This window comes from Pinus tabuliformis, chromosome 7 (assembly GCF_031772625.1).
Source record: "Pinus tabuliformis cultivar Carrire ecotype Pingquan chromosome 7, CPIR1, whole genome shotgun sequence".
Classification (NCBI taxonomy): domain Eukaryota; kingdom Viridiplantae; phylum Streptophyta; class Pinopsida; order Pinales; family Pinaceae; genus Pinus; species Pinus tabuliformis.
Genome location: NC_142293.1, coordinates 1,344,360,962 through 1,344,433,050, shown reverse-complemented (window position 1 = coordinate 1,344,433,050; position 72,089 = coordinate 1,344,360,962).

The window sequence follows — 72,089 nt, the reverse complement described above, 5'->3', positions numbered from 1 at the left end:
GGAGGACCTTTAGGCATGGGCATTTCTTGCTCTTCTTCCCTTGTTTCTTCTTGAATGCATCTAGCCATTAATTCCTCGAAACCAGGAATTACATTTCAAAAGAGTAGTCCTGAACACATACCATTCAAATGGCAATCCTCCAAGAGTTGTGAGTGCCATTTCTCTATCAGTAATAGTTTCCCCAATAGATAGGAGATCATTCTTGATCTCGGTGATTCTTAAGAAGTATGCTTGCATACTTTCATCTTTACCCTTCTTGATTTCCCTCAGCTTATTTCTAAGAAATAAAACTTGATTTGCATCATTAACTCTAAATAAACTCACCAGTCTGTCGTAGATTTCCTTGGAGGTGTCTAGATTAGAGATGTAGGCCACAAGCGCTTGTCGATAGAGTCCCGGATGATCTTCTTTGTTTTGACTTCTCCATTTTTCCATTTGTTCTAGGCAGCAGCAAATGCATTTGATGAAGGCTCAACAATATTGCCTCTTACATGGTCCAGCACTCCTTGATCTTCAAGGGTTAGATCGATAGACATCTTCCATCCGTGATAGTCAGCTTTCTCACGGAGCTTGTCTTCTGTAGGAAAGAGTGTTGAGGACCCCATAATTCTTTTAGGATAGCCTTGCCAATCTTCTCTTCAATGATTGCTCTTGCTCTTGCTTGGGCTTTGTCTTCACCTCAGCTCCGATACCATGTTAAGTTATGGTATGTTTTATACTTATAACAGTTTACTTCTTTTTCTTATTATATTCCACCTATTAGCAATCACATGTACATAAAGTAAAGTGCAGATAGAACATTAAACGATCGACAGAAAACAAGCCAAGACAAGAGACACAAGATGTGGCGGCTAGCCAGGGACAAACCCCACAATGTGTGGGGAAACCCTTTGATCAAATCTTCTATTATCTTCAATAATTCAACAGAGAGAAATAGTACAATAAATCTGATTCATATCAGCAGTAGCAAACCCTAGATCAGTAGCATCAGCATTAGCGACTTCATTATCAAACTAGGGCAGACCATATCTCACAAACCGACCGTCGGATTGACTTCATTCCACCACCAAACGTTTTGGCTTCCAGAGGAGGTTCAGATGAACCTACAACGCAGTTCAGATGAGGATATTTTCTCAGCCACGGAAGTCAATCTTTGCTTCTGCAGTTGCAGCTTCAGTTTCAGCAGTTTCCGGCTTCAAACTAGGGCAGTCGATATCTTGCAAATCGTTCGTCAGATTGACTTCATTCCACCACCAAAAGTTACAACTTTTAGACAAGGTTCAGATGAACCTACAACGCAGTTCTAAAGAGGAGATCTTCTAAGCCACGCAATTCAATCTTTGCTTCTGCAGTTGTAGCTTCAGTTTTAGCAGTTTCCGGCTTCAAACTAGGGCAGTCGATATCTTGCAAACTGTTCGTCGGATTTAATTCATTCCACCACCAAAAGTTGTGGCTTTCAGAGGAGGTTCAGATGAACCTACAATGCAGTTCCAAAGAGGAGATCTTCTAAGCCACGCAAGTCAATCTTTGCTTCTGTAGTTGTAGCTTTAGTTCAATAGCTTCCGGCTTCACATGTGTGAGAGAGAGAGACCCATTTCAGTGCAGTAGAGAAGAGACTCATATCTGTGCAGTAGAGAGAGAGAGATGTGATGAGATGAGTGAGTCTGAATGAGGAAAAGTCCTCTTATATTTATACACAATGTTGCTAGGTGAATAGATGCGACTGTTGGGCTTCTGAGCCTACATGAGTTGTAGGTCGGCTTGATAATAATTCCATAATCAAAATAAATTCATATCTCCATGAATACTTATCGGAATTGGATGATCTTTATATCAATCCTACACCTCTCGATGAGAGGAATCTAATAAAAATATTATTAGCCATGAATAATATGACCCACATGAAGTTTTTCCCTGGTTTCCAATTTTAATAGATACCAACACTTGATTATATCTCGAAAACCCATCTAATAGGGACAACATTTCATACCCAGAAACACACTAAAGAATGTGTTCCATAGAAGGGACAGGGTAGTTATCCTTTTGCGATGCTTTGTTCAAGTTTCTGAAATCGATACACAACCTGATGTCTCCATTTTTCTTTCTTACTGGTACGAGATTGGCTACCGAACAGGTGTGTCTGACTGGAAATATGATTTTGGTATCCAACATTTTTTTTAATTCTTTCTTCACCAGCGGTTCTAGGCTTGGATTCATCTTGCGAAGCTTTTGTTGGTAGGGCTTAGCCTCCTTTTGCAAAGGAATTACATCCTACATAATGTCGGTATCAAAGGTTTTTAGGTCGCCATATGTCGATGCAAAGACATCGTTGTATTCTTTAAATAGCTTGACAAATGCAGCCTTCTCTTGTGAAGAGCACCCGAAGCCCAAATTGGCATTTTTTGGGTCTTTTTGGTTCCAAGGTTGATTGATTCATACTTCATGGATGTGCTATGCATTTTTCAGTTACTCGGCTTCTTGAATTTACCATGCAGGTCATACAAGTGCTCCACCTTGACAATTGACTTGGGAATCATATTGGACTGATCCTTTTCCTCATCTTCCCTCTCATTCATAAGCCTGTCATGCTCCTTTTCATCAATGACTACATTCTTGAATGTCTTCTCGTAGTGTAAGAACTCAAGGATTTGCTCATCATCTTCAAACACCTACCAATTTGAGATGTTATCAGGAACAGATTGTCTAAAACTCAATTCAACATAACATTTATTCTTCTTTAATCTAAAATCAGGCAAATGTTTTGCAGCCATACCAGCCATCAGATCGACATCTTGGTTTTTCCTTCGAGGTATGTATGTGATATTAAAAGAGTAAAAAATGTTAATTAAGTTCCATACCTCATGTTGGTATCTTACCAGGTGTGGTGAATTGCAATGTATCCTCTTCCTTACCTGGTCCACAATTATTTGTGAGTCACCAAAAACTTTAAGATTTTTTGCCTTCATATCAATGGCCTTTTTCAGGCCCTACAACAAGCCTTCATATTCTACTGTGTTGTTGGTGCATGCAAACTCCAACTGGCTAGCCATCAGATGTTGGTTCCCTTGTGGATCAATGAGAATGCTCCCAGCACCTACACCTTCAAGGTAGTTAGAGCCATCAAAATAGTGTCCAAAATATAGAGTCTAGCATTACATCAATTGAATTGCTTCCTACGAAACTAGTTCTATCATCTACTATATTAAAAGGTGGTTCATCAGTTGGATTACAAGGGAGAGCTTCCAACTATTTGTTTATTGTAGTTTCTTCAACTGTTTTTGCATGGAATTTAGGAAAACAAGTTTCTGTGGCACAAACATTGAAACTATAATTCCCAAAGATAGAGTTTGTAAACATTACAGGTTCATTGCGACCGTTTAGCTCCACCACTACATACTTCATGTATATTTCTCGATCAACTCTCAGCATATCACCTTTTCCCTTTTGAGGCAGGAAGAGATGGGACCAATTAGTTGAGAAGTATCCATTTAGTTTTGTTGACCAGTCCCTACTAAGAAACATTCCATAAGCCTCGGGTATGTCGACTACAACTATATCAATGACTTGTGTGTACTATGGTTTAGTAGTCATCCGAATCAATACATCTTTCAATTCCCCAATTACTTTCACCTTCGTCTTGTTTAATTGAGTCCTAGTTTTCTCAGGTATTGCATGAAGTCTTTTAGCAACAGCGTAAGGCATCATAGTGGATGAGGCACCTGAGTCTACAAAGAAATTGTGTACGTTCACGTTGAAGATTTCAAATGTGATAAGGAAAGGGGGAGTCATGGATTTTGATTTCCTTCCTATCATGGCTACACTGACATATTGGGGCTTTCGATAGATTTTTGATAGGGTGGCTTCCATGGCTGCTAGCTTTTGGGCTATACTGGGAGTATTAATAGGCCTGGAGACCGACTTTTGGGTTTGGCTGCTTGGAATGGTGGGAGATTTGCAATTCTATTCATTCATAGCTTTTAAGAGTAGATCTCTTTGCTGCGTTAACTTTAACAAATGAAAATATGTGATATTAGCTCGAGATTTCTTAAGATCATCCATAATGTTGTAATCAATGTTATAAATAGGGTACAATAGAGTAAACATACCAATTTTGTCGTTTTTAGGTGGGACTTTACCATTGTGAGTCGCCTTCGTTGCATTTGGAGATCCATTTTCTTTCTGAGGATAGTTCACGACTGGTGTACTCTTGGAACTACCACTAGGTTTATTCCCCTCAACAGGAACCTTGGGAGTGGATGCCTTCAAAGGGCGAACATCTTTCTTTGTCTGGTCTATAGGCTTCATCATGCCAGCAAGTGGCCCTTTACTTCGTGTATGGATTTCATTAGTGTGGATTTTTGGCATACTATCTCCTTTGTCGTCATCATTCTCATTCTTGTAGAAATCCCACAATACATTGATTTGAGATTCTTTCTCCAAGGGCTCTTCTACTTGGTAATCTTCCTCATTTTCTTCTTCTGGCTCTAGCTCCGCTATAGGTTCTTCCTGGTTAAGGAGCGATCTGATAAGAGCCAGCTCTTTTGTATTTAAATTTCCTTCATTTGGTGGAGCAGGCAACACTAGTGGACCATGACCACCTTCTGTCTTTTTGCGGTAGAATGGTTTAAAAGGTTTTTTGTTGTTATAATCTCCTCCATTCCCACTTGTACTCTCTCTAGAATTCCTTTTCATATCGATGACTGTGTTTGTCAATTTCTTTATGATCTAATGCAAACCTTCCACATCTATGGTGTCCCTTTCTTTTCCCTCACCCACTTTGTTATCACTCCCATTATTCTTCTTGGATGACCGAGAGGCTTTCTTTTCTTTGGTTGTATGATGACATGATTTGAGATTGATCAATTCATTCTCGACTTTTACTACTTCATCGATAGCACACTGTAAGGTTTATGCGTTACTCCTCTTGACCCACATCGCAGTAGGGATAAGGAGAGCAGTGATGTAGAATTCCATGAGCACCTCCTCAGTAGGTCTAGTGTTAGCCAGGATTCTGTTGAACAAGGTGTTGAACCGGATGTTAAAATCCTTGACCTTTTCTTTGGTTTCAATTTTCAAATCGGATAGTGGTGAGCACCAGTATTGCAGCAATAATGTTGCAACTCCCAGGCTGCCTACTTTACTCTTATCAACCCGGTAGTTCGTAACAAACTTTGAAGCGTCGGTGTTGTATGCACAAGTACTAGTTCTTACTACAAGTTCTCACTTGGTTAGCCAACACAAGATCACTAGGAGCTGAAGCCAACTTCTATGGATTCCAGAAGAAGCTCTATATGTGATGAAAGGAAAGAAAGATTACTCTATAGATGCTATTCTAACTGCAAAAAGGAGAAAGACTGAAATGTAAAGCAAACCTAGTAAACCCTAATTAACCAACTAATGCTACTTTTGCAGAAAACACTATGAAAACCATGAAAGGAATTCCATTACCTACTCAAGGAAGTAAAAAAACATCTAACTATGCTATTTCTAGAAGTAAATAAGCGAAAAACATATTTTTGGATTTTTATGTATTTTTATGTGAATTTGACATACATGTAATTTATTGTGTGTGAGTGTAGCAGCGAATAGGTGGCATTGAAGGGTGGCTTTGGGACTTGAGAGGATGTAGGATGGTGTGGATGGGTCCTCGGAGGTCTCAGGTAGCCTTCCGGAGGCTTTTCCCACACTCAGCCTTCAAAAGAAAGCCTACAGGAAAGTCTACAGGAGGACACACGAAATCCACAGGAGGAAAACAGTGAACCTATAGGAGGCCTACAGGAGGAGGCCGAGAGGAGTTTTCACTTTTTTGAGGGTGTCAGAGTGGGTGGAAAATGTGGATGAAGGTTGGAATGAGGTGTTAGGGTGCCTAAGGTCTACCATGAATCACCAGGAGAGAGAAAGATGATTGGGGTTGCTCAAGGAGAGAGGAAGAAGTTTTATGGAAAAACGCAGGAAACTAGGGCAGAAAGGCCCTAGGCCTCTCTACTTATACAAATGAAGCTACCAATAGATTCACTGAAATTAGGGAGGCTTGGCTCCCAAACCTCGAGATAATCATCATTCATCCTCCACTTGCTCGTCTGCCTTCTAGTGCATGATTCAGATGCTTGTACTCCGAGTTGAATGAAGGGGAATCTGAAGTGAGGAGTAATAAATGAAGGGGATTCCCTCCTACAAGTCCTCTCCTTCATCCACTTTGAGTTATTGCTGCCATTTGTCCATTGGATCCTTGACTTTGACCTCGAAATCCATCAATAATCTGCATTAAATACATGTTAGACCACGTGGCACCATAACTAACTCAACTCAATATATAAGCATAAATATAATCAAAAAATCATACAATAAGCTAAGAGAATGATTGATTTGACTATGTTAGGAGGTAAAATGAGCCCATATAATCACCCATTTATGAGGCTCATCATCACCCCCCTACTGAAGGTGTTGTTCATCCTTTGAGCAACCTAGTCAATCTCCTCATCTTTTATGGCCCTAGTGGCCTCCCTAGCATCCCAAGCTTCTGATGTGGTCTGCTCCTCTTTGCCATAGAATCCTGCCTTCCTATCTATGTCCTTCCACTGCTCCTCCTCTTCTTCTTCTCTTCTACCTTCCAGCATGCCTAACAATAGTGGGGGACTTAGTTTGAGGCCAATCCAGTTGACCTTCAGCTTCTGCATGGAGCACTTGTACATGGGCACTCTTTTTAATGCCTCCTTTAGCCTCATGGGGTAATGATATTCCCTGATCTACAAATTGTGTGGTAAGGTGTTCCATCTCCTCATGCATGCATTAACACAGTCATCCCTAAGTAGCCTTTGCATATCTTCAAACTGTGCAATGGATTGTGCCTAATTGGTGAGATATCTAGGGGCAATCTAAGGGTCATTAGCAAGCAGGTTGTGTGTGCTGATGAGTTCCATAGGATTTGATGGCTCAACTCTTACAATTAGTGGCTCATTCTGCTCCTTTATCATCAATCTCTTTTTTCTTCTGCCCTCAATTCTTCAGGGTTCATCCATGAGGCCATGGCCATTAATTGCAGGTCCCCTAGCTTGGCATTGGGGTCCCACACATTCATTTCTGTGAGGGCCATGTTATGTAGGTAGAATTCTGCCATCTTTTCTTTATCCTCTGAGGTGCTTTTGTCACACAAATCCATAAACCGCTTGTAATCTTGGAAAGGCATTGTGCCTCTTTGTGCCAAAGACTTTATCTAGAATTGTAACCAATGGTCCTTGAGATAGAGGCCATAGGATTTGGCTGGTGTTCTGCACTGCAATGCCTCCATGGATAACCTGGCCATGCATGCCAGTTGAGTCTCTTTCTCTTGTAGCTTCCTCCTTAGCAATTCATTTTCAGTTTCAAGGTGGCTTCCTGTAATTGCTTCCCTGTCTTTGAGAGCACTCAACTCTCTGCCCATTTCTCTGAGTTTGTTTTCCATATGGCCAACATCCTCAACTCCTTTGGATTTGGCTATTTGCATCCACATATGTGTTCTCACTCTTTCTTTCTCCAATTCAAAGAATAGTGGAATTGCAAATTTTTGTGGGATCATCCTTCCTCCCTCAAGTAGATTGTAATAGGAGGCAAGACTAGGATGGGGATCAGGTTCTTGTAGCTCTGTTTCTTCCTCCTTTACCTATGGCTATCCTTCTGTCCTTTTCTCAAGCTTTTGGGTCTCCTGTAGTTTTGACAATGTCTCCTGTAGGACTGCCTGAGCCTCCTGTAGGACTATTTTTGGGTCTTGTGGTACTACCTATTCCTTCAATGTGGAAGATCTAGGAGTCCCCCTTTCATATGTTATAGGTGTCTTGGAAGGGGATTCTTTCCCCTTGGTACAGGGTGAATCTTCAACGGTAATTGGCACTTTTGAAGAGGGCTGAGGTTTGTCTGTTTTAATTCTTGTGCTCTTCCAAACCCTAAAATACATGGAGGTTTGTCTTTCCCTCTTTTTCTTTGGCTTGATTGGTGTACTAAGGTCAGTAAGGGCAGCTGTTGCCTCCCTTTCCAAAGTCTCAGGGGACTCCTCTCCCTGTTCTATCTCTTCCTGCTCTTTTTTTGTTTCTTCCTGCTCTATTTCTTCAGCTCTCTCCTCCTCTATTTCTGTTCCTTCCTCCTTCATTTCTTGTTCTGTTAAGTCACCAGTGGCTTCACCTTATCCCCCTTGCTATTCTTCCTCCTCACTGCCAGTAGGATTGACATCATAGGTTAAGGCCTTTATGTCATCCTCACCTGTCATGTTTCAGAAAACTTCCCATGCTATAGGGAGTGTAAAGGTATGGAGGGTTTCCTCCATTAGGATTTTGATTAAGCCATGGTAAGCTAGCTGCACTAAATTTCCTACTTGAACCTTAGTGCTGGAGTCAATGAGGGACTACAGGATGAAGTAGGGGATACTGAGCTTCTGAGGTGTTGGAGTGTCCATGCCATACCTTAATTCTTGGAGGATTCTAAAGTGATAACCATAGACAATGTTGTACCTACCCTCATAGGAAATGTATTTTATTATTTGATAGCTAACCACATCCTTGGGATATGGTATGCTAGCCCTTCTAATGCCATTTTTATCTTCTACAGGGGTTTCATTGTTTTGGAAAAAGTTCTTCTTGGCAACCTATCCAATTGGTTTCTCATCTTTGCTCCAAGTCAGCCCAAGAGGAAGGGTAGTGACCCTACTGATAAATTCAGGGGTTATCTCCATGGAAAGACCTCTAAAAGGGACAGTGGCATGAGTTCTTATGTGAGGGACTAGAGAGAGAAAATTCCTGGGCAATTTCCTCATCAAACCCTTGAAATTTCTCAAAGAAATTCATCCAGTTTGCCTTGTGAAGATGTCCACCACTTTAGGATGTGCATGGAGCCTAGTGGAGTTGGTGGGCTCCTTTCTCATAAACCATCCTATCATATTGTCTATATTCTTTTGGAAAACAAAATATGGAGGTGGAGACAAAGAATTTTAAGAAAAACAGAGAAACAGAGGAGACTGTGTTTTTTTTTTAAATAAGAAGAATATTTTTTTATGTATTTCCTCCTCTCCTAAAGACTTAGTTCCTCCTCAAATTGAAACCACTTCTTTCATATATTGATATTCAATAGGGGGTATGCATGAACCCTACCTCTTCATACCGAAAATCGTGCAAAAAATAGAGGTTTCACCCTTCAAAACTACTCACTGTCCTTCCTGTAGAAGGCTATTGCCCCTGCTGTAGAATTCCTGTAGGTGCTCCTGTAGAAAATTCCAAGAGCAAGAATATGGGAGAGATCAATGAAGGACGGTGGTTACGAGGTTGTGGGGGCACAAGTAGACTGTTGTAGTTGAGTTACAAGTAGAGCATGAAGGAAAAAGTGGTGAGAATGCTTGGGGAGGAGTACATATTACCTTTTATGGATATTTTCGGTGATGAGTGGTGAGCTGGCAAGGTATACGTTGGCCATATTCGGACTGTTGGTCCCAACCTACTTGGTCATCATGGCTTCTCCTCGTAATCATCTCTCATTATTGCATCAGAGTTCACACTTCCTCCACTACCTGTCCTTGGCATCTTGTGCTTGAGTTGACTGTGTGCACGTGTGGGTGACATCTCAGATGAGTGGAGTCAACTAGATGAAGGTGGCCAAGTTAACTGGCCACCTTTCCCTCATTTAACCTCAACCATCTCATTGCTTTTGCATGACTTCTAATTACACAAATGCAAATAGAGGAGTGACTTAGTTACTTACCTATGATCTGAATGTATTTGTTGTCAGGTGTTGTGGCTTTCTCTGATGCATGCCTTTATTTCTTTTTATGCATGTTGTTCCTGCTTTTCTGATGTGTGCTTGTGCAGGTTCTTCTCTACCCAGATCTGAGCCTCAGGTGCCTTTTTAACCTTCATGTTTGCACTCTCTTGCTGTTGGTGCTGGATTTCTACGGGATCAGCTGCTACAGGAATTCCTACAGGAGCTCCTGTAGCTACTTCACCCCTTGAAACTTCAGCATCTTCCTATGCTTGGAGCTTTGAGGATGATGCTAGAGGTGTAGATCAATATGGAGAGGTAGTAGGTACGCTTTAGGTGAGGTTGATGGTGCTTTTTCTTCTCATTTTTTTGTTTTTTCTTTTAACTGAAAAACTGTTTTTCTTTGTTTTTCTTGGATAGGAAGAAAAATGATGCTTGGGGTGTGAAGTAGGCTTGGAAATGATGGCAAGGAGGTTTGAGGACTATGGGAGGGTTTACAGGTTCTTCATGAAGCTTCTTTGTCCCTCAAACTACCTTTTGTAGCCACTTCTGGCTCTCTGTAATTCCTACAGGAGCCTCTTATAAAATGATGGGGGAAGGTCTGGAGAAGATGAAATGGGTGCTTGTATTAATGTCAGGGTCCCCTTGGCACCTTCTTCTACTCCCTGTAGTTCTCCTGCAAACCTGTAGTGCAAAAAAGAAATCATTCTCTTTCCCCCCTTTTTTTTTTGAAAACAACTAGGGCACCTAAAAGAGGTTTTCACACTAATTGCCTACCCTGGGCGCCTCCAAGGGAGGTTTTCACCCAGGGATCTTATTTTTTCTCTTTTTTTTCCATCACTAGGCTGCCTCAGAAGAGGTTTTCAACCCAATGATGGGATTCAAGTGCCTCATGGAGGTTTTCACTTGGATCCTTATTATTATTATTATTATTATTTATTTCTTTTCTTCAGTGAATGGATGAAGTGGAAGCTAAGACATGCTCCTCTACCATCACTTTTTTGTTCAAATCTACAATAAACTCTTGCTTGGAGAGGGGTTTCTTGTAAACTTTCAACCGATGTCCATTGACAAGCATGGGAATGGCTTCATCATCAATGCTTCCAATCAAAACTGAACCATTGTCATTGCATCTCTCCACAGTGTATGGTCCCTGCCATCTTGTCCTCAGCTTGCCTTTTAAATCTTTGTATCTTGAATCATAGAGTAGTGCCCAATCTCCCTCTTGGAATTGCTTCTCCTTGATATTTTTGTCATGCCATATATTTGTCTGAAGCTGAACTACCTCTGTATGGGGAAGGGCTTGCAATCTGTATTCATCCAATCCATTGATCTGAAGTAATCTCTCCTTCTGTGCATGGCTGAGGTCTAGGTCTAGCTGAGCTACCATCCTTAGTGTATTGAACTAAAATTCTATTGACAGCAAAGCCTTGTTCCCATAGACCAGTTCATCGGGTGTGAACCCGGTGGTGGTCTTCCATGTGGTGTTGTAGGCCCAAGTGGCCTCAACTAATCTATCTATCCAGTATTTTTTGTTGCTGCTCACTACTTTGGTCAGGATCCTTTCCAATGCTCTGTTAGTGACCTTCACTTGGCCATTAGCTTGTGGATGGTAAGGGGTGGAAGTCTTGTGCTTGATTTTATGATGTGTGAGCAGGTCTTCAATCAAATTGGAAGTGAACTGACTGCCTTGATCTATGACCAACTCTCTTGGATACCCGAACTTGTAGAATATGTTTTCTCTAAAAACTCAGCTACTTTTTCATTTGTTTCTACTTTGGTTGCTTTTATCTCCGCCCACATTGTCAGGTAGTCGGTGCATGCAATGATGTATTGTTTCTTCTTTGAAGGAGGGTTGATAGGCCCCACAAAGTCCATGCCCCACTTCTCAAATGGCTCAAAAGTCACTTGAGGTTGCATGGACATCTCATCCTTTGGAGTAGGTTTCCCCATCCTCTAACACCAATCACACTAGCTTGTATATCTCCTCACATCCTCATGAAGAGTGGGTCAGTAGTAGCCTACTTGCAATATCTTGAAGGCAGATCTTTTTGCTGCAAAATGACTTCCACAAGGCCCATCATGATAGGTCAGGAGGATATCAAAGACTTCATCCTCCCTGACACATCTTCCCAAGATCTGATCTGGGCCAAGTTTCAAGAGATTGCCCCCAATCCAGGTGAAAGGGGCACTTTTCCTTACTATCTTGCTCTTCTCTTTTGAGGACGGGTGTGGTGGAAACTGTGCTGAAAAGAAGTAGTTTGCTATATAAGAAAACCATGCAGAGAGTACTGATATGGAAAACAGATGTTCATCTAGCATTTGGTCATCCACCATTCCCTCTTCACCTGCAAGCAAATTTACTCTAGACAAAAAGTCAACAACAACATTTTCTTTACCAGGCTTATCAATAATGGTCAAGTCAAATGGTTGCAGTAAGAGAAACCATGTAATAATGTGAGCATTTACATCTGGTTTGTTCATTAAATATCTAATTGCAGCATGATCAGTGTGCACAAAGGTTTGATAGCCTGTGATATAATGTCTGAATTTTTTTAAGGAATGTACAACAGCTAGGAGTTCCTTCTCGGTCACTGTATAGTTTAACTCTTCCTTTGACAAGTTTTTGCTTATAAAGTATATGGCATAAGGTAACTTTTCATCCATTTGTCCTAGGGCTGCTCCTATTTCTTTGTTTGACACATCTGTGTGAATGTGGAAAGGTAGGGCCCAGTTTGGGCCTCTGAGAATTGGGGCAGTCACTAACTTGCTCTTCAAGGTATCTAGGGCTTCTTGACAGTTTTCTGATCATATGAACTCAACATCTTTGCCTAAGAGACCAAACAAAGGAGAGGCTAGCTTGCTGAAATATTTAGTGAATCTCATGTAATATCTAGCTAAGCCTAGGAAACTTCTGACATCTCTCACCTTTTTAGGAGGTGGGACCCTTTGGATGATGGCAATTTTGTTGGGTGTCCACCTACAATCCTTGCTAAGATATTGCATGACCTAACACGGTCCCTTCAGTCATAAAAAAATTCACACTTTTCCACACTGAGGGATAGGTTCATCTCAATACACTTGTATAGAACTTTTCCTAGGTTAGATAAAGCTTTCTGAAAGTCAGAAGCATAAGGAGTAAAATCATCCATGTATATTTCTACTGCATCATGAACTAATTCAGAAAATATACTCAATACCGCTCTTTGGAAAGTGGCTAGAGCATTGAACAAACCAAAAGAAAGGACCTGTTATGAAAAGGTACCCGAAGGACAAGTGAAAGTGGTCTTATCTTGGTCTTCCAGGCCGATTTGAATCTGATTGTACCCTCTAAACCCATCTACAAAGGAGAAAAACTTTTTCCCTACTAGACTGTCTAACACTTGATCTATGAAAGGTATAGGAAAATGGTCCTTTTTAGTGGCTTTGTTCAATTCCCAATAGTCGACACAGATTCTCCACTTACCTTTTCTCTTTGGAACTAGCACCAAAGGAGACATCCATTCACTTTCAGAGATGGGATAGATGAATCTTGCATCAAGCAATTTCTGTAGTTCTTCCTTAACAATATCTTTAAGTGCTGGATTCATCCTCCTTTGAGGCTGCCTGACTAGTTTGCAATCTTCCTTGATGTATATATGATGAATACATATTGAAGGGTGCACTCCCTTCATCTCCTTATAACTCCAGGCAAAGGCATCTAGATGTTTGCTCAGTAGGCTGCACAGTTCCTTCTCCAGGGAAGTAGATAGGGATGGATTGATTTTCAAGGTTCTTTCTAGGCCGTACTCTATATTCTTAACACGGAGATAAGTGGAGTCGATCGCATAGAGATCAGTTGAGAGGTTGTTTTGGGTTTCTCTTACTATGTCCTCTAATGGTGATACACTGGGAGGCAGCTTCATAATCAAATTTTCAATCATATCATCCTCATCTTGTTCTCTCCCCCCATGGCGATTTCTAATGCACAAAGTGGTGCAGAATAAAATTCATCCTCATCATCCTCCTCTAACCAGAGAGGTAGATCATGTTCTAGCAAGGGTCGGGCAGGAGCATATAGGATTAACTACTTGGAAATGTGCCTGTTCTTTATGGTCATGTTCCCAGCTCGACAACTGATGTAGGCATCGGCTGTAGCCAACCAGGGTCCTCCCAAAATGAGAGGATACCCAGTGAGATTTGCCTTTGGATGGAGAACCAAGAAATCAACAGGGTACTCCCAAGAATCAATTGAGACCATCACATCTTCCACAATCCCCTCAGGGGTCACTGTGGAGTGGTCTTCTAGCTGTAGCACAGTCGTGGTCTTCCTCAAGGAGCCCTAGAGGTTAAGTTTGAGCATTGTGTCCTTTGTCATCACATTAATGGAAGCTCCCAAATCAATCAAGTTATGTGGGATCATGGTGCCATTGATGTGGACATCAACTACTAGGCTTCCATGGTCCTGATATTTTGGACAGATTACCTACCCCAACATCAGGTCGGATAGTTGTCCTATGACATTGATGGTTGGGGCATCTATTTTGTGCCTACATGGATGCATAAAGAACTTATCTATTATCAACCTATTGTAGATAGGCACATCTTTTATGGCTTGGATAAGTGGTACCTTTACACATAAATGTTTCAATTCCCCCAGGAGTTCAGTCCCTTCTGGGGTAGGCTAGACTGTCATGGATAGTCTCTCAGGAAAGGGTGGATTTTCTTTAGGTTCACCTTCCTCTTTATCTTCCTCAACCTCCCTGGGTGGAGGTTGGCTATCTGGGAGAACTTTCCCAGATTGTAACAACATAAGTTGGGCATGATGGTTCCCCACTATATACTTGTTGATCCTGTCTATTGTTCAGGTTCGAATTTGGCTGGGCAGGCATTTGGGGTTGCTTTGGTGGAGTAGAAGGTAACGGTTGGGGTTGGGCAGGTGGTGGAGGCAAAAGAGTGGGAAGAGAGTTGTATTGGGGCCTCCACCCCTGATGAGATGCATTCCACTAAGGTTGTGGCTGAGAATAGGATTGAAATGAATGGATGGCTTGTTGGGCATGATATTGAGATGTGAAGAACCAAGGAGGAGGTGTGGAATAGGAAGGATGAGTAGGAGGGCACCAAGAAGGTATGGAGGTGACTTGGTTGGGGTTGTAATATGCCTGAGATGTCCCTTGCATCCCCTGCTAGTATGGTCTAGGCCCATGTGGACTTCTTTGGTATATGTAATAAAGCTGCTCAGTGACTCCCTCAGCCCCTTGATATACAACTTTAAGTTTGGGCAAGAAAGGGCACTTATATATAGAATTATTTTCTTCACAGACTGAACAAACCTCTATAGAGTTCAATGGGCATTCATTCCTAGGATGCCTCTTAGTGCTTATGGGGAAAAAAATGGCCAAAGCCCTCTCTTCTTCCTCTTATTTTCTTTTGATATGTAAGGTATCCATTTGCATGGCAAGAGTCTACAACATCTCACTCTTCAAGTCTTCTAGCATGTTTCCAATTTCTCCTTTAATGGATGAATTAGGGGAAGAGGTACTGGCTATGGGTTGGCTTCCCCTACCTTTCTTTCTGGCTTCTCTAGAATGGTCTTTAAAAACAGTCTTAATGTCCTCATAGGATAGTTGGTAGATGTCTCCCCAGGCTAGTAGCTGGTGGGTGTCTAAAAGATCTTCCCAAATTCCGCTGACTAGGACCAACTTTAGAGACTCAGGGTCAAGTGTACACCTAGCCCTTTTGCAACTGAGCTAGAACCTCTCTTCATAGTCTTCCAGGGACTCATCACTTCCTATGGTCATTCGGAAAATTTCTTCCTTAGTATCTTTTGACCTACAATAGTCTCGATACTTGTTATGAAAGGCTTGCTGCATCTGAGCCCAAGTTGTGACGCTATTGCCAGGTAATCCCATGAACCAGCATAGTGTTGCATCCTTGAGAGTAGAAGGGAATAGTTTCAACTTTTGCTCACTTTCTGCATAGTCATAAGTTCACTAGATGACAACAAACTCGAACAAGAAGGTGTCAGGATCTTCTGTAGTCAGACCATGGAAATGAGGTAGGGCGGAAGGACTTATATTTTTCGTTTTGGTGTCCCCATTGGTATCCCGAATGGGAAAGGTACCCTCTATTCTCTCTCCATTCCCCCTAGCATTTCTGTTTTTAGCCATTGGCTCAGGAGGAATTTTTTCTTCTTCTTCTTCCCCTATAGGTTCTTCAAATATGTTTGGCTATTAATCTAAGGGTTCTTCTTGATTGTACCCACCGAATAAGAGAGAAGGTTGCTTGTGTGAAGTAGGGGGGGTGTTGGGAAAATATTTTCCTAAGTTATCTCTATTCCTACGAGGCATGAAACGAAATCTTTTTGGTTGGTTTTTGTTTATTTTTCCCCACACTGATAGTACCTACAAAAACTGAAAATGTGATTTAACAAAACAAATTGAAACTAACTGAAATGAAATTTGCAGAATTGAAGAGGAAAGCAAAGAAGTGTTGAACTGAAGGAAGAGAAATGACTAGTCTACTTTTGCTGAAACAAAATTTGCAGAATTGAAAAGGAAAGCAAGGAAATGTAGAATTTGAAAGAAAAGAAAGGACTAGTCTACTTTTGCTGAAATAAACTATTAGTAGAGTGTTGCGAGAGGAAATAGAAGAAAACAGTAATCATAGAATAATCTGATGCTTCCTCGGCAATGGTGCCAAAAAGTGGTGAGCACCATTATTGCAACAATAATGCTGCAACTCCTAGGCTACCTACTTTACTCTTATCAACCGTGTAGTTCGTAACAAACTTGGAAGCATCGGTGTTGTATGCACAAGTACTAGTTCTTACTATAGGTTGTCACTTGGTCAGCCAATGCAAGATCACTAGGAGCTCAAGCAAACTTATATGGATTCCATAAGAAGCTCTATATGTGATGAAAGGAAGGAAAGATTACTCTACAAATGCTATTATAACTACAGAAAGGAGAAAGACTGAAATGTAAAGCAAACCTAGTAAACCCTAATTAACCAACTAATTCTACTTTTGCAGAAAGCACTATCAAAACCATGAAAGGAATGCCATTACCTACTCAAGGAAGTAAACAACATCTAACTATGCTATTTCTGGAAGTAAATAAGAAAAGAGAATATTTTTGGATTTTTGTGTATTTTTATGTGAATTTGACATGCATGTAATTTAATATGTGTGAGTGTAGCAATGAATAGGTGGCATTGAAGGGTGGATTTGGGAATTGAGAGGATGTAGGATGGTGTGTATGGGTTATAATAGGTCTCAGGTCACCCTCTGCAGGCTTTTCCCACACTCGGCCTTCAAAAGAAATCCTACAGGAAAATCTACAGGAGAACACAGGAAATCTACAGGAGGAAAACAGGGAACCTACAAGAGGAGGCCGAGAGCAGTTTTCACTATTTTGAGGGTGTGAGAGTGGGTGGAAAAGTTGGATGAAGGATGGAATGAGGTGTTAGGGTTCCTGAGGTTTACCATGAATCACTGGTAGAGAGAAAGATGATTGGGGTTGCTCAAGGAGAGAGGAAGAAGTTCTATGGAAAATGCAAGAAACTAGGGCATAATTGAGGTGAGATTTGGGAGACCTATAGGGCATGGATCAGATGGAGGGTGTGATTGCCGATAAGCTGGCCTACTGCTGGAATAGATCTGCTATATAGAAACTGACAATCAACCAAGGAAGTCAAGCAACAAGTGAAATGAATGCATTTCGGAAAAACAGAGTTTTGCATAAAAATGGTCTAAACTATGACCTATGAAAGGAAATGCTGAGAAATGCTATAGGAAAGGAAATAATGAAAGAAGAATATTTCAAATCATGAAGTGAGCATGATGAAGGAGATCTAAAGCAAAGAAAACTGGACTGTCAACCTACTAAAAAGCTGCAAACACTAGAAGTCCTATGAAGGAGGAAAATCTATGTTTTTGGGGGAGCAAGAGGGTCTTTGCGTCAAATCATGGTCCCAAAGGGAGGAAGAGAGGCCAAGGAACTATTTCTAGCCTTTTGAATCTTTGCTGATCACTATTTAACCTACTTTAGAAAGCACAAATGGAAGCAAACTATTGAATCATCAAAAGCAACCTATTCTTAACCATAAAAGAAATACTTCAAACAACAAACTAGTCTACAAACTGAAACGAAGAATACAAATACAGGTAAAGAGGAGCTTGGCTCCTTGGATTGGGCCCTAACCCAAGAGCTTCATCCCTTTGAGGTAACTAAGTGCTAGCTCAAAAAGGATTCCATCTTTATTATCCAAACAATAACAAGATTACATGAAACTGACACAAAAATAATAAGCTCGAAGTTTGAGCAGAGTTTACATAAGAAAAAATTCGAAAAAAATCCAACCCTAGTGAGGTCATAGGCCTATCTACTTATACAAATGAAGCTACCAATAGCTTCCTTAAAATCAGGGAGGCTTGGCTCCCAAAACTCGAGATAATCATCAGTCATCCTCCACTTGCTCGGCTGCCTTCTAGTGCATGATTCAGCTGCTTGTACTCTGAGCTGAATGAAGGGGAATTCGAAGTGAGGAGTAATAAATGAGGGGGATTCCCTCCTATAATTCCTCTCCTATATCCACTTCAAGTTATTGCTGCCATTTGTCCACTAGATCCTTGAATTTGACCTCGAAATCCATCAATAATCTGCATTAAATACATGTTAGACCACATGGCACAATAACTAACTCAACTCACTCTATAAGCATAAATATAATCAGAAAATCATACAATAAGCTAAGAGAATGGTTGATTTGACTAGGTTAGGAGGTAAAATGATCCCATATAATTACCCATTTATGAGGCTCAGTAGATAGTTCTAAAACTAAGGCCGCAGGTGTTTTGTCATTGCCATACTTGTCTAAGAAGGACTGTTGAAAGGCAGCCCACGAGGTGATAGAACCTATTCTCAAGTTAAAGTACCATGTGGAGGCTGCACCAATCAAAGTAAAAGGGAATAGGTGACATACTATATCTTCATCAGCTACCCCCAACATGTGCACGACCAGGAAGAAAGAGTGAATATGGTTATCAGCGACGTCTCCTTGCTCAAGGTCGAATTTAGGCAGTACTCTTTCTACATTATTGGGTAAGGGATGTTGCTACTCAAGTACCGCTACAGCGTCTTGAGTGAGCCAAGGAGGAAGTGCTCCCGGAAAAGGTGGGAGTTGGTTCCCACCTAGTTGAAGCTGGTTCCCACCTGGGAGAGGAACATTAGCCATATCATGGATAGGGATGTTCTGGTTGAAGGTTTCTTCAAGGATTTCTTTACTAAGACTTCCCAAATTAGGTCAGGGATTACCTTCAGAGAGTGGATGTTTAGGAATTTCTTCTAAGGGATTGTCGATACTTTGCAAGGATTCAAGCACAATATCTTCAAGAGATGGGGCTACAGATGTCCCTTTGCTTAAGGAAGAGATCCTTGGATTTCTTTTAGTTGTCGTAGGTAAAGAGTGAAAGATGGGGAGTTGAGAGAAGGAATGAGCGTAAGCCCGAGTAAGTATTCTAACTAGTTGTTCCTGAGTGACAGGATATTCCCACAGTGTCTCTTCTTCAAAATGAGGCTTTTTTGAATGGGAGGAAGGGTCTTTTCAACCTTCACAATCCATGAATTAATCTTTTCGAGTCCATGTGTGACATTTATAGATGAAATCATAAAAAGTTGTGGACGACAGTTTAGGCACTCCTTCTAGCGCCAATTTGTTGGCATTGAAAATTTTCGCTATACCAATAAGGGGAACTAACCCAATCACAGACCCCAATTAGATCTGCTTTTGTTTGGAGTGGCTAGTTCCAATGGGTTTTAAAGGACGCCGTGAACTGTTATAGGTGTTGAGAGATTACTTCCTGGGGGAAGACTTCAATTAAATCAACAAAAGAAACAACTAACCTATATCCATCAAATCCTATCTACACTACTGTTAACTAATCTAATCTAGTCCTAACTATCCTAATATTTCATGCAAGAGCATAACAAAAGATAGGTTAAACATCATAGGTAAATTCCAAGTCCAAATGAATCAATTAATGGTTCACATGACAACAAGGTAGCATCAAATCTAAATTGCAATCCAATCATTCATATAGGAATACACATTCCTTTTTATACAAATAACGCTTGCAACTGATGTCTAACATAGTTTCAAATCAGGGAATGCCTATGAATTAACTATGACGAAGAATTAAAATCAAATAACCAAGGCTACTCATAAGCTGTATTTTTATCAATATACTCAAAAACAAAACACAAAATTATTTATGCCCGCAACAACACCCTGTTTCAAAACATATAAAAGCAAAGGACCTTCAATCTGAAACAAAAGGCTCCTCATTGTACCAAACAGTCTTCTTTATTCATAATAAATCAAAGTTGTTCTCTCCAAACAAAAAAACCATCCTCTCCTATCTGGAAGTAATACTTATGCCTCAGGCCATGACCCTTCCTCTTCCCGTGATCTCTTCAATTCCCATTTTCTTTTCAATATACAAATTAGAATGTGTCGACGTAGCACAGTCAGTGTAACTGCTGACACGTAAAGGGTATATCTGCTAGAGTGCTTCGTTTCCTGGGGAATGAATAGATGTTGATTGAAAGAGAATGATTGCGTGTCATCTCTTCGCACCTATATAGAGCGGACGTTATCTCCTATTATTTCTTGAAGGAAACTAAAAACACTGTGCCTATCATCCCACATCTAGCATGATTGAAGGTGTGTTTGGAATTGATGACATCTTGATGGATCAGCCCTATCATGAGTGCTTCTATTGAACTCATAGAGTTCCTCCATTATGTACTATGGTGGTCCGTATTCCCTTTTGCAGAGTGCGTTTTGCAATATCAACACCAGTGGTGCAGAGGTGTCTTCTTGATATAACTTACATTTATCTATTATCGGGTCTGCTTGAATTTTCCTACATAAATAATTCATATAAGCTATGATTATGAAAATATGATAAAAATGCTTAAAAAACATAGATCTTTCCTTCATTAAACGTTATAACATCAAAAGGAACAAGTGTGAAAGAATCACCCCGTGGTTTTTTAATTCATGCACTGATTGAGTCCCACAAGCGTAAATACGATTTACATTGAAAATCGTTGCATAACACATAACCAGATCCAAAATCCAGACTTGAAATATTATAGGTGGGAACCTATAGCCTATCGGTTTCGTCATATGGGATTTTCCATTAAAAACCGTGACCACAACATTTTCTTGAATACACAGGAAAACATGGAAAAACCCGCGGCCGGGCCATACAGCCGGACTTCAAATTTTATGTACCCGAGCCTATAATTATCGGTGGGTCCACCATATCGCAAATCGCTTTATGTATAAACAATGAACTTTGCCGATTGCGCTAAGCAATTGGGGCGGCGGACCCGAAATACATATGAGCTAGGTTAATAATCCTTTCGGGTCTGCCGTATAACACTTTTCTTTGAAAACTGGGTCTGGAACATTTTATCGAAAATACAAGAGAATACATGGAAAAACTGCATCCGACCACAAGGTTAGACTTCAAATAATATATACCTGAATTCATAGTTATCAGCAGGTCCAGTATATCATAGTGCACCATATACATAACCCCTGGGTTCCACCGATTGCAATAAGCGATTAGGGAAGGGGACCCAATAATGTATGTATTGTAGTTGATAGTCCTATCAGGTCCGCTATATCACATCAGCCTTATGGCTCAGCTTTGACTTCCGCCGATTTCGATATGGTTCCGGACCCGATATATATGAAATATGGTTAATAATGCCATTGGGTTCGGAAGACAGTGGTGTGCCTTATATAAAATCCCTGGACCCCGCCGATTGCGATATTCGATATGGTTCTGGACCCGATATATATAAAATATGGTTACTAATGCCATCGGGTCCGGAGTATAACGATGAACATCATGCCTTAGTGTTGATTCCGATAGGAGAAAAGGGGTGATTTGTACATGTTTTGTGAAGTATTTCTGCTGTAAAGAGCTATGATTGAAATAATGACGCAATAGAAGGTTTTGTGGGTCGAAAAAGTCCCGATGAGGATATGAATGAAGGGCTTAGAGAGGGTTATAGATGAATCATGTGGAAGGGATTTATTAAGGGGCCTTAACCATTTAAAAATTGAAGATTTGACTTGGCAAAGAGTTAAAATCCTTGGGATAAAACAAATCATTCGAAGGGGTGCAAGATCAACTTCTAGGGGACCCATTCAAAATTGCTACCAGGGAAAATTTTAATAGGGTGGTTATTGTGGCCACAACAGGATGCAGAATCAAACTGGCTGCGGAATGGAGTTAGCTGCAGAACATGATAAAGATTAAATATGTCTGTGGAACATGCATGTGAAATAAAATGAAAATGCAGTGTAATGAAAGGAAAATGGAATAAAACAATGAAATGGAATGAAAGTGAAGTGAGATGAAATGAATTTGCAGATTAGGCATTGAAAATGAATGTAGCTTTATGTCACTACTTATTACAGAAAGAGAAATAGGAAATATAGCATGTCATAAATCTCTAATTTTCACCTTGTATTTCCTGTATAAGTAAGCCAATGAACAATTGGCTTTCAAACTTATACATTTTATTTATTTATTTTTATGTTATATATATATATTAGTACAGGAAAACTAAGTTAGTGGAGAAGAAGAATTCTTCTTCACCAACTTCATCTCAGTGTTATCTTGGAAAATTCTAACAAAATCCTCCTTTGAAATTGGCTTATGATATATCTTTAACTGATGACCATTTACAAGAAGAGGTACCTTTTTCTCATCTATTGTCCTTATTCTCACTGCTTCATTGTTAAATACTTCTTCAATCTCATATGGGCCAAGCCAATGAGTCTGAAACTTCCCTTGAAAATCTTCGAATTTTGAATCGAACAAAAGTTCCCAATCTCCTGCTTGAAACTTCTTCTCCTTGATATACTTATCATTCCATTTAGCCCTTTTCTATTAGACTAAATTGGTTCTTTGAATTGAATCTTTTTTGATTTTGTTATTCTCATTGAGTTGCTTCAATCTCTGTTTCTGTGCTTCTGATAAATCCAGTCCTAATTGGACTTCCATCTTGAAGGTTCTGATTTGAATCTCTATAGGGTAGAGGAGTTGCTTCCCATCAACAAGCTCATAGGGAATATGTCCTGTTGTGTTCTGCCATGTAGTTTTATAGGTCCATAAGGCTTCAAGAAGCCTTTCTGCCCAATTTCTTCTGTGTCGATGTACATTTGTAGTGAGAATTCCTTATATCACTTTATTGGTAGATTCAACTTGACCGTTTGCTTGTGGATGGTAAGGAGTAGACTTCCCATGTTTTATCTTGTATTCATCTACAAGTCTTTCCACCATTTTAGATGTAAATTGATATCCTTGATTTGTCACTATTTCTCTTGGAACACCAAAACGAGTGAAGATGTCCTCAAAAAGAAAATTAACTACAGATTTCTCATTAGCAAAAGGTAATGCTTTAGCTTCTACCCATTTAGTGATATAATCAGTGCATACCAAAATATACTTCTTTTGTTTAGATGGAGGATTAATTGGTCCAACAAAATCCAAGGCCCATTTTTCAAAAGTTTCAATCAGTACCTGGGTTTGTAGTGGCATTTCATCTGAAGGAGTAGGTTTCCCTACCCTTTCACAACTGTCACATCTTTTGACATACTCTTTGGCATCTCTAAAGATGGAGGGCCAATAAAAATCTAAATGAAGGATTTTATAGGCTGTCCTTTTGTCAGCAAAGTGTCCACCATAAGGTTCATCATGGCATGCCTTAAGAATTTCAGGCATTTCATCCTCTCGAACACATCTTCTTATCATGAGATCTGGACCTGTTTTATACAATTCATTAGTAATCCATGAGTAATTTTCACTTGTTTGAATGATTTTTCTTTTCTCCTTAGGAAACAGATGTGAAGGTAATTTTCCTGTGACTAAATAATTAGCAATATCTGCAAACCAAGGAGTTTGAGTAGTTACTGCAAAAAGATATTCATCAGGAAATTTATCTTCAACTAGAGTGTTATCTTTGATATTTTGAATTCTATACAAGAAATCAGCAACTGTATTTTGTTTTCTAGGTCTATCTAACATAGTGATGTTGAACTCTTGCTTGAGTAATAACCATCTTGTAACTCTGCCATTAGTAATCAGTTTATTCATTAAGTATCTAATTGCAGAGTGATCTGTATGAACAAAGGTTTCATAGCCTGTTATATAATGTCTAAACTTGTTGATAGCATGAACAACAACTAAGAATTCCTTTTCAGTTACAGTGTAATTTAACTCAGTGGGAGTCAAATTCTTGCTTGTGTAGTAGATGGCATAAGGGATCAAATATTTTTGTCCTAATACAGCTCCCAGAGTTGTATCTGAAGCATCTGTTGAAATATGAAAAGGTAGTTTCCAATTTGGACCTCTTAAGATGGGTGCCTCAAAAATTTTTTCTTTCAAGGTCTCAAATGCCAATTGGCAATCAGGATTCCATTTGAATTCACAATCCTTGGTGAGAAATTTGAAGAGTGGTGATGCTAGTTTAGTGAAATTTTCTATAAACCTTCTATAATATCCTGTGAATCTTCTAACATCCTTTTGACAACTTACACTTGATAACTTAGAGATGACTTCAACTTTAGATTTATCAACTTTAGTTCCATCTCCTTAAATGTGATGTCCTAAAACAAACCCTTCTGTAAACATCATAAAACATTTTTCATGGCTTAGTGAAAGGTTTGCTTCCATACATCTTTTAATAACTTTTTCCGAATTTTCTAATGCTTCCTCAAATGTATTCCCATAAACTGTAAAGTCATTCATATTTACCTCTACACAATCATGTATCAGATCAGAAAAAATTCCTATTACCGCTCTTTGAAATGTCGCAGGTGCATTGCATAATCCAAAAGGGAGTACTTGGTAGGCATAAGTTCCCCATGGGCAGGTGAATGTGGTTTTATCTTAATCTTCAGGTGCTACCTGAATCTTATTGTAACCACTAAAACCATCCAAGAATGAGAAGTACTTTTTACCTGCTAATGTATCTAATACTTGATCTATAAAGGGAAAAGGAAAATGATCTTTCAGGGTAGCTTTATTCAATTCTCGATAATCAATACATACCCTCCATTTACCATTCCTTTTAGGCACAATCACTAGAGGAGAAACCCACTAGCTATCTGAAATTGGGTAGATAAAATTGACATTCAAACAATTTCTACAACTCTTCTTTCACAATTTCCCTAAGATTTGGATTCATCCTTCTTTGAGGTTGTCTGATAGGTTTACAATTTTCCTCAACATAGATGTGATGTATACAAGTCTTAGGACTAATTCCTTTCATGTCAGTGTATTCCCATGAATATGCAGAAGAATGTTGTTGTAAAGTTTTTGTTAGCTTTTCCTGTTGTAATTTTTCCAAGTTATTGTTTATGTTCAATGTTTTCCCTAAAAATATTTCAACTGTAGAGCTACCAAATTCTTCCATAGAATAAAGAGATATTCGCCTAGACAAAAAAATATTCAATATTATATCTTTCTTGAAACTGGTCATGTTCATATTCTGGAGATGATTCAAAGTTTTCCATTGTTTTCAAGATTTGACTATCTTCACTAATGGTTGAAATAGTAAAGAATGGTTGAATATCATTTTTATCATCAATCCATTCTTTATCATCTATCTCTGTGATTCTTTTTGCTAGAGGATATAAAGTGAATTTCTTAGTTGAATTACGATAACATATATACATATTAGTAGATCTACAGCTAATGAATGCATCAACTATAGCCAGCCAAGGTCTTCCTAATATAAGTGGATGTACTCCTAGATTTCTTTTTGGGGTTAGGATCATAAAATCAACAGGGTACTCGCAACAGTCTAAGGACATTGAAATATCTTCTAACACACCATGTGGTTTGATTATAGATTTATCTACCAATTGCAGTAATGTAGGTGTATAAAGAAGATTGGGAAGTTTGAGCTGTTCCATGGTTTGTTTGCTCATAATGGTTATTGCTTCTCCTAAGTCAATCAGTGTATTTGGGATTTCAACTCCATTGATATGTGTTTTTACAATCGGACTTCCTTGATCTACATATTTTTGTATGGCAATTTTTCCCATCATTATGTCTACTATTTTTCCTGCTAGGTGAATTCTTTTTACTTCTTTTCTTTTTCTTCCTAGTTTCTTCATGCTCAACTCTTTTATTATTTTAGCTAGAATTGGAATCTCCTTAATTTCTTGTAAAAAAGGAATTTTGATACAGAGATTTTTCAATTCATCTAGAAAATCATAATTAAGCAACATAATATGCTTTTCTACCCCTCTATCAACTTGTAATCTTTCTAGAAAAGGAGAGGTAGAAGTAGATACTGGTTGTTGCTCTATGATAGGAGTTGAGGAGATGTTTCATTTTCATTTTTCTGGTGTTGAGGAGATGTTCCTTCAAAACTTTTATTTTGCTATAGAGAATATTCCTCAAAATTGTCTTATTCTTGAATAACAACAGAAGGTTTTTTCTTTTCTAATATCCTACCAGATCTCAATTAGACATCATTGAGATCTAATGGAGTGATCATGTAAGTTGGAAATTGTTGTCCTTCCACCATATAGGTATTCTGAGGAATTTTATTGTTGGGTTTAGGTAATGGTTGGGTAGGTAACTGATTTGGTCTCTGTGGAAATGGTAGTGAAAGTTGAGGGTTTTGGTTTTGAAGTTCGGGTTGTTGATTTTGTTGAGGAATTTTTTGGGGACGACAGTTTGGATATGATGGAGGATATTGATAGTATGGAGAGAATATTCCATAAGGATTCTGCATTCCTTGAGCCCAAGGTTGGGTTTGAGACTGAGATTGAGGCCAAGGTTGTTGCCAAGAATTCCAATTTGGAGGGGCCTACATATACATTTAGTTGTTAAAACCCTGATTTTGCTGCCCTTGCCAAGGTCTTCTAGAGACAAAGCAAAGAGACTCTGTTGGATTTGAAACTGTTTCTTCTTGAAAAATAGCCTTAACACCAGGGATTGAAGGACAACTTTTGGTCTCATTATTTTCTAAACAAATCACACAAGTATCTATGACTTTTGCATCTAAAGGGCATTCTCTTAAAGCGTGCTTCTTTCTGCATTTGGGACAAAAAATAGCCAGAGCATCAGTTTCAGTTTTCTGCTTGTTTTGTAACTTAAGGGTGTCTATGGCGGTGGCAGCGCGGATTCTGGGAGGTCCACACAGAGCATAGATGAGGACAGAACAGAGACTGAGGTTACAGTTGCAGACAGTTGCGTTTTCATGGATTGCGGGCTCGGTGTTTTGGAATAGGGCTTCGTCGGACAACTTGCTGCCATTGCTGTCGTTTTAACCTCTTGTTTTTACCCAAACCATGGATAATCCAGAGGAACTGGTGGACTTAGACCCGGCCTTAGAAGACATATTATCGATGTGGGGTAAGGACACATCTGCCAAAAACATGGAACAGTTTTTTGGGGTTAAAAAACATAATGGAACGGATTACCCTCCTCTGGTGGACTTTCCCCCTTTTTTACATCATGGTGGACCAGATGTCGCAGTGGATGTCTCGGCTCCTAATCAGGGGGTCTCTGGCAGAAATAAGGAGAGAGATGCGGCGGAAGATCTGAAAACTGGTGCTACTCATTCGGCGGACAAGGTGGCTGCGTCTCATAGTGATATAGCTAGGCCGGTTTCTCCTGAGGAGTGCGGGGGTTTTGAAGATGTTCTGAGAAAGAAGGGAGAGAAGAGGAAGGCTCAAAAATCGATAGGGTCTCAAAAACTGGAGGGAAACCTTGTATTAGGTATGGAAGTATCAATTGATGAAACCCTTACGGTTGCAGACTGCACTATTGTTGGCCGGGCAAGAGGAAAGAGGTTCTCTCCAGAGGATCTTCAATTATGGGGAGAAGATCACTTCATAAATGATAATCCCTTATGTTTTGAGGCACAATGTCTTGTAAAAGGCTAGTTTCTGTTCAGATTTGAAGCAAAAGAAGCAGCCGACTGGGTCATGGAGAAAAATTGGTACATTGGGAACATTCCAGTGCTGATGAAACGCTGGACCCCTCTCTTTGATGCCTTTAAGGAGAATACTGAAGTCTTCCCAGTTTGGATTCGGGCGCCGGGCCTCCCTTTCTTTCTATGGACAGAGGCCGTTTTCAAATCCATTGGTAATCGATTGGGATCTTACTTGGAGGCGGATATGACATTCAGGGAAACAAAGATCAGGACAACGGCGCGCATCTTGGCAAATATTGATTTGAGTAAGGGTCTGGCGCAAACGATTACTCTTCAGTATAAGGATTATATTTATGAACAATTTCTGGATTACGAACGCGTGCCATTCCGCTGTCATATATGTCATGCTCCTGGCCACCTTGCCAAGGAGTGCCCACTGCACAGAAGACAGAGGCGTTTCAGAAGAAAAAAAGGTCAGAGAACAAACAGAAACTCCTATGCAAAGACTTCTCAGGAAAAGAATGGCTCGACGCCTCTGTCCGAGATCGGTATGGACTCCGGCGGCCTTCGAGATGGGGTTTTCTCTGTGGAGGAACAGAAATTCGAGGGAGCACAAGACGAGGACCCCCATCCAAATGCTGAAGGGAAGGAAGTCGACCGGAGCTTTTCGCCTGAACCTATTACACCTTGCGAGGCGGAAATGGTAAAGTGCACAAATCCTCCTATTTTGACTACACGAAACCATATTAAACCAAATGTATCCATGCATGATATTCAATCAGTTTCTGTTACACATCCTGTTAATCATTCTGTGGAAGGGATACCCCCAGCGCCTGCCCCTGTTATAGAACCTCTTTATGCGGATAAGGGCTCTTTCAATCTAAAATGTGATCAAAACTGGCCTCCTCTCACCCCTCCGTCACAATGTGCTCCTTGTCCCTATAACCTCAGATCTATGGGGTCAAAGACTGAGCAGGTTGGGGCCCTTGGTGGCCTTGGTCAGACTGGATTGATCAAGGGCAAGCGGGGTAGAAAATCAGACATTTCAAAAGCTAAGTTAAAAGCTAAAATCAATGTGGCGGATGGGAAGCAATCCTCAATACCTGGGGTACTTAGAGTAGTGCAAACCCCTGAACATGTTAAAAAATGATCTTTTCTTCATGGAATTGCAGGGGCTTAGCCAGCAAGCCCAAGAAACTGGCTTTAAGGGAATGGCTTCAAACCTCAAAAACAGACATCCTTTTCCTTCAAGAAACCTTGGGGAAAGGACAAGCGGTGGAATTGGTGCTGAAAACATTGATGCCAGGATGGTCCTTCTCTGCTATTGATTCCTCAGGCCATTCGGGGGGCCTAGCCATAGGCTATAGAGAAGGAAAAATAAAATGTTTAAACATGTGGGGATTGAAGAATGTTATGGGAATGGAAGTAGTCTGCCCAGATTTTCCTACATCCTTTCAGGTTGTAAATATTTATGGCCCATGTCAAGGGAGGGAACATTTCTGGACAGATTTGATGTCAAAATCTTTGATGAACAAGCCCTTGATGGTTGTGGGTGGGGACCTTAATTTTTCTTTGGGCAGAGCAGAGGCATGGGGTCCCTCAGCTAGGGAGGATCCCCTGACGGACTTTTTCTTCCAAGCCCTTTCAGATAATAAACTCATCGATCCAAACCCGATTATTTTAAAGCCTACTTGGAGAAATAGACGAGCCGGGGAGGACAGGATTGCAAAAAGGCTAGATCGGTTTCTGCTTTCTGAAGGCTTTATTTCAAGAGTGCCTCTTTTTAGGCAATGGACTGAAGAGATCGGGAATTCTGATCATTTCCCGATTTTTTTGGATCTTTCTTTCCCCCCCCCAAAGCCTCCTGCACCTTATAAATTTAATTCCTCATGGCTGCAAGAAACTTCTTTCAACAATCTCTTTAAATCCACATGGATCCATCCTAACAGAATTACAAATGACTGTAAGAGTTTCTTATTTATGGAAAATCTGAAGAGATTAAAGAAAGCAACCATCTCTTGGGCAAAAGAAAGACAAAAACAACAAAATGAAGATCTGTTAAAAATCAGGGAGGAATTGAAGTCATTGGAAAGCATTGATGCAGATGGATACTCCACGCAGGACTCAAAGGACCGAATCCTATCTCTGGAAAAAGCCCAAAATCAGATCCTTCTAGCAAAGGAAGAGGAATGGAGACTGAAGAGCAGAGCAATATGGCTAAAATCAGGAGATGAAAATACAAGTTTTTTCCATAACTATGCAAAAGGGAGGAAATCTGCTAACACAATTTGGAGCCTTAAAGATGAGGAAGGTAGGGTGGTAAAAACTTTCTCAGAACTTTCGGGCTTGGGTCAGAGACACTTCCAAAGAACCTTTTCTGATTCAGGAGAGGCCACAATAGCTGAGGTTATGAGGACAGCTCATTGTTTTCCTAGTTTCCTGGAGGAGGATGAAGCAGCTGAGCTCTCAAGCCCTGTCACCAAGGAGGAGGTTGAGGCGGCAATGAAAAGCATGGGTAAGGACAAAAGCCCTGGTCCGGATGGTTGGACTATTGAACTGTTCCTTCATTTTTTTGATCAGATAGGGTCTGAAATCACTGAAGTAGTGGAGGAATCGAGGTTGAAAGGGGAAATATACAAACCCTTTAATTCAACCTTCATCGCTCTGATTCCTAAAAAAGACAAGCCGGAGACCTTTGAAGACTTTAGACCCATATCTCTTTGTAACTGCATTTACAAAATCATCGCCAAAGTGATAGCAACAAGACTTGTTCCAATTCTGTCCAGAAATATCTCAATGGAACAATTTGGCTTCTTGGACGGCAGACAAATACATGAGGCGATTGGTGTCGCCCAAGAGGTTCTTCATAGCATCAAACAAAAGAAGAAGAAAGGAGTAGTCCTTAAAATAGACCTTTCAAAGGCATATGATCGTATCAATTGGCTATATATCAGATTGTTGCTCACTCATTTGGGCTTTGACTACTCTTTCACCAGCTGGATTATGGGATGCATTACCAATGTGAGTTTTGCTGTGCTGATCAACGGAGCGGCATCCCCTTTTTTTAAAAGCCAAAGGGGTCTCAGACAAGGGTGCCCCTTATCCCCGCTCCTCTTCCTGATTGTGGCAGAAGGTCTTAGTAGACTGATCCACAAATCCAGAAGGTCAAACAAGATAAAAGGTATTGAGGTGGCCTTAAACCTCTATATCACCCATCTGCTCTTTGTTGATGATATTCTGATTTTTTCTAATGGATCTTATGACGAACTCAAGGAATATAAAATTATTATTGATCTATTTATGAAAGCTACAGGAATGCAGATAAACTATGGAAAATCACAAGTGTGTGTTGCAGGATTTAATAGGAGAGAATGCAATACAATGTCCGATCTTTTCCCTTTCCATTTACAGCCCTTGGCCTCTCCTTTTAAATACTTGGGCTTCTGGTTAAAACCGGATGCTTACAGAAATGAGGACTGGAATTGGCTCATATCAAAGATTGAAACAAGAATATCCCATTGGAGCTTTAGATGGCTTTCGAGAGCAGGAAGAATGACACTTCTAAAATCTGTCTTATTGGCCATTCCTGTTTATTGGGCTGCTCTAACTTGGATCCCAAAGGGCATAATGGAGAAGATTAGAAGGCTCTGTAGCAGATTTTTATGGGCAGGCTCAAATGAAAAATCTGTTCTCCCTTGGGTGGCCTGGGACAAGATTGCCAGACCAAAGGAGTGGGGCGGATGGGGTATCAAGAGACTACCAGAATTCAGCCTTTCATTGGCAGCAAAATCTGGTTGGAGACTTATCACAATGGAAAACCTTTGGACCCGGGTGATCAAAAGAAAATATATTGATCCTACCCCCCTGGAAGAATGGATCAGAAGTCAGGAGAAGAAGACGAAACAGTCCTCAGTAATATGGAAGGCAACAATTGAAGCTTTCTCAGTGATAGAACAGGGCTTGGCGTGGAAAGTGGGCAATGGGAATAATGTAAAAATTGGTAGGGATCCTTGGGTTGGCTGTAACGAATCATTTGCCCTCTCCCCTGGCCTCTTGAGACATTTGGGAAGTAGAGGTATTTACACTCTAAATCAAGTGGAGAAAGTGGGTCAATCAAACATATGGGTACAGGCATGGAAAAGTGTCGAAGACCTTGGATTAAATATTAGATGGCATCCTGAATGGTCCTCGTATGTTGAAGAACTCCATCGCTCCCATGTTAGAATAATTAATGAACATGACAAGCTGATGTGGGCTCATGGGAAAACAGGAAATTATTTTTCAAAGTTTTCCATTGTTTTCAAGATTTGACTATCTTCACTAATGGTTGAAATAGTAAAGAATGGTTGAATATCATTTTTATCATCAATCCATTCTTTATCATCTATCTCTGTGATTCTTTTTGCTAGAGGATATAAAGTGAATTTCTTAGTTGAATTACGATAACATATATACATATTAGTAGATCTACAGCTAATGAATGCATCAACTATAGCCAGCCAAGGTCTTCCTAATATAAGTGGATGTACTCCTAGATTTCTTTTTGGGGTTAGGATCATAAAATCAACAGGGTACTCGCAACAGTCTAAGGACATTGAAATATCTTCTAACACACCATGTGGTTTGATTATAGATTTATCTACCAATTGCAGTAATGTAGGTGTATAAAGAAGATTGGGAAGTTTGAGCTGTTCCATGGTTTGTTTGCTCATAATAGTTATTGCTTCTCCTAAGTCAATCAGTGTATTTGGGATTTCAACTCCATTGATATGTGTTTTTACAATCGGACTTCCTTGATCTACATATTTTTGTATGGCAATTTTTCCCATCATTATGTCTACTATTTTTCCTGCTAGGTGAATTCTTTTTACTTCTTTTCTTTTTCTTCCTAGTTTCTTCATGCTCAACTCTTTTATTATTTTAGCTAGAATTGGAATCTCCTTAATTTCTTGTAAAAAAGGAATTTTGATACAGAGATTTTTCAATTCATCTAGAAAATCATAATTAAGCAACATAATATGCTTTTCTACCCCTCTATCAACTTGTAATCTTTCTAGAAAAGGAGAGGTAGAAGTAGATACTGGTTGTTGCTCTATGATAGGAGTTGAGGAGATGTTTCATTTTCATTTTTCTGGTGTTGAGGAGATGTTCCTTCAAAACTTTTATTTTGCTATAGAGAATATTCCTCAAAATTGTCTTATTCTTGAATAACAACAGAAGGTTTTTTCTTTTCTAATATCCTACCAGATCTCAATTAGACATCATTGAGATCTAATGGAGTGATCATGTAAGTTGGAAATTGTTGTCCTTCCACCATATAGGTATTCTGAGGAATTTTATTGTTGGGTTTAGGTAATGGTTGGGTAGGTAACTGATTTGGTCTCTGTGGAAATGGTAGTGAAAGTTGAGGGTTTTGCTTTTGAAGTTCGGGTTGTTGATTTTGTTGAGGAATTTTTTGGGGACGACAGTTTGGATATGATGGAGGATATTGATAGTATGGAGAGAATATTCCATAAGGATTCTGCATTCCTTGAGCCCAAGGTTGGGTTTGAGACTGAGATTGAGGCCAAGGTTGTTGCCAAGAATTCCAATTTGGAGGGGCCTACATATACATTTAGTTGTTAAAACCCTGATTTTGCTGCCCTTGCCAAGGTCTTCTAGAGACAAAGCAAAGAGACTCTGTTGGATTTGAAACTGTTTCTTCTTGAAAAATAGCCTTAACACCAGGGATTGAAGGACAACTTTTGGTCTCATTATTTTCTAAACAAATCACACAAGTATCTATGACTTTTGCATCTAAAGGGCATTCTCTTAAAGCGTGCTTCTTTCTGCATTTGGGACAAAAAATAGCCAGAGCATCAGTTTCAGTTTTCTGCTTGTTTTGTAACTTAAGGGTGTCTATGGCGGTGGCAGCGCGGATTCTGGGAGGTTCACACAGAGCACAGATGAGGACAGAACAGAGACCGAGGTTACAGTTGCAGACAGTTGCGTTTTCATGGATTGCGGGCTCGGTGTTTTGGAATAGGGCTTCGTCGGACAACTTGCTGCCATTGCTGTCGTTTTTACCTCTTGTTTTTACCCAAACCATGGATAATCCAGAGGAACTGGTGGACTTAGACCCGGCCTTAGAAGACATATTATCGATGTGGGGTAAGGACACATCTGCCAAAAACGTGGAACAGTTTTTTGGGGTTAAAAAACATAATGGAACGGATTACCCTCCTCTGGTGGACTTTCCCCCTTTTTTACATCATGGTGGACCAGATGTCGCAGTGGATGTTTCGGCTCCTAATCAGGGGGTCTCTGGCAGAAATAAGGAGAGAGATGCGGCGGAAGATCTGAAAACTGGTGCTACTCATTCGGCGGACAAGGTGGCTGCGTCTCATAGTGATATAGCTCGGCCGGTTTCTCCTGAGGAGTGCGGGGGTTCTGAAGATGTTCTGAGAAAGAAGGGAGAGAAGAGGAAGGCTCAAAAATCGATAGGGTCTCAAGAACTGGAGGGAAACCTTGTATTAGGTATGGAAGTATCAATTGATGAAACCCTTACGGTTGCAGACTGCACTATTGTTGGCCGGGCAAGAGGAAAGAGGTTCTCTCCAGAGGATCTTCAGTTATGGGGAGAAGATCGCTTCATAAATGATAACCCCTTACGTTTTGAGGCACAATGTCTTGTAAAAGGCTGGTTTCTGTTCAGATTTGAAGTAAAGGAAGCGGCCGACTGGGTCCTGGAGAAAAATTGGTACATTGGGAACATTCCAGTGCTGATGAAACGCTGGACCCCCCTCTTTGATGCCATTAAGGAAAATACTGAAGTCTTCCCAGTTTGGATTCGGGCGCCGGGCCTCCCTTTTTTTCTATGGACAGAGGCCGTTTTCAAATCCATTGGTAATCGATTGGGATCTTACTTGGAGGCGGATATGACATTCAGGGAAACAAAGATCAGGGCAACGGCGCGCATCCTGGCAAATATTGATTTGAGTAAGGGTCTGGCGCAAACGATTACTCTTCAGTATAAGGATTATATTTATGAACAATTTCTGGATTACGAACGCTTGCCATTCCGCTGTCATATATGTCATGCTCCTGGCCACCTTGCCAAGGAGTGCCCACTGCACAGAAGACAGAGGCGTTTCAGAAGAAAAAATGGTCAGAGAACAAACAGAAACTCCTATGCAAAGACTTCTCAGGAAAAGAATGGCTCGACGCCTCTGTCCGAGATCGGTATGGACTCCGGCGGCCTTCGAGATGGGGTTTTCTCTGTGGAGGAACAGAAATTCGAGGGAGCACAAGACGAGGACCCCCATCCAAATGCTGAAGGGAAGGAAGTCGACCGGAGCTTTTCGCCTGAACCTATTACACCTTGCGAGGCGGAAATGGTAAAGTGCACAAATCCTCCTATTTTGACTACACGAAATCATATTAAAACAAATGTCTCCATGCATGATATTCAATCAGTTTCTGTTATACATCCTGTTAATCATTCTGTGGAAGGGATACCTCCAGCGCCTGCCCCTGTTATAGAACCTCTTTATGCGGATAAGGGATCTTTCAATCTAAAATGTGATAAAAACTGGCCTCCTCTCACCCCTCCGTCACAATGTGCTCCTTGTCCCTATAACCTCAGATCTATGGGGTCAAAGACTGAGTAGGTTGGGGCACTTGGTGGCCTTGGTCAGACTGGATTGATCAAGGGCAAGCGGGGTAGAAAATCAGACATTTCAAAAGCTAAGTTAAAAGCTAAAATCAATGTGGCGGATGGGAAGCAATCCTCAATACCTGGGGTACTTAGAGTAGTGCAAACCCCTGAACATGTTAAAAAATGATCTTTTCTTCATGGAATTGCAGGGGCTTAGCCAACAAGCCCAAGAAACTGGCTTTAAGGGAATGGCTTCAAACCTCAAAAACAGACATCCTTTTCCTTCAAGAAACCTTGGGGAAAGGACAAGCGGTGGAATTGGTGCTGAAAACATTGATGCCAGGATGGTCCTTCTCTGCTATTGATTCCTCAGGCCATTCGGGGGGCCTAGCAATAGGCTATAGAGAAGGAAAAATAAAATGTTTAAACATGTGGGGATTGAAGAATGTTATGGGAATGGAAGTAGTCTGCCCAGATTTTCCTACATCCTTTCAGGTTGTAAATATTTATGGCCCATGTCAAGGGAGGGAACATTTCTGGACAGATTTGATGTCAAAATCTTTGATGAACAAGCCCTTGATGGTTGTGGGTGGGGACCTTAATTTTTCTTTGGGTAGAGCAGAGGCATGGGGTCCCTCAGCTAGGGAGGATCCCCTGACGGACTTTTTCTTCGAAGCCCTTTCAGATAATAAACTCATCGATCCAAACCCGATTATTTTAAAGCCTACTTGGAGAAATAGACGAGCCGGGGAGGACAAGATTGCAAAAAGGCTAGATCGGTTTCTGCTTTCTGAAGGCTTTATATCAAGAGTGCCTCTCTTTCGGCAATGGACTGATGAGATCGGGAATTCTGATCATTTTCCGATTTTTTTGGATCTCTTTTTCCCCCCCCCCAAAGCCTCCTACACCTTACAAATTTAATTCCTCATGGCTGCAAGAAACTTCTTTCAACAAACTCTTTAAATCCACATGGATCCATCCTAACAGAATTACAAATGACTGTAAGAGTTTCTTATTTTGGAAAATCTGAAGAGATTAAAGAAAGCAACCATCTCTTGGGCAAAAGAAAGACAAAAACAACAAAATGAAGATATGTTAAAAATCAGGGAGGAATTGAAGTCATTGGAAAGCATTGATGCAGATGGATACTCCACGCAGGACTCAAAGGACCGAATCCTATCTCTGGAAAAAGCCCAAAATCAGATCCTTCTAGCAAAGGAAGAGGAATGGAGACTGAAGAGCAGAGCAATATGGCTAAAATCAGGAGATGAAAATACAAGTTTTTTCCATAATTATGCAAAAGGGAGGAAATCTGCTAACACAATTTGGAGCCTTAAAGATGAGGAAGGTAGGGTGGTAAAAACTTTCTCAGAACTTTCGGGCTTGGGTCAGAGACACTTCCAAAGAACCTTTTCTGATTCAGGAGAGGCCACAATAGCTGAGGTTATGAGGACAGCTCATTGTTTTCCTAGATTCCTGGAGGAGGATGAAGCAGCTGAGCTCTCAAGCCCTGTCACCAAGGAGGAGGTTGAGGCGGCAATGAAAAGCATGGGTAAGGACAAAAGCCCTGGTCCGGATGGTTGGACTATTGAACTGTTCCTTCATTTTTTTGATCAGATAGGGTCTGAAATCACTGAAGTAGTGGAGGAATCGAGGTTGAAAGGGGAAATATACAAACCCTTTAATTCAACCTTCATCGCTCTGATTCCTAAAAAAGACGAGCCGGAGACCTTTGAAGACTTTAGACCCATATCTCTTTGTAACTGCATTTACAAAATCATCGCCAAAGTGATAGCAACAAGACTTGTTCCAATTCTGTCCAGAAATATCTCAATGGAACAATTTGGCTTCTTGGACGGCAGACAAATACATGAGGCGATTGGTGTCGCCCAAGAGGTTCTTCATAGCATCAAACAAAAGAAGAAGAAAGGAGTAGTCCTTAAAATAGACCTTTCAAAGGCATATGATCGTATCAATTGGCTATATATCAGATTGCTGCTCACTCATTTGGGCTTTGACTACTCTTTCACCAGCTGGATTATGGGATGCATTACCAATGTGAGTTTTGCTGTGCTGATCAACGGAGCGGCATCCCCTTTTTTTAAAAGCCAAAGGGGTCTCAGACAAGGGTGCCCCTTATCCCCGCTCCTCTTCCTGATTGTGGCAGAAGGTCTTAGTAGACTGATCCACAAAGCCAGAAGGTCAAACAAGATAAAAGGTATTGAGGTGGCCCTAAACCTCTATATCACCCACCTGCTCTTTGTTGATGATATTCTGATTTTTTCTAATGGATCTTATGACGAACTCAAGGAATATAAAAATATTATTGATCTATTTATGAAAGCTACAGGAATGCAGATAAACTATGGAAAATCACAAGTGTGTGTTGCAGGATTTAATAGGAGAGAATGCAATACAATGTCCGATCTTTTCCCTTTCCATTTACAGCCCTTGGCCTCTCCTTTTAAATACCTGGGCTTCTGGTTAAAACCGGATGCTTACAGAAATGAGGACTGGAATTGGCTCATATCAAAGATTGAAGCAAGAATATCCCATTGGAGCTTTAGATGGCTTTCGAGAGCAGGAAGAATGACACTTCTAAAATCTGTCTTATTGGCCATTCCTGTTTATTGGGCTGCTCTAACTTGGATCCCAAAGGGCATAATGGAGAAGATTAGAAGGCTCTGTAGCAGATTTTTATGGGCAGGCTCAAATGAAAAATCTGTTCTCCCTTGGGTGGCCTGGGACAAGATTGCCAGACCAAAGGAGTGGGGCGGATGGGGTATCAAGAGACTACCAGAATTCAGCCTTTCTTTGGCAGCAAAATCTGGTTGGAGACTTATCACAATGGAAAACCTTTGGACCCGGATGATCAAAAGAAAATATATTGTTCCTACCCCCCTAGAAGAATGGATTAGAAGTCAGGAGAAGAAGACGAAACAGTCCTCAGTAATATGGAAGGCAACAATTGAAGCTTTCTCAGTGATAGAACAGGGCTTGGCGTGGAAAGTGGGCAATGGGAATAATGTCAAAATTGGTAGGGATCCTTGGGTTGGCTGTAACGAATCATTTGCCCTCTCCCCTGGCCTCTTGAGACATTTGGGAAGTAGAGGTATTTACACTCTAAATCAAGTGGAGAAAGTGGGTCAATCAAACATATGGGGACAGGCATGGAAAAGTGCCGAAGACCTTGGATTAAATATTAGATGGCATCCTGAATGGTCCTCGTATGTTGAAGAACTCCATCGCTCCCATGTTAGAATAATTAATGAACATGACAAGCTGATGTGGGCTCATGGGAAAACAGGAAATTATTTTTCAAAGTTTTCCATTGTTTTCAAGATTTGACTATCTTCACTAATGGTTGAAATAGTAAAGAATGGTTGAATATCATTTTTATCATCAATCCATTCTTTATCATCTATCTCTGTGATTCTTTTTGCTAGAGGATATAAAGTGAATTTCTTAGTTGAATTACGATAACATATATACATATTAGTAGATCTACAGCTAATGAATGCATCAACTATAGCCAGCCAAGGTCTTCCTAATATAAGTGGATGTACTCCTAGATTTCTTTTTGGGGTTAGGATCATAAAATCAACAGGGTACTCGCAACAGTCTAAGGACATTGAAATATCTTCTAACACACCATGTGGTTTGATTATAGATTTATCTACCAATTGCAGTAATGTAGGTGTATAAAGAAGATTGGGAAGTTTGAGCTGTTCCATGGTTTGTTTGCTCATAATGGTTATTGCTTCTCCTAAGTCAATCAGTGTATTTGGGATTTCAACTCCATTGATATGTGTTTTTACAATCGGACTTCCTTGATCTACATATTTTTGTATGGCAATTTTTCCCATCATTATGTCTACTATTTTTCCTGCTAGGTGAATTCTTTTTACTTCTTTTCTTTTTCTTCCTAGTTTCTTCATGCTCAACTCTTTTATTATTTTAGCTAGAATTGGAATCTCCTTAATTTCTTGTAAAAAAGGAATTTTGATACAGAGATTTTTCAATTCATCTAGAAAATCATAATTAAGCAACATAATATGCTTTTCTACCCCTCTATCAACTTGTAATCTTTCTAGAAAAGGAGAGGTAGAAGTAGATACTGGTTGTTGCTCTATGATAGGAGTTGAGGAGATGTTTCATTTTCATTTTTCTGGTGTTGAGGAGATGTTCCTTCAAAACTTTTATTTTGCTATAGAGAATATTCCTCAAAATTGTCTTATTCTTGAATAACAACAGAAGGTTTTTTCTTTTCTAATATCCTACCAGATCTCAATTAGACATCATTGAGATCTAATGGAGTGATCATGTAAGTTGGAAATTGTTGTCCTTCCACCATATAGGTATTCTGAGGAATTTTATTGTTGGGTTTAGGTAATGGTTGGGTAGGTAACTGATTTGGTCTCTGTGGAAATGGTAGTGAAAGTTGAGGGTTTTGGTTTTGAAGTTCGGGTTGTTGATTTTGTTGAGGAATTTTTTGGGGACGACAGTTTGGATATGATGGAGGATATTGATAGTATGGAGAGAATATTCCATAAGGATTCTGCATTCCTTGAGCCCAAGGTTGGGTTTGAGACTGAGATTGAGGCCAAGGTTGTTGCCAAGAATTCCAATTTGGAGGGGCCTACATATACATTTAGTTGTTAAAACCCTGATTTTGCTGCCCTTGCCAAGGTCTTCTAGAGACAAAGCAAAGAGACTCTGTTGGATTTGAAACTGTTTCTTCTTGAAAAATAGCCTTAACACCAGGGATTGAAGGACAACTTTTGGTCTCATTATTTTCTAAACAAATCACACAAGTATCTATGACTTTTGCATCTAAAGGGCATTCTCTTAAAGCGTGCTTCTTTCTGCATTTGGGACAAAAAATAGCCAGAGCATCAGTTTCAGTTTTCTGCTTGTTTTGTAACTTAAGGGTGTCTATCTATTAACTGAGGCTCCCTAGAATATCCATTTTAAATTCGTCAAGCATGTTTCCAATTTGTGCCCTACTCACTGATCAAGTTGTAGATTTATTCACCCTAACAAGAGGAGGATCTCTTGGACCCTTCCCAGTTTTGGATTTTCCTCTTGAGAGATGAACACATAGTTCTCCTATGTCACTTAATGGGAGTTGAGAGATATCTCCCTTCCCCATCATGTTAAGGATATCTATCCACTCATCTCTAATGCCTTTTAATAGAAGAGCTTTTAAGGTATCTTGATCTAGGTTATCCATTTTTTCTCTTTTTAAGCTATATTTGAATCTCTCAATTAAATCCTCTAAATTTTCATCCTCTCTTTGCATCATTTTGAACACTTCATCCTTGTGTTTGATAGGCATGCAATAATCCAAATACTTGTCCAAAAACACTTTCTTCATGTCATTCCATGTTCTAATGGACTAAGTGACCAACCCCATGAACCACTTTAAAGCAACTCCTTTCAACGTTGAAGGGAATAATTTGAGTTTTTGAGAGTCTTGTAAATAATCATAAGTCCTGCACAAGACTTCAAATTCAGATAATAAGGTTTCAGGGTCTTCACTTTTTAATCCATGAAAGTTTGGGAGGACAAAAGGTGAGATATTTTTCATTGTGTATCTGTTTCTTCATCAACTATAGGGAATCCAAAAGAATTATCAACTTCCCTATTTCCTCTACCTCCTCCATTATTTCCTCTTCCTTCTCCATTATTTCCTCTACCTCCTCCTCCTCTAAACAGTGTGAATTCTCCATCCTCTCCTTCTTCTGCCATTATAGTTTCTTCAAAGTCAATATAAGATTCAACCTGCAAGGTTAATTGCTTTTCCTTTGGTTCCTCTATTAATGGTATGTGGGTGAGGGGTTCTATGTCTTCTTCTTCACTAGGTATTATTAATTCTTCAACTAAAATATGTTCCCTGTGGAGTTGAAAATGGTTGCTTCTTCTATTGGAGATCTAAGGTTTTCCTCCTCTAGGACTGCCTCAGTAGATGAAGTAGGGGATCCTCTTGATTGGATTTATGAACTTAGAACTTCAGGAGGTCTATGGCTAGGAATATAAGATTGAGATGGAGTTGTATCTCTTCTTAGTCTTGGTGGAGTAGGTGGTGTTGTAGGAATTGAACTCCTGCCTCTAGCTATGAATATACCCCTAGAGTCTCTTTATCTACACATATCAATTTTTTTTAATGTAAGAGATAACATTACCTAATTACACTTCCCTGGAAATGATGCCAAAATGTTTAGTCAATTTAGTGTCCTAAATTACTTGCATGAATTATCAACCGAGGTTTGTAGACTGATGAAGTGTGATGCAATATATGTGCTTAGTTAACTTTTCTCTTACTTCATTGTTTTGTATTGTATGTTTGTTTTGGGGGGTTTATGTTTTTTTATGTCTAAGAATATACAGTCTATGAGAGATTTACATGGATTTAATGAGTTTTTAAAGAAAGGATAGGTTCCTAAGTTAGTCTAAACTCCTAAAATGGACTAAGAATCATTTTTAACAATTTAGGACCTAATAAGAGAAACATAGCATCTAGCTTATCTACTATTTAGTCTTAATCTACCATTTAGTCCTAATCTACTATTTAGTCTTAATCTACCATTTAGTCCTAATCCATGGATCGAATTTTTACAACCAAAAGTAATACTGATGCGAAAAGTAATTCAATAATTACATTCATTAGCCATTCAACCATTCAACTTTGGAACATGATAGAATCAATCTCCTTGAAATGATCTTTTTTAATGTCAAGTGATGCAACTAAATATTGACCTGAAAACAGAAAAGAAAAGATGACAATTTGTAATATTAACAATATGCTAAGTAAGCTCAATCACTACATGAACTATATATTCAACGAATTAAGTTAGAATTGTCATCATTTCGAAATGGTTGTGAGAACATCTATTAATACAGTTAATTGACATGCTAAAATGATTAATCAAAAACAGTGAGAAGCTAAGAAACTATGTATTACATTTTTCATTCAATCATTTCTCATACAATATCTCAAAAGAATAAGACTTGCATAGTTGTGATTTTTATCCTGACACTTTGGTTACAAATTGAAATGAAACAAAACTAAAGAAAATGAACTTGCAAAAAAAACAGAGTAATAGAAATTAAAATGAAAACAACAAGTAAAAAAATCCTTCAGTGTAGGGGCCTTCTGCAATTGATGTGGCTGGATAACAACTAATTAAAGATGCACTTTTAAACTACCATTGACAAAACAGGGTTTGTATTATCAACAAAACAAAGTTTGAACATAGTTTTAAAAAAAAAATTTGTAATCCTTCCTTAACTTCTAACAGCTACTCGGTCTCATTTAACCAATATTTATAGAAAAACAACATAATTTTTTAAGAGAAAATCTTGTTACAGATGGCAATTCGAATCTATCATGAATGTTTATAGAAATACATGCTACAAATAACTTAGTTCAAATTGTAATGAGACTGTTAGACTTCTGAACAGCTACAAGTGGCCTGATATGCATTAACTCCTCAACTCCTGATCAGCTACAAGTGGCTTACTCCACATTAAATCTTCAACAGAACCATTAGACTCCTGGTAAACTACGAAGTATCAAGAGTCCTACTGCTACTAGATAAATTATTTGACTCCATCTTTGACAAAGACTTTAGGCATGCTTTTCTGTCAATCTGGATAGAGTGAGTAGGATAAAATCCAAGTAGAGATGATTCTGGAGATGCCCATGTGACCTAGTTCTTCATTTGACACCTGTAACCTATCAAACCATGAGAGTAGCTATAGAACCCACAGTTAGCTGTAGAATAGGCTGCATTCCGTAACTAATTTGCAAAAATATATTAAAATAGCAAGAACATGAAAATATAATGTGGTGATTAATTTAACACTTTCCTAAGACAAAATCTAGCATTTATCATTGATTGGATCTGTAGTCTTGTGGGAAATCAAGAGAAAACGGTGAGAATAAATGTCAAGGGGAAGGTAATTTCGAGGTTCAACAACTGGACAAATGCTTTGGAGTCCTGGAACGATTGGATATAAACCAATCAGATGATGGTTTTATGATGTGAGACTGTGAGGTGGAATCATTTTTTTGATGGGTTGAGGTTGATGGCTTGTAGAAGCCCTAGATGGTTTCGGATTGATGTGTTCTATGAGATCCCACATTCATGCTTGGAATATGGCATGGGCATGAATAGTTGAAGAGAAATTTGGCTCATCCATTCTATGGTTGGGTGAAATGTAGAAGTCCCATCTCGGGTTTGGATTTTTCATAATCAATATGAGGTTATTTCTCCTTGTATTTCTATGCGTATTATATTATTTTCTATGTGGATCATATCATTGTGATTTCATTGGTATTTATGTTGTTATTATGTTGGTTATGTATGTGTTTTATGACATTAGTTATGTATGGCTCTCATCATGTTTTTACTTGTAAATGAATGAACAATGTATCTATGACCTAATGGATGAAATGGTAGTTAATGTGTTGAGGCATCAATGCTTCTTAGCAATTTGCAACTAAGTATGTGACCCCTATGCTCAGATCTATTATTTACACTTGTATATTACATATTTGTGATGTGTTTGACGAAATTTCTGTCATGGATAGTAGGGGTCCAATCAAGGTCTTATTCAAGTAATTATGCTTCTTAGCAATTTGCAACTAAGTATGAGACCCCTATGCTCAGATCTATTATTTACACTTGTATATTACATATTTGTGATGTGTTTGACGAAATTTCTGTCATGGATAGTAGGGGTCCAATCAAGGTTTTATTCAAGTAATTCCATTTTTACTGTCATTTCCTTATTATCTTACTATTCTGAAGGTGTCATTCAATTCTCTGGCCCTAGAAAGGTGTCTCAAATCCTCGAGACATTGACAAACCACTGGGAAAAATAGTTCGTACAGTCCAGACACTGGCATGCCTTGTCATGAGAGCATCCAGAGCCTCCTAGATGTTGGCAAGCCTATAGAATGGGAGTGCCCAGGGGTCAAGTGGTCCAAAAATGTTAGTGGGACCTAGTGGCTAGTTGGAAGAAAGGTTGGGTTGGCTCCTCAGGGTCCTCATGTTGATGTTGAAGGTCTGTATGGAATGTTTCTGTCAGATTCACTTCCTTAATGTGATTTAGCATGTTGAATCATATCATAGTCGCCTCTTCTCACATGTTTTCCTCAACTAGCCAATTTCTTGGGTAGATGTGGGAGGAGGGTGTTACAATTTCACTTGTAAGGAGCTATGGGAGACAGGTCACCAATTTCTAATAAAATTAAAGGTTCAATATATTGAAATATTGCTAGATAGGGACAATGAGACTGATACAACAACAAACAAAGAGCCCAAAAATTATAAAGAAGTACTACTCAAGATGTATCTAGGGAGCCACCCTATGGTAAAATGTAGCTGCCAAGTAAGAGGCTTATCATTTATGAAGAAGAACTGACCCCAAGGGCATGAAGAAAGTGACTTAAAATAATTGAAGGAGGTATTATCGTCACTATTTCAAGAGTACCTAAATATCACACATTTAAAGTTAAGGGTGTTATACGAGGACATCATGTCATAGTATTGATAGATGGTAGATCAACATACAACTTTATTGACGCACCCATAGTGGTATGTATAGCCAAGCTTGTCCAAGAATTTGAGAGCTTCGAAGTAAGGGTATGTAATGGATATCATATGACATGCACCCAGGTAGTTTCACAGTTGAGTGTCACTCTTTGTAAGTATACGTTGGCTATTGATTGTTTTTACGTGATAGAATTGGTAGATACTAACATGGTGTTGCGAGTTTAGTGGTTGTATTCACTAGGGAAAATTGTGATGAATTACCAAACGATGGAAATGGAATTTCAAGACCCAAAGGGAAGAAGCTTAGTTCTAATAGGGTTAGAAACCCCAACGAAGCCAAGAACAAAAAGGAGCTAGGCTTCAGTCCCTTATATTTTTTTTAGTATGGGTATTGTTCCAAACAATTTTGTCAAGAACAACCTCGTAAAGAATGAAATTTCAAAAATAGTTTTCTATGAACAAAAAAAAAAGTGAATAAAATTTGACCTCAAAACAATCATTTATCATGGAACCAGGGTTAGCCAAAGGTCAAGTTAGAATACACAACAACCCTAAAAGTCCCACTATCCTTGAAGGGATGCAACATTACTATTAACAATGACAAATAAGGAAAACGAGACTTAAAGAATTAATATTTTTACTTAGTAGCATTAATATTTCTAATAGTGAGGCTTCACAAGCCTATAGAAGAGACTAACAAGTGATTCGAAGTAGAAAGAAATGTAAAATACTACATGCACGTTACAAGAACAACTAGTGAATTTATCTCTTTGAAAACATGCCAAAATTATTGTTAGGCCCCTATACTACTAGTGTAACCCCTTATTGTTATTAGTACAACCCACTTATTATATTGATGTATCCCTGTAGTTCCCATATTGTTACTATTATGCCCCATAGAAGCCCACTATTGTTATTATTGTGCCCTTACATTATTATTGTTATGTCGGCTCTGATTATGTTATGACCCCTTAGACTCCTATATATAGAAAGGAGGTCTTTTCATTTGTATTGTCCAAGAATTGTTCATTTATGTAATGTAAAGGAGGTTTCCCCCTCGAAGAGGCTGAATTCTAAGGCGTTGATCTATCTTTTCTATCTTTTCTTGAGTTGGTTTCATAACATTTGGTATCAGATCTTTGGATTCTAGGGTTTCGCTGCTCCAAACAGGTCATCGTGGCATTTTCCATATCACTTGTTTTCTACGATGTTTGAAAAGCTAAAAAAAAAAACCATTTGAGAAGAGATCGCACTGAATCTTGGGTCCGAATTTCAGAGCCTTTTGCGCTATAGTTACATAGATATGATCTGAGGAAGTTGGTCTTTTTGTAGACTTTTGAATTACATTCCAAACAGGTGACCTGGGGAAAATCATCATAACTTTCTCTCTGAGCATCAAATTGAAATTTCATAGGAAGCTACAAAAATAGGATGGATGGTAGCTTCTTGTAGATACTTTTCAGATCCAAAGGTCGAAACAGTGACACATGGCACTTCATACAAGTTCGCTCTTCTAGAAAGGTCTATAATCAGGTCATCTTGGGAAATTGTGCATAACTCTTTCTTGGAGAATCCAATTTGGATCAGACTGGTGGCATTGGAAAGACGACACAGAGGGCTACTACAGGTCGCAATTTCAGAACTTAAAGATCCAAAAGTATAGAGTTACAGTCATTTCAAGATTGAGCTCCTAAAATCAAGAAAAAGCAAGATGAGGAAGTTTGATGGCAAGGATCTGATAAATTGGATACTTCAGATGGAGCAATATTTTGATCTACATGGTGTACCACTGTTACAAAAGGTATGTATTGCATCTTCATATTTAGAACCGGATCAATTTTTATGGTATGAAGGGATTTTTTCTCGTAAACAACTTGTTACGTGGTCAATTTTCATGGAGGAAATGATAGCACATTATGAGGATACGAAGAGCAACACCTTCTTTAGAGAAACACCACAACAATTGGAAAGAGTAAAAGGGCTTTGTGACATAGTGGAAAGCAAAATTATGGAAACCAGGAAGCATACCCCTCACAACTATAAAGATGGAAGTGTTGTTTCTCCTAGCCTTCCACAACCTACAAGGGTTACACCACAACAATTGGAAGAAAAAAGAGAAAAAGGGCTTTGTTACAATTGTGATAGAAAATGCACTAAAGGTCACAAGTGTGCTGAGAAGAAATTATTTTACATAGAATATGAAGAGGAGGAAGAAAAGGATCAAGAAACATCAAAAGAAGAAGATATATGCCAAGATCCCACCCCATAGAAAGAAGAAATGAATCAGACCATATCTTGTAAAGCATTGGCAAGAATTACCACTCCTCAAACTCTCAAGATAGAAGGACATATCAAGAAGAAAAAGGTGAAAGGAGTGAAATATCACATCGAGAAAGAAGAAATGAATCCAACCATATCTTGTAATTCATTGGTTGAAATTACCATTCCTCAAACTATCAAGATAGAAGGACATATCAAGAAGAAAAATGTTCAAGAAGTGAAAGATCACATCGAGTATCAAGAAATGAATCTGACCATATCTTGTAAAGGATTGGAAGAAATTACCACTCCTCAAACTCTAGAGATAGAAATATATATCAAGAAGAAAAAGGTTCAAGCAATGAAAGATCACATCGAGCATCAACAACAAGTTCTTCAAATTTTAAAGGATAACGCCACTTCAGTGCAAAATCAAAGGAAACAACAGGTAGATCAACATTGTAGTGAAAAATGTTTTGATGTAGGTGATTGGGTATTTTTACTCCTATATCTCAAGCAAGCTATTTATGAGAAGGAAATGTTGGCAATACTACATGCACTTAAAGAATGGCGACCTTACCGAATGGGAAGACTCTTCAAGGATGAGGATGTGGAAGCATTGTTTTGTGCTATTTCTATTATCCAACCGAATTGGATAAACCAAGCAAGGGATGAATGGAAGAAGGACGAAGAAGTATGGCCACTTATTCGAAAGTTGCAAAAGATCCTAATTCAAACAATATTGCCAGAAATTGAAGAGGAAGGAAAAATCATATTGGAACCTAAAGCAATCATAGAAACAAGAACCTGACAACTACTAAATCGATCAAATTCAGAGTATCTCATCAAGTGGAAGAACTTACCTGCTGAAGATTCCACATGGGAGGACAAGAATTTTATACAGAGGAATCAAGAACTACTCAAGCGTTGAGGACAACGCTTTTTGAAGGAGAGGGGCATGTTGGGCCCCTATATTACTAGTGTAACCCCTTATTGTTATTACTACAATCCACTTATTATATATACGTACCCACGTAGTGCCCATATTGTTACAATTATGCCCCATAGAAGCCCACTATTGTTATTATTGTGCCCTTACATTATTATTGTTATGTCGGCTTTAATTATGTTATGACCCCTTAGACTCATATATATAGAAAGGAGGTCTTTTCATTGTATCATCCAAGAAAGTATCATTTATGTAATGTAAAGGAGGTTGCCCCCTCGAAGAGGCTGAATTCTAAGGCGTTGATCTATCTTTTCTATCTCTTCTTGAGTTGGTTTCATAACAATTATTCTAGTGATGCAAAAATAAATTATGCATATAAAAAATAATGAATTACAGTGTACAGAGGTTGAAACTTAGGCTAGATTCATCATTCATTATGATTGCAAGGAAAGGAATAATCAGAACATAGAAACTAACACAATGAAAATATGAGTGTCTTTACCAAATGCTATGCTCAATTGAACAGATGGGTAGCGACCACATAATTGAGCCATACAATTCACTTACAGCTAACTAGGGTAATAAGGGAGGCATCTATCAATATAATAAAATATAGCCATGAGCCTAACAAATCCTTCTAGGCCCATGATACATTTATAACTAAGAAGTCTAGAAAACAAAACCTTAATATAAATAGTTTAAAAGAAACCCATCACCTGTAAGTTATTCAATTATAAGTAAATTTGTCCCAGAAACCTAGTAAGGAAGGAGACCAAGACTTTTTCACCCGGGGGTATGACTGATGTGGGTGAACCTAAATCTTGGTGTAGTGCATATGGAGAAGAATGACCTCCGACCCTGAAGCGATAATACCTGTAAATCTAGCATGCAAGCATGTACAAAAAAAAAATAGAATTACCATGAGCCTAAAAAATCCTTCTAGGCCCATGATACATTTATAACTAAGAAGTCTAGAAAACAAAACCTTAATATAGATAGTTTAAAAGAAACCCATCATAGGTAAGTTATTCAATTATAAGCAATTTTTTCCTAGAAACCTAGTAAGAAATGAGACCAAGCCTTTTTCACCTGGGGGTATGACTGATGTGGGCAAACCTAAATCTTGGTGCACTGCATATGGAGAAGAATGACCTCCGACCCTGAAGCAATAATACCTATAAATCTAGCACTCAAGCATGTACAAAAAAAAAATTAGAATTATCGTATCAGATGCAACTACAACAAGAGGAAATTACATATATGAGAAATTTGGGAATTGATTACCGACTGAGAGACTTTTTTTGTTGTCCAGTGCCCCTTCCACCCTTATCAACTTCATAAAAAGAGGACTTGTATTGTTTGGCGAAGATAGGACCCGTATAGGAAAAATATTGTGGAGTGAAGCCAAATGGTGCTCACAAAACCCCAAAGGTGAGACCTCAAGCAGTCTAAGTCTCCTAGGAGTCATAGAAGGTAGATACTAGCTCCACAACTCTTAGACAAAGGAAAAATCCTAATTAAAATTTGTAAGAAGGCATAAAAATTCTAGGGGAAAATAGCTATTAACTACGGTGAACGAGACACCAGTTTATAGAACAACAACTAACTCAATCTCATGGGAAACTCACCAGAGGAGTTGCAGAGGCTCCTTGATTGGCCTGTGTGGTGAAAATGAGGCTACACACACTAGAGAAAGTAGTATTAATTACATCAACAACCACTTTGATCCCCAATCATCAACATCAATCCCTTTCCTTTAGGACCTTACATCATTGTTGAAAATCTTGAGGGTTCCTCTGTGAAGTGGAAATAGTTAAGTGTGTATCTAGAACCCTCAAAAAAATTATGGTAGAGAACCATATGTTGTGTTAAATAATTTCTTCCAACCGATATATCTAGATAGATATATATATATATATATATATATATATATATATATATATATATATATATATATATATGTTGGCTAGGATAAGAGAAACCGAGTTATAATAAGCTATCTATGCTTTCGACCATGTAACATAAGAATATGTAATTCCTTGGTTAATCATAATTGTGGCGTAGATCAATAAATAAGTAAAAGACGAGTGATACATAATATCTTTTCTCTTTCCACATAGTTTAAATATAGCTAAGTTAAAGTAAAACCATTGAAATATTGAATGTAAGTTAGTGTTAATCACAATATCCAATTTTGTCCCATCATAGTAACAATTTTTTATTAGTCACTCATATAACATGAAGTATAAAAATTCACTTTTTTTCATCTTATTGCAATGATTTAGAAAACATTACACATAGTATTTTGTATTTGACATCATCCAAATGACCTTTACATCATCTAATTGTGCTAATAATAATATGGATTATCAGTTCAATGTGTTTAAATTTATAGAATTTATAGAATGGGAAACTTCTGTCTCATTTAAACTATAGACAATAGTGGCGTAGATCTGGGTGAAATGTTTGAGCATATGGTAATATATTTTTACACATATATGTACGAATTTCCTGTAAAAGGGCCTGATGATATTGAACTTCAGATGTCATTATTATATATTAGGAAATGAGGCATATTTGTCAGACATAGGCTTCTATAGAAGGAAAATTCTAATTGTATGTTGAATAAGATACATGTCATCTTAATGGGATCAGTCTTGGAACACTAGTCAGTGTTTCATTTATCTCAAGCACATCACAAATCTAAGCCCACTATACAGTAGCTTCCATTGAGGGAAATAATAAACAAAAATGGAAACAAAATGAAACATATTGTAGGTTGTAGTCTAAGACAAAAGGTACAGGGAACTTGTTATAGTGACAAATACAAGACATTGTCATTTGGAAAGGGAGACTAAGAACTTATAACATCAAAACTTTTGACTTCGTGAACAACTTAACTAAATTATCTGAGATGGAGTTTTTAGAAATGTGAAAAGAAACTAAGAATCTGAAAACCATAACCACAGAAAATAAAATAACCCATTTACCAAAATGCAACAAGAAACAAATTTTAGGATCTCCTAACTGAAGAAAAGTAACAGTGACAAAAAAAAACACAAAGACTATCTAGCACTTACCTTAACGTAAGATGAAGTAAAAATCCTTCTTTTGTAGTGCTTCCTCTGTACAACATTATTTCTCAAGGATCACAACACGGGTGCATTCAAATGTTCTACGGAACTTTGAGTCATTCTTGATAGACTTAATGCTTATTTGCACACACCATTTACTAATACATATTGAATGATATGTTCAAATATATATCTCTCAACGTGAGTTGTTATTATTTTTGTATGTTTTCCATTATATCTCAGGAGAGTATTCACTATTTAAATGATATATTTCTCCAAAATTTAAACTCTTAAAGTGATCAAGGTCCAAGCCACTAACATGAGATGAAACTTTAGGTGAGGATTCGTGATAAAAAGGTGTGTAAACCACTTAAGGAGGATTATTTTCAGCCTATCTTACATCACTATGATGGCCCAAAGTTTTGGATACAACTCTCTGTAATAGAAGTATAATATTAGCCAGTTTGATGTGTGTATAGGACAGATGGATATTTGATTCAACCCATCAAATAGAATTTTTTATTTATCCTTACCACGTTATTTATGAGCCCATGATTGTGTGTTTATTTGTAGACGTAGGCCCTACTGGACCTGTTTGAGAAGAACAACATATGAAGCATACATCCTAGGATAAATTTAGGATAATTTCCTCGCACATAGAGGGATCTCTCAATCTTTGCAAGCCTAATCTCCAAAGTTTAAACTTTTGTAGATGCTTTATGTGTAGTTTTATCTAATGTCCAAGTTGCATGATATTCTTCCTCAAAGCTATGATTTTCACCATTGTTGGTCGATATTGTACCAGATGGAAGTTAAGCCGATAACTTCCCAGTGCAAAGGAAAGAAGTGAAAATGTTGCAAGTTGCACCAATAATAAACCTTGTTTTGTATAATTGACATCCCTTATGAATTATTCAACAAGGAAGATTGGTCATGTATTTAATTGATTATATCAGAAGGGAGGATGCATGTGCTTGATATTTGTGCCATTTTATATTTATGTCCATTATGTTATACAATTTTTCATGCAATTCTATTGTATTTTGTTGTTGAAAATATCTCATAAGGACATGATGCATAAAAGGTGTTTTTTACAAGTTTGTTGAATGGATTTCGTTGCATGTTTTATTCTATTAATAGGTGAAAAATTAGTCATTTACGATCTTAAATATTTTGTAGAGATTCCATGGATAAGAAAATATGTTATAGGATCTATTGGATCTCAAATGGTATGCCTTATAGAATTAACACAATTTTCACATTTGAAAGACATCCAATGAGTATGTATAAATATATATAGTTGCAGAAAAGATGGGTTGCTATTTGTTGAAACCTATGAGAACAACATTTTCATACCAAATTGAATTTTGTTCAGTTATTTGTGTGGAGTACATTTATCCGTAGTATCATGGTCAAAGTGTAAATTTATTTAATCTTACCCAATGTATTTGATGTTTATAATATGCATTCAACAACTTATTATCTAGTTTGTCTCACAACAAAAATATTAATGAGTTTATGATACACCAAGTAGAAACTCAATAAGCATCTACAATGGATTTGTTTCTATGGAAACTTTGCAACTTTTTTGGTGGTGAAATATTCAAGCTCATCTACCATTTCGGCAAAACCTTCAAGTCTATCATCACAAGAGAAGGAGGGGGGTCTCAATGCCCTTTGGATGCCACCTTTAGTATAGTAGTGTCTGAAAAAGTAGTAACAGAGCGAACTAGCCAAGATTTCAGAAATATTGAGCAAGATCAAAAACAAAAGGACATAATTTAATGTGCCCTCCAAAATGCAAAGCGAAAACCATTTGACGAAGGTGGAAAACTTGAGAATCATTTTAAAATTAGAGTTGTTGATGAAATATTTGCTCAGTCGCAGCTTTTTGGTACTCTAGTCGGGTGAACTATATTTTTAAACCTGAAGTCTATCTAGAACTTACAGTAACATAATTTCTAGCAAAAATCCTTTATTTTTTAGTTCGTCCTTTGTACAAGCTTGTTGAACCTAGTCTGTGGTCGAAAGGAAAAAAATACAAAGCAAGAGACAAAGAGGGTTATTGCCTTGCAACGTTAGAACAAGGTAAGGTCCATGAGATCTCTAGAATGGATAGTTATGGGGGTTGGACAAAAGATAAATTTAGATGGTTTACACCTTGAACTCACAAATTGACAAAACCCATAATCCTAGGAGACAACCACAAGTGCTTGACACACACAAGGCAGTTTGAGTGAGGGGAATCAACCATATAGTGAAAGAATCAATAAAGCAACAAAAGCGTCTCCCTGTCTCATGGAATTTATTGATTTGAATGAATGAACAAGAAAAATGTTGTTGAGTAAATTAAAGAAGTAGGTGTAGATCCTGGAGCTCAGCATCAATTTGTTTAATGGAGCTCATACTTGGATTTATGCATATTATTTTCTCTCAACAAAAGCTTCCACCACTGTTGCGAAAGTTGAGTGGAGAAAAGTACACCGGTTGTTATAACACCCAAAGAAATATATTATCTTGACCAATTAACGAACAGATAGAAAATAGAGGATGACCTTTCTTAGCTTCTCGATTCTAGTGTACATTAGCAGAAAACACTTGAAAATTTATGGGTTTTAGGTGAGCTTCGTGAGCTTGATACAAATGTAACTTTGCCATTCAATTATTACATGTAAGGTGAAATTTTAGACAACTATTATTTATTTATGAGAGATTTCTCAGCGTAAATCACAAGAAATTTCATTTGTCGATGAGTTTCGAACCAACCAGTGTGGTTCATCATCAGGATAAGTTGAAGAATCAAATCTAGCTTAGCATCTTAATGTGGGTGATTTTCTCAATTAAAAAAATTATTTGGTCTATATCACCTTGTGCTTTGTGCCCTCTTAGTATTCTTGTGAGTGTAAATGCTTGATGTGCAAGAACGACAGTCACTAATGCAATTCTTTGGTCTGTATGACCTTCTTTATGCCCTCTCAAGTCTTCCTATTAGGCTAAAATACCCACTGTGCAGGAATGAGAGTCTTTGTACTTTTCATGCCAAAGCATTTGAAAAATGTTGTGAAGTAAATTAGAGAAGAAGGTGTAGATCCTCATACTCGACAACACAACACATAACAGGGACACCATCATAGATTTTAATGAACCCTAGGGAGAAATGTGTGTCTATCAAAATCTCCAACAAAAAAAGAAATTCATCATCAATGCATTAAGCCCACGACCGTCGTGTACCAAGCAACAGAGTAGGTTGACATCTCAACATAAAAGCATTAAATGCATAATATGGACCTCAAGCAATGAGAAATAACATGTTCAATTGTAGGGCCAATCAAATTGAATAAAAATAAATTAAATTAATTTAAAAAGATAATAAATTTCAATTTGCAAAGTTAAATTATAAAAATATTGTATTGGGTTTTGTGTCAAAACCAAAGTAATATTATTTGACCAAAAACCCAATGCAATATATACTTCCTGCGACATATATAGTAAGAGGGAATTCATATTATTTGTACATGTTATACCATAAATAAATATATATAAAAAAATCCTTTTATCCATGGTAAAAGTCAATCTGTTATAGGGATATGTTACACTCTCTAGCATTTGAGAAAGGTCTTTTAAAGGTGCATAAAGTTTAAAATATCCTTTTTCCAAGAAATCATTTTTTGACATGATGGAAGGTAAATTGTTGAGACATATTATATTCTTTCAAGGGGTTAAGATTGATCTAGAAAGGGTTGATGCAATCAATTATATTTATTTCCCCAGACACAAGAAGGCCTTCCAATATTTCTTTCGGGAGATTCACTTCCTTCAGAGGTTTCTTCCTAACTTCGCTAAGTTTACTAAGCACCTTACTAAAATTCTTAAATAAATAGGATGATAAAGCCAACAAACTATTTCCAGCTTACAATAATGCCTTGGGTGAGACTTCATTATTGATAGGTCCTAATTAAAATAAAAATTTGAGGCTATTTCCTTTTTCATTTAAGCACACATTAGATGTAGTCCTCCTACAAAAAAATTATGAAGGCCATGAGCAGCCTATTGCCTTTATCATTAAGTCACTTCGATATGTAGAAATGGACTAAACAATTATAATAATTAGGTCTACACCTTGGTCAAAGCCCTGAATTCCTGGATAGCCAAGATCCAAGAATATGACATGGTGAAAAAACTCACATAGTTAATAAAGGGTCAATGGCTAGAAAAGTTATGGCTGACATTAACCTACAAGCATTGAAAATCAATGTTTTACAGACTAATGGAGAAGAGAATCAGGGAGTAGAAGAAGAAATATATATCATAGCATGCTATCACCACTCTCCTTTGTATAAATACATAACCCATTTATTACCACATACCTTTATCCTTCAGGTTTGGAAAAATATTAGAGAATATCCCTGAAGCTTAAGGCTACTAGATATTGTGTTGTAAGTACTCAATTGCACTATATAAATCCCGAGCGACTATATCTCAAATGCATGATGAAATATAAGGCTAAATACTTGATCAAGGACATGCACCATGGGATCTACAAAGGTCATTTTGTAGCAAGGGCTTCAACTCATTAAATTAAAAAATTTGGGTATTGTTGGCCTACCATGTTTTCTGATGTTCATAAATTTGTTAAGGCCAACATAGAATGTCAAACCTATGTTGAAAGACAAAATCTCCCTGCATTACCTTTGAAGCATGTCTAAGTAGAATTCCCCTTCCAGCATTGGGGTCTTTACTTCATAGGATAAATACACCCCCCTTCCAATGGCCAACATAGATGAATCCTTACAACTATTTATTACTTCACCAAATGGGTAGAGGCCACCCCACCATATACTCCACTAACCTCATTATCATTAGATTCCTAGAAAATAACATATTTTCTAGGTTTGGTTATCCTCAAAAAATAGTAACCAACAATGCTAAAGCCTATAGCTCCCTTGGGATGCTAGCTTTATGTCAAAAGGACAAAATCAACCTCAACTATTTACCTCAATATTACCCCCAAGGGAATTTCCGAATCTCAGGAAAAGTATCAATAATACTTTAGCAAAGAACAAGAAGGCATGGGACTCATAGCTCAGGTATTCACTATGGGTAGACATGATAATCACAAATAGAGCCACAAGGAAAGCTCCTTTTCTGTTGGTATATGGCATGGAGGTAGTGCTACCTATTCAACTTGAGATACTTGTGATGAAACTTCTACAATAGACTTCTCACATATTTGTCCTTTACAATGAAACAAATAATTATTCTATGTATATCACCTCAAGAATTAGAGAGGCTACAACTATCATTTTAACCAAAAGTTAATTGGCAGTCTAGAGTGGTAACAATAATGAGATTGATGTTGCAACAAGCTTATTTCAAATGCATATTTTAACTAACTTGTAGTCCACTAACTAAGCTCAATTGGTGGAGTAAGTAATTTTCTGTAGCATTTTACATAGGTTCTTGTTGACCAATATATCAAACACTAATCTTGTCTATCGTTCCTTAGCCAATTGTGAGGATTTTTATTCTTGAGAGTTGTACATGTTAAAAAAATGAGGATAAATTATCATCCTATAGTGAAAACTGGAAAGAGCTTATAATCACCCATAAATTCTTCCCTCTAAAACTAGAAAGAGTCTAAATATCTCTTTGGACTATAGCTAATGTCACTCCATTGTGAACCTCTCTCATCGTGCTGATGTGTCTCCACGGGACTTCCCTAAAGATTCTAAAGTATGCACTCATTATCCTAAGGCATAAATAAGAAGTTAAACGGATAAGTATGTTTATGTCAGAAACAAAATTAGATACAAATCAGCAAGTATGATAATCTAGCACACAAACCTAAAAAATTACTCCAAATACCAAAAATATGAAGTGTGAACACATGAAAGTGAAAATCCCCTTTTGTTCTATGCTTAAAGGTGCAGATCAACAAAGAAATACCACTAAAAGAAATCAAGAAACTATATTAAAGATGAAATTTAAATGGTATATAAAGTACACACTCTAATCTATGAAAATCAACTATAATGTCATCCTATTTCTACATAAAATAATGCAAATACATCAGTTGACCTTGTTGAATTTGATAATAAAACACTATGAATGCAAAATATTAACCTGATATGGATCCTAAGCACACAAGAATGGAAAAGGCCATAGAATCCACTTAATACCCCATCAAAAAATTAAAAAACAACAAACTCAACTTATTATTTGATATAAAATACAAATTAAAATGAAACTAAATTATCCTTTAACTCTTAATGCATGCAAAATTAAAAATCACTAAAAATCTATTGTACTTGTCACTCCGTGAAAATGTGTCTTATTTTTCATTTTCATGGGCTTTATTCTCTCACCACACACAACAGAGGATACTCATAGTTGGCATTTATAGGTTGTGGGGATATATTTGGAATCCATGTATGCACCTTGATCAATTTTTCTTGAGCACCATTCATCATCCAGAGAAAGAACAAATGTGTAGAGGGGTGTCATTGGTTTGATGGAAGCTCATCTAAATGCATATTTCACCATGAAGTTTCAATTAGGCACATTGGACGTGTATTTGGAGTGATGGATACATGGCCTATAAAATCATTTGTTGCATCATTGATGGAGTGCCCTATTGATAGCTTCAACCCAAGATCTAATACCACATAGTTGTACGATACTATGATGTGAGATATAGGGGAGACTTGGAAGATGAACGCCTTCACATGGAATATGTACAAAGAATGACTTAAACTATGGAAACATAGGGGGTCAAACATAACACAAAAGAGAAAAAGCTCTCTCTCACCACCTATCTCACTATTCCCATAATAAATATTCCTCAAGCAATTACTGTGTTTTCCTTAGTAATTGTTCTGTAGGATAATTCATAGAGAACACTACAATAAGCCTTAACGCGATCAATATGTTGCATCTCCTTCACCATAGTTTCCATCATTTCCAAAATTTTAGAGGCCACTTAATATCTAACGAAGGAGACATCTATGAATATGTCTCTAGTTACCCGCTCATTGTAACATTGAGCCCCATAGAACTCACACAGTATGAAAATCGAAAACTTTTGATGCTATTTTTACCTTAAAGATAACAAATTACATAGAAGGTATGAGGATTCCAATAATGGAGAAGTGATAGGAGAAAGGGGATGGCACATGAGTGGAAGATGGGAGGAAGTAGAGCTAGCACACACCGCCTAGAAATATTGAGCACAATACAAAATAGAACCCCGAGTGAAATTGAAATCCCAAGAAAATTTCGATGAAATATAGTTATCCATAGAGTAAAGGAGCATTGAGAACACAGTAAATAACTAACCTTAAACTATAAGACCCATATCGCTTCCAAAATAATCCCACAAAGAACTTACTAACCATGTGAGAATAGTGGTTTACGGCGGGCTCCATGTTAATTCCATATAAGTCTTTGTCATTGGTTAAAAACCCTCATATTGAACCCTGAAATGAGAATAAGCCAAAAAACCTTTGAATCCAAAATTTAAGAAGAAATAAATGTGAAAAAAATTGAATAATTATTAGACATTGAATGGATCTTATAAAAATCCTAAGATATTGTTATTGCAGTTCATCACCTGAATAAAAGTTTCTCGTGTCCTCGACTAGCTTCCATGTAGAGTCGAATGATATTTTTCCTCAACTCGCAATGTGTTCACTATAAATTTTCATGGGATTTCCAATTGAAATCATTATATTGAAAATTCTAAAATCAATTAAGTCAACTCTCTCTATAGTTGCTAGAGAAATTGTAACTGGTCGAGATGTTGTTGAGCATCAATATTTGACCTAGGAGTCATTGACCTGAGTGAAGGAAGAGCGTGAATCTATATGACCATGGGTCATAACCACATCCATTACCTTGTGAGGGGGGATAGTTGGGGCCTGTAAAATTCTTAAAGAAAAATTTGAAATAAACATTATTCTAGAAGAGAATAACCTAAAATACAGAGGAACATTTTGAGGACCCTAATAGTGAGAAACGAAGCAGAATAACAAGGAAAGGAAATGAAAGCTCGATACCTAATGAGACATGTTATTCTTCCATGGTGAGATTCTTCATCAATTATATATAAGTCTACCTGATCGAAAAAAAAAACTGAACTAAAATCCTAAAATAAATATAGGTTAGTAAGCATCAATTCAAAAATTAAGAAGGAATTGAAGCAAAAAAACCCCTATATTACTTGAAATGAAAACTTAAAAAAATGAATTGACATATTAGGATTAATGCATTCATGTATTTGCAAGTGAATGTGTTCCTATTAAACTTAAATATAAGAACTTTGAACCAGCCCTTACCTTGCTTATATTATTAACAAAAATTGTCAAGCATTGGTTATTTAAGGAGTGTTGTTTCATAGTTTTCTCTATGATAACAACAGAAACACTGAAACCCCAAATCAACATAAGCTTTGAAACTCTTTGGAGTATGATGAAAATTTACAAAATTTGATCAACAAACTTTCCTATACTATCCATGAAACTCAATACAAAGAATATTTTTCTTTAATAGTGTATCATTAATGCAATATTGTGTTATATTTTAGGTTTTTAATCTAAGCATACCATTCTCTTCCTTCTTTTCTCACCCCCCACTCTCCATCGTGGATTAATATCTTTTCTTTCCTTCCTTCTTCTCCTTGAATTTTTCGTTGTTATGATGAATTTGGTTAATAGATTTAAAACAACAACCTAAAAATGTCTACCATGGAGTCTACTCCAAAAAAATCACTGTTCAAATTTATAGTTAATAATTGATATACAAATTGTTAATTTCATGGTGATTGGTGATCGATTATGAGTAATTTGGTTTTAATTATGCCTTCAATGTTGAACAAAGTAAACATATATGGACAATGCATGGTGAAAACATGGGATTGGAATGTTTGGGAGTTGAAACATTTCAAGAAAAGGAAATCAAATCAAGACTGAATCGCAAAATCAGCGTGGCATGTAGCCATCCAAGAAAAGAGTTTTTGATACCAATGATTCCTTTTGTCAACATCGGAATTAAGATTTTGGTAGAAGTTGAAGAGAATATGTAGCATTAGGGATAATAGCCTTTCATTCACAATCTTATCATAAATCAAATATTAAATAAAGGATGCATCCAAACTAATAAAAGAGGGATCAATTACAAAATGTTAGTTTATGAGGTTTATGAATAGGTTCATCATATTCGATCTTCATTGACAGTGAATTGTTAAAAATTGCATTTTTTAAATTATTTTAATTTTTTGCACAAATATCAAAGCGTTGAAGATCCTTTCATAGAGAAACACACCAATGTTTTATTGTTTCATTACCCTCATTATATTTGTTAATGATTATGATTTAAGTTTTTGGTGAGAATTCTTTATTTTATTATTATATAAAATACATTTTTTGTCATATTGTGTGCATAATGGTGTCTAGAAAGCAAAAAAAGGAAGTGGAATCGTAGAACCAAACACATATTAGAGGCCATCTATAACAAGTTTCATTGAACAACTATTATAGTGTATTGAGATATTATTTTCACACAAGAAATCTCCATTTGTGGTCCATTTATGCAACTCTATTAGATGTATAAAACTCCTCTTCTTAAACCAAAAATTGTATTGGAGGAACCCATGCCTAAAGGAGAAATAGATCATGGTGATATGGTTTGATGATTACACATTCACTAAACATCAACCAAAATATACATTTTCCGTTTCCCATGTAAGATTGAACAATTGATAGATCATATAGATGTATACTACATAAATATACTCCAAATTAGGAAGACTTGTTGGTTTTTTTATTTTTCTAGCATATGATGGTTGTATAATCTTCCCACTCCCACTTAGAGATTAACATGAGAGTGGTTGCAAGGACATGGAGAAACTAATGAACCCTAAAAAACTAGTGAAGTGATGGGATAACACCAAATCATTAGAGGAATTTAACTAAGAGTGGTACTCCACTTAGATTTTGAAGTTGTTAGTTAGTAAGATTCCATGGAAGTAATGATAATATCATATAGGGAGGAAGAAATAATCCATTTCTACATGAATTAGATCGTTGTGCAAAAGGGATTTATGAAAACAAAACCATCTTCAATGAGGTGGAGATCATTTCCAACAGCTTGGTCTATACCATAGATAAGTTGAATAATCCTTTCCTTGGTTAATGTTACAAATTATTTATGGCCTCCTAACCATTGGATCATAAACAAGTTTCCTAACTATGGATTTAGGTGTCTATCTCACGCTATCAGAAATAAGAAACCCTATGAAATGTGGTATGGCCACATTTCCTTTGGTGAGGCAGCTCATGGTTTTTGGTTCCACCTGTTATCCCTTCATACCTAAGGAATAGAGAAACAAAATCGGTGATAGGAATCGAAAATGTACCTTCTTCGGATACTTAAATACCTCCAAAGCATACAGTCTCTATGGTGAAGTGAATAAGAAGTTTATAATATATAGAGATGTGACCTTCCATGAATCTTCCAAGAGTAACAGTGTTTTTGAGTGGCAACTTGATCACTTGCATAGATTCTAACATGCAAAGTATTTTAAAGAGTTTGATAAAGAGATTCCACATATTGAAAGGGGGATCCCTATATTGGATCAATCTGTGGAATCACCTTCTGAAGCACTCTCTCCCCCACATGAAACTCCAACCACTGATCAATATGAAACTTTGAGTGATGTGATTAATAGAATTGGGAGGTTAAATCTTGATTCGGCCCCATCTCAATCAACTTAGCAGCTTCAACCATATCAGAAAGTGTTGGAATTATGAAAACTGTGTTTTCCTTGATGGCAACCTTCTTAATAAATATGCCAACATGATAATAGAAGGATAAGTATTCAAGCCAGTACATATCAGTTCAGAGATAGAGGAATGATAAAGATGATGTTTTAAGAAGTATACGAAGGCCCCATTAACAAATTTTGTGTACATACGTGAGTATGGTGAAGCAAAGTCGCGTACAATTTCTGCACCATTGTATTCTTAATACTAGGGGTCTTTACCATGGTATTTGTGCATAGTAATGAGTGCAACAACGGATATTTGATCCCGTTAAAGAATACCATCGACATAAGTATGAAATTTTAGTACTGTAATTGGCCTAAGGTATTGGCTAAGGGCTAAGCTATATAAGAAGGAGATCAAAGTGCTAAGTGCTAGGTGTGCATGTATTGGTTTATTGATGATTGGTTTGATCTGAAATAACTGTTCACCAAGGAGTATGATAATAGATCAGATCTAGTAGATTTGAAATGACTATATATTGAATAATCTACATATGGTTTGATAGATCTTTGATTATGATTTTATGATGTGTATTTTTTATGGTGTATGCCAAGCTTTGGGTTTGACAGGTGTTATGGTGTGTAGCAAAGGATTGAACCCATTAATTACAAATATGTACGTAGGTGTGCTTCATAAAAATAACGTAGATATGTGGATCGGATTCTAGATAATCATGTATACATTCTGTAGAATAGACAGATCTATACGCGAGTGTCAAGTATAAAAGGTGCTTACATATGCGGAAGTGATGTATAATTGTCGCATATATCTGCTATGGTTTTGTAGTATGAGTTGATGATAATGGTTGATCTATTATGTTATATTTGTTACTCGTTGTCGATAAAGTATCTTATAAGTATCTATGTTTGACAATACTATTTTTCCTGAATTGATCATGAAGTAAAGTACTGACTTGTGATGCTGTTGTTAAGTGATAATCTATATTTTGTTTAGTGATTTATGTTGGATTTAGTATTTGTTTGGGTGATTGATTGAGTGGTACAAGGATACAGATTCAAATGTCAATATTCTTAGATTTGTACATGAGTATGCTTATGGGGAAACGTGTATATACATGGGTATGAGTAAGAATAGTATCGTATATATTTTTGACATGTGTTTAGACAGGGTTTGCAATGACAAAGTCTAGTTGCAGTGATGAACAATATGTGGTATGGTATTTTGATGAAAGGGTATACATTGATATAAGTTGGTTTGGCTGTTTGAACAAGTTATTTCTATGTTTGACTCAATGATATAGTTTGTTCAGTAATTAAGTTATTTGGTACAATGTTGGATGATATTTGGAATTGATCCGTGTTGAAACATTCTGAAAAGTGATCCACAAAGAACATAGGATAAGGGGGGTTGTACCTACCATCCATTAGAAGCTGGAAAATGAGACAAGGTTGTAGCCTTCTGTAGGTGGGTGACTCCATATTGGTATGATTCTATTTTAGTACAAGTTTGTAAGAAAATTCACTTTATAATAAAATAAGAAGACAAAGACGACAACATCGGTGGTTTTTTCCCACATTGGGTTTCCAACTAAAAATCTTAGTGCTCATGTGTTGCTCATGTGTGATGACTTATAATGTTCTTACTGCACATGGTTATTGTTTAATTAATGTTTAATGCAGTATTGATATACTAGTTCATGTTAAAATAGATGATGAATTAACCGAAAAAGTCAGTGAACTAGACATACGCTACTTATCTTCATCACAATCACATACACATGCAGGTTTACTTCATAACAATCACATACAGAAATATAAATAAGAAAATAAAAGGTTAAGTAGTTTAAAATACTAATTCACCCCCCTCCCCTACCCGCCCCTCTTAGTATTTTTCCTAACAATTAGTATCAGAGAAGGTCCTTTAGAAGAAGCTTTATCGCTTGAAGGCATATTCATCAAGATGAGAAAGCAAGAGGGAGCAACATCTATCAAGCCACTATTGTCTAATGCGTCCAATCTAGTTTTCTGGAAATTCAGAACAAGAGCTTACATACAATCACTTGGAGCAGATGTTTTGGTAATCATTGGAGGCTATCAATATCCATCCTCCATTCCCACAGCTAATGCATAAAAAAAATTATGAGACCAATGCAAAGGATTTCAATGATTTGTTAGGAATGTTTGCAAAATCATAATTTGTCAAAGTCATGCAGTTGAATAATAAAAATGCTATATGGGAAAAGATTATCCGAAGTTATGAAGGTAGTACCAAGGTAAAAAGTGCCAAACTTCAAACTCTTAGAATTCAATATGAAACTCTCAAAATGCATAATGATGAAATTATTTTAAGTTTATTTCTTAGGTAGATGATATAGTAAATTCAATGAAAAATCTTGGTGATGAAATAAAATAATCATCACCGGTTGAGAAAATCTTCAGATATCTAACCCAAAATTTGATTTGAAGGTCTCTTCCATTGAAGAAATGAAAGATTTTAAGAATATTAGTATTGAATAGCTTCATGGGATTTTAACATCTCATGAAATGAGAAAAGGAGGCCCCTTAGATATCAGAGAATATGCATTCAAAGCTACTTCTAAAGGAAAGAACAAAATCAAGGAATCAGGGTATGTATCAGATGAAGAAGAGGAAAAATTTGTAAAGAAACTTCAATTAGGCACTAGAAAATTCAGAGGTTATAAGCTTGCTTTCATATTTTTTTCTTGTGGAAGAGTTAGTCATTATGCTTCTAAATTCCCTTATAAGGAAAACCATGAAAAAGGAAAAAAATCAGCAAAAGTATATTTTAGAGGAAGGTTCAAAAACAAGAGATGCTTCTACACACATAAAGATAGTGATGGTCTTTCAAATGGTGAAGAAGGTGAGTGAGATAAATAATATCAATAGTTATGGCTTTTGAATATAAATTTATCAATGAGTTTCATGATGTCTTTATGGATTCCCTAGAAGAAAAAGATACTCTCATAGAAGAAATAACTCATCTTAAAATTAGTTTAGAAGAATCTAAATTATAGAATATGATTTCAAGAAAGAAATCCTAGAAAAGTAGAGGCATAATGAAAAGTTGGAACTAGAAGTCGTAAGTCTAAGGAAGGAACTTGAGAAAGAAAAAAGTCTAAACCTTATATTTGCTAAAGGATCTGAGAACTTAGAAGGAATCATCAAAGTACAATGCTCTCCTCTTATAAAAATAGGTCTCGGATACAATGGAGAATCATCAAAGATAGTAAAATATTCTGAAACAAGTAAATGAAGTTATCTCAATGCAGTAAAAGGAAGCAGTCAAAAAAATTCCAACTCTCATCAAAGGAATAAGGGATCAAATGTTTATAAAGTAAATCACCCTTATGACCATCAAAGGGAAAGCCACACAAGAATCTACTACACTCCCAATAACTTTTACTTCAATGGTCAATGCTTCACTTGTCATAATTTTGGTCGTAAGGTTTCTTAGTGTGTTTCTTATAAAGGTGTCATGACTAGAGAAGCAAGAAAACAAAAGAATGAGACTAGGTTAAAGAGATACTCTTAAAATACCTTCTCACCTCTTCAAGATTAATCTAAATGTTCCTTTTTCAATAACTTTGTAAATAGATAAAATAAATGCAGAAGAAAAACATGCTCGACTCTTGAGAATGAACAAAAAGCAACAACATATATGTTATGGAAAAAGAAAACCATAGAATCTGAGAATTTTGGTTTAGCTTTATATGAAGGAGATCAAGAAAATTTGTGGTACATTGACAATGGATGTTTAAAACATATGACAACTGATAAATAAAAGTTTATTTCCTTTAATGAAATAAAGAAAGAAAATAATGTAACGTTTGGAAATAAATCACCTACTGTTACCAAAGGAAAATAAATTTTTTTGCTGAAAGAAAAGGTTAAAGCTGGAAACCTTTTGTTTGTTTATGGATTAAAACATAACTTATTAAGAGTTAGTCAGATGTTTGATCAAGGGCATTCGGCAGTTTTAAGATCAAAGAACTGTGTGGCACAAAGTCTTGATATAGGTAAGATCATAATAAAGGGAAAAAGAACTCTAGGTAATGTCTATGTCTTGGAAGGTGGTTTAGAACATTGTTACTTGAGAAAATTATAAGAGAGTGTTGTAGCGGGTACAACCATCCTCCCAAATTTTGGCCTGCACCAATTTCAAAGCCTCCCTTGGAGAGTTTTACTTGATGACTGCACACACTTGGGTTCACTGCATGATCTTGTGTGAGTCTTTATATTCGCTTTGCTTGTTTATTACACTCAAGTAAGTCATGATTGCAACCGTGTGATGGTTATGCTCAAAGTCTTTGCTTCGTATGTGTTTGTTGTGTTCGCCATGAAGGCATCTTTCGCACTCACACATGAATTCATATTCAATGTCGCACAAGCATCGTCTTGATCATGAACAATCAATCATGAGTTTCACGCTTGTTGCTTTCACCGTTGGTCAGTCATGTCGAACATGTGTAGCCAGATGGTTTGATTGTTTCATCATTAAGTCATGTGAATGCATGTCCATATAATCACCTATGAATATTTCGACTATTCACACACTTAGTCATTTTTGTTGAAGTTTTGATGACCAAACTCCACACTGACAACCGAACCGTCACCCTGCTTTTGACTTGATCGACTGTCAACTCTCTCTCGCAGAAGCACCAAGCTAGTTCTTTGAAGGTGTGTTTCCCACAGGTAATTCAATCAGCACTCATGTTGGCCACCTAGACAGTCGACTGACTATTCATCTCAAAGCTTACACAGAGCTCATGAGCAAGCCTCCTACTGCCCATTAGTCAGCTCAGCTCAGAAATTGCGCAAAGATGATCAGCAGGCTGTCCTCCCGACCTTAATACAATTTTCCCAGTAAGAAGCAGAATTCATGTTCCCTCCAGGTATTGCATAGTTTCTGTTGGTTGTGACCTGAGCAACCAACTGACAGTTCCCTCTAGGAATTTCACAAGTCTGGCTACGAGTAACCCCAGCAGCCAACTAGCAGTTCCTTCTGGGAATTGCACAAGTATGGCTATAAGTGACCCCAGCATCCAACTGGTAGTTGCCTCTGGGAATTGCGCAAGTTTGGCTTCTAGTGATCCTAACAGCCAGCTGGCAATTCCCTCTGGGAATTGTCCAGTTCTGGCTGGTAGTCTCCCGGGCAGTTCCCTAGAAAGATTACACAATCCCTGCTTATTAACACCTCATGCAACTCGACTTGTTGCTTTGGAAAATTACGAAAATTTACTGTCCCGCCCCTGCTGACTATTCATTCTAGAAAATGTTCTGCGCATGCCTGCCCTGCTCTCCTGCAACCCGGATTGCCCCTCCTAAAATTTGTGTAGTTTTGCTTCCCAATCGAGCCATACTTTGCAGATAGTAACTATCAACTCAGATCATCTATCTCCATCCCTTAGTGACTCTTGTGCAGTTTTCATGAGCAGTTTCCCAAAGCCATCATCGTGCATCACAACCCTACTGCCTCTCCCGGTCACCCGCATCCGAATGATCATGTGTCATGGTAGACTAGGAGGTTTTGGATTTGATGTTGTCTCATCATGAGTGACTGTAGGTGTAGGTACAGGTACAACCACAAGCATGTCAAGACGACGAACAAGATGAACCAAGGGAGCACATGGAGATGGATAGGTTCACCGATAGGCGAACGAATGAAGCATGTGAAGTAGACGAACAAACTAAGCATGCGAATTGGACGGACATGACAAACATGCACCTTCGCAAACAAGTAAGCCTGTCAAGCCCTCCATCATGAAAGAAAGGAACAACATGCTAGAGCTTCATCAACTGAACCAAGGACCATTGAAGACTCCACACACTTCTCCATGCAGAGGTGAAGCTATGATACACCATGAACACATCCATCACTTAACAACATTGTAGCTTGACATGCACTCTAGCAGTAGCACGAATGTACCAACATTGTCTTGTCAAGTCATGTCGAGTCAAGTTGTGAGTCATGTTGCCCACATCTCCAATATGGGCTTGTTTTCAATCAATGTGATGTAACGTGGAAGTCCAAGAGACCCACTTGTTGAACATAGAGTCATGTAAGTCAGAAAGTCATGGGAGTCGAATGGTCATGAGGGTAGTCAAACAACCACAAGGTTCAGTTTCACCCTTGGCTATAAATAATCCCCTCATTTGTACATGAGAGAACTTTTCACCTCAGCTCCTCCAACATAGCCAAGAGAGTCTGTAATATTTTCTTTGAGGAGTAAGTAGTGGCTCCAACACCTTGCTGATGAGGTTAGTGATGTATGTTGTAGCAATGTGTCTTGGAACTTTCGCTTAATTCAGAATCCTATCAACAGGCCAGCACGTTTTCACACATGTATTTTATTTATTGTAAGACTGATCTTTAAAACATGTAATGCATGCTTCTTTCACCATGTGCTCTACATCTAAACTGATTCATTTTTTGTAATACATAATATATTAAGGAAATGTGTTGTATATGTTGTTAATGTTGTCAGGTCCATGTCAACTGTTCTGTCAGACATCAGACAAACCTTTCACATGAACCTTACTGTAACAACCATTGCACTCATCTCGGACTGATCCGTGAGTGTTGTACATGTTATCTTACCTTGTATGTTGTGACTGCTGCATCCGAATGGAATGCTCCATCAGAATCTGTCTATGTCCTTTGTGCTATGTGTTCTTAGCCAAGTTGGGAATGACCCCTTTCAACCTGGAACTCACCTTCACCTTTTCCCCCTCACAGTGAAAGAGTCATTGACACAAGTACACTTACACTCACCAAGCATGAGAACCTCACTTCTTGAAGATAAACCGAACCACTATCTTGTGCTGGCAACCAAGAGTTGAGGAAAAACCTTAAGACAATGGCAACTAGGCCATCGTACCAGATGGGATTCACACACCAAATGGTGTGAGGTCTAGTTGGGACTTCATAACGCGGTGATCCCCTGAATGTTGGTGGGTCCAACACCGTCAACAAAAAGTTATCTCTGGAACAAAATTTTGGGACACCTAAGCTTCAGCCAACTACATAAGTCAAGCAGAATGGGTGAAGTTCGCGACTTTCCTAACATCTCTCTACCAGAAAGTACCATATGCAAATCATGTGAATTTGGTAAGAAAAATAGGGTGCAGTTTAATGCCAAAAAAGGTGCTTCAAGTAAGCCACTTGAACTTATTCATACTAATTTATGTGGTCCTATGTGAAAGAAGTCTCCTCGGGGGAGAAATACTTCATATTATTCATTAATGATTTTACTTGTATTTGTTGGATTGACTCATTAAAATATAAAGATGAACTTTTTGATAAATTTAATGTCTTCAAATCTCTAGTAGAAAATGAGTTATATTTGAGAATAAAATGTCTTAGATATGATAGAGGAGGAGAATATATATCGGATGATTTTTTTGAATTTTGTGAAAAGCATGGCATCAAGAGGCAATTTTCTATAGCTAAAGTTTCTCACCCAAATGAAGTGGAAGAAAGAATTAACATAATGATCCAAAAAATGGCACATGTCATGATTGATGAGTCTGAAACACCTCATACCTTCTGAGGGTAAGTAACACATATAGCAGTAAATATCCTCAACAAGGCTCATATTCAGGTAGACAATGAAAAAACTCCTCATGAACAATGGTTTGGTAAACCTCCAACTATCAAACATTTTAGATTCTTTCGTAGCAAATGTTACATACAGAATAATGATTATAGACTTGGAAAGTTTGACGCTAGAGTCGATGAAGGAATTCGCCTTGGATACTCCTCCAGAAGCAAAGGATATGAATGATACAATAAAATAATTCAAAAGATTATTCAATGCATTGATGTTGTGATTGATGAAGCATCCATAGGTACCAAAAAGGAAGCACCAACATATGATGAAGGTACTCCTACAACAAGACAAAAGGATGTAGGAGAGGGAATCAATGAAGCATCAGAAGAAGGAATTAATAGTGCAAAAGCATCAAAAAAGACTCCATCGAGGTATGTTCAGAAAAGTCTTCCAAAATATCAAATTCTATGTGATAAGGACGTTGGAGTACAAACTAGAAGGACTTTTGTTGGAACTTCTATTTATTTAGCCTTAATATCCACATATGACCCACAAAATTAAATCAAGAAAGAAAAGATGAATGTTGGGTTAAGGTTATGGATGAAGAACTTGACCAAATAGAAAAGAATGATACATGGGAATTAGTACCAATACCTCATGATAATAATGTTATTGGGAAAAAATGGATATTCGAAAACAAAATAAATGAAAATGGAGAGGTAATTAGAAACAAGGTAAGACTTGTATGCAAAGGCTATGTGCAACAGGAAGGAATAGACTTTGAAGAAACATTTCTACCTGTATCTAGACTTGAAGCCATAAGAATATTCCTTGTATTTTCAAGCTTTCATAACTTTAAAGTATATCAAATGGATGTGAAATTAGAATTTCTGAATGGGGACCTCGAAGAAGAAATTTATATTGAACAACCTCAAGGGTTAATTCTATGAAATGAGAAAAATCTTGTTTGCAAACTCAAAAAGGAAATATATGGTCTAAAACAAGCTCCTTGTACATGGTATTATCATCTTGACAAGCATCTTCAACAACAAGGTTTCACTAAGGCATTTGCAGATATAAATCTATATATAAATATGGATGATGGTAAACTTTTTATAGTTGTTGTTTACATAGATGAAATCATATCTGGAAGCAATGAAGATTCTATGAGTCAAAGTTTTGCCTTAGATATGCAGCAAGAATTTGAAAATGTCATTACTTGGTGAACTAACATACTTTCTTGGTATTCAAGTTCACCAAGCAAATAATGGTATCTTTCTTTCGCAGAATAATTACATCAAGAAAACTTTAAAGAAATACGGAATGGAAGACTACAAACCTATATGCACACCAATGGTAACACAATGTAACCTCAGTTCACATGATGGTTCTCCCTCAATATATCAACTAGAATACAGATATATGATCGGGATATTACTCTACCTTAGAAGCACAAGACTAGACATCACGCATGAAGTTGGGATTTTTGAACGATTTCAAGAAAATCCTAAAGTAACTCATCTCCATGCAGTCAAGAGAATATTCAAGTACCTACAAGGAACTCAAGCTTATCGTCGATCGTATCCCAAAGATGCATATTTTTCTCTTCATGCTTAAACAATAGCAGTTTGGGCAGGTAATATTAATGATTAGAAAAGTATTAGTGCAAGAGCATTCTACTTGGTACCCTGTATTAGTGCAAGAGCATTCTACTTGGTACCCTATTTGGTATTATGTTTCAGCAAAATTAAAGGTCCATTGCTTTATCTACTATTGAGGAAGAATATGTTGTTGTTGCATCTTTCTATACATAAGTTCTATGGATGATGCAAGCATTACAAGATATTCAAATCACCTGTCCTCATCCCATACCTATTTTGTGTGATAATATTAGTGCCATAAGTATTTCTAAAAATCATGTCATGCACTAAAAAACCAAGCATATTTCAATAAAATATCAGTTTTTGAGAGAAAAAAATACTTGACCAAAATGTCAAACTAGAATATGTTCCCTCAAAGGAACAAGTTGTAGACATATTTACTAAACAACTTCCACATTATTCATTTGAATATTGCAGAAAGAAACTAGGAATGATCTCTACTTCATCACTTTGATAATTATTTCGACATATTTTTCATGCTCAAGGGGAGTTGAGTCTGAAATTACTACAATCTACTTTTTGTATGCATATCCCATGAAAGATAGTCACATATATACGAGAGTTTGGTTCTTGAAAGTAGCATATGTTTCTCTTTGAAGAAGAAATTGAGGGACAAACTCAGGGAAAGGCTCTAATATGGTTCACACAATTATTATCAGGCATTCTAGTCCTAATGTTGATTGGTTACAGTATTTTATTGAGAAGTGGCATTTCATTATGATGGTTTATGAGTTTATGCAATATTGCATTGATGCCTTGATAAAGTTATTGTTAGATTAAGATACTTTGATGGCCTAAGTGAATGTGATCAGATCTGATGGTGAATAGTTGGCACAGGTTCACGGGAAGATATGCTTCCAATAATGCATTATTGACATTATGATTTCTTTATAATTCAAGATAGGTATATATCATGGAT